The sequence below is a fragment of the Vulpes vulpes genome, chromosome 9 (genome assembly GCF_048418805.1).
Source record: "Vulpes vulpes isolate BD-2025 chromosome 9, VulVul3, whole genome shotgun sequence".
NCBI classification, from domain to species: domain Eukaryota; kingdom Metazoa; phylum Chordata; class Mammalia; order Carnivora; family Canidae; genus Vulpes; species Vulpes vulpes.
This window is the reverse complement of record NC_132788.1, coordinates 98,077,158-98,145,145: the sequence shown is the minus strand read 5'-3', so window position 1 is coordinate 98,145,145 and position 67,988 is coordinate 98,077,158. Positions and strand designations below refer to the sequence as shown.

Sequence of the window (67,988 nt, the reverse complement as noted above, 5' to 3'; positions counted from 1 at the left end):
CATGCATCCCGTGCGGGGAGGAATGGGAATTCGACCCTGTATCTCAGCTCAGGGGGAGCACTTTGGCTGTGATTGCAGAGCTGGAGTTCAACCCTGAGTCCTCTAGGTCCACTGACCTCTCCCACTTTGCCCTGTTCTGCCCCATGGGGCTCTCTCCTCAGTCTCAGCCTGGAGCACCTGGCCAAGGGGCCGCCCCTTGATGTTAAGTGAGCAACCGAGCAACCCCAGTGGTCTGTGCATTGATGTTCCCCCAGGGGGCCAGCTGGGACCCTGTGGTGGGGCAGTGGTTAGGGGCACAGAGTTGGGATTGAGGGTCCACTGCAGGGTATTTGCATATCCTGTGCCGTCTGCCCAAAAGTCATCCCTTCATCCTCACAGCGCTACCTCTGACTGATCCACCCTTCAGGTCTCAGCTCTGCTGCCACATACCAGTGGTGGGAGAATTCACTTAGATGCTGTGTATAAAGCACAGAGCCTGGTGCACACAGCTGCTGCAGATGGGAGCTAATGTTAGAGTTTCCAGTGGGACCCTTGGTGGGAGCCCCCTGCCCCACAAATCACACAGCTAGGAGGCTAGAATGAGGTGACCTCCTGGTCCTGAATCAGAGTGGCCCCCATATTCTCTCATTCTTGGATGCCAGGTCTGTTTCCCCAAGGTGACTGTGCTGGATTTGTTTAGGGGAAGCAAACAACCCAGGAATGGGGAACATCAGCCCATTTCCCAGATGAGGAAAACTGAGACCCAGAGAGCTGAAGGTATGTGCCTGGGCTGCACAGCCTTCCCCTCCCCATCTGGAAGGCAGGCTTTGGAGGTGAGACCCTCAGCTCAGTGCTATGCAACCTGGCCAGGTACCTTGACTTCCCCACCTCAGAATGGGAACAAAGGCAGTCCCCACAGTTAAAGCTTTGGAGGCATACTATTGAATGTAGGGGTTAGTGGAGGGAGGGTGATGCCTGCCATCTGCGTGCATCATTTCCCCAGCACCCAGCATGGGAGTCATACGGACCAGAGGCCTGCTGGACAGCAGCTTCCCAGTTGTTAGACATCTTCAGCTGTGCGAACCTGGGCTGGGTCACTGGGAGCAGTTCACAGCTGCTGCTGCTTACCCAGGGTGAGGAGCACTTGGCCTCTAGAGTTCTGGGGACTGAGGCCTCATCAGTGGCAGAGTTAGAGAGGCCACAGAAGCTTGACCCTAAAAGCCAAAATCCCAAAACAGCCCAGGTGTCCATCAATGGCAGATGGATAAGCAAAATGTCAATTTACGCAATGGAATATTACTCAGCCCTAAAAAGGAATGAAGCTCTGCCACGCTAAAAAACACAGATGAACCTTGAAAACATCACACACAGTGAGGGAAGCCAGACACAAAAGGCCACAGGGTGTATCATTCCATGTATATGAAACATCTAGAAGAGACAAATCCATGGAGACAGGAAGCAGATTAGCAGTTGTCAGGGGCCGAAGAAGGGGTTACTTGACTGCTTCGGGCTTGGGGTTTCCTCTTGGGAGGATGGGATTATTCTGGAACTAGGTAAAGGTGATGGTTGTACAACATTGTGAATGTTCTAAATGGCACCAAATTGTGTACTTTAAAATGGTTCTTTTTTTTGTTGTGTGAATTTTACCTCAATAAAATTTTTTTTTAAAAGATCACTAAGTCTGCAGCCCTCGTTTTACAGGCAAGGTCATTGAGGCCCCAAAGGGGAGCCTGACTACAAGTGTGAGCCTGGGGCTACCAAGGGTGGATGCCCCCCACTCACTGGTCCTGCCCTCCTCCCGCAGCCTGCTGAGGGATGCCCAAGAAGTTCCAGGGTGAGAACACCAAGTCGGCAGCGGCCCGGGCGCGGAGGGCTGAGGCCAAGGCAGCAGCTGATGCCAGGAAGCAGAAGGAGCTGGAGGATGCTTATTGGAAGGATGAGGACAAACACGTCATGAGGAAGGAACAGCGCAAGGTGGGTGGTTCCCAGGCTCTGGCATCTGTGGCTAAGGTGGGCAGTCTGCCACGTGGAAGCATGGTAGAAGATGGCAGGAGGCCTCTGGGGCTTTGGCTTGAAGGATGAGAAGGCACTGGATGTGGAGCAAGGGCAAGGAGGAGGTGGAGGCAGTGGGTCATGCAAAGGCCCTGTGGTGGCCAGGAATGGCGAGGCAGCCACTACCCTGTATGGGCTTCTCTTCGTGTAATGTCAATGTTGGGCTAGACTGGCACTTCTCACCCTGGCATGATTCTGCACTCAGCGGACACTTGGCACATCTGGAGACATTTTGGGTTGTCACAGCCAGTGGGTGGAAGGTGCTACTAGCATCTGGTGGGTGGGGGCCAGGCAGGCTGCTCTACACCCTTCAGGGTATAGAACAGCACCATAGTAAAGAATGAGCCAGCCCCACACATCAGCAGTGCCAAGGCTGGGAACTGCTGTAATAGGGCCTCCGTATCCACCCTGCTGGCGCCAGAGCTCACAGGCTCCTCCAGGTGTGCGTAAAAACACAGAAGAGTGCAGGAATGGCCATCTGTCCCCTGATGGGCCCCAGCATCACACAGAGTGGGTACTTTGTGCGTGGATCAGGCCTGGTGCTGACTCGCTGGGTCCAGCAGGTGGCGCCAGAGACCCATTTTAGCTGTCACTCCTCGCTTCCTCCACCAGGGCTGGTCAGAGTTCCTGCCTAGACTGGTGAGGGTGGCAGAAAATAGCAGTGGTGACATGCCATCCCTGCTTGCCCGTTCCTGGCACGCCTGGGCACTTTTGTGAGTTTTTTTCCACCGTCTTTCTGTGCAGGCCTGTATCCTGCCTTGTTTTTTGTTGGACATTGAATGTTACTGGTTCCCTCCCCACGGCCTGCGCTGTAGTGGGTCCATGGAGGTTTTCAGATTTTCTTTTTAACCGTCAGTATTTTAACAACACAGGAAAGTTGAAAACCCAAAAGAAAAAACAATGCCTTGCCAGAGAGCCATTAGGCAGAGAGAAAAGCCGGAGACGTTTTAATAGTCCGAGAGGCAGCAGCCCAGGCCCCAGAGCCCTCCCCAGGCTGGCGTCTCGGGCCTTGGGGTCCCCAGATGAGAAAAGTGAGGCACGGATAAGACAGGAAGACCTCACAGGGTTGTGAGGAAGGGCTAGTGCTAGCTGAAGCCATGGGTCTGCCTTCTGGGTTCTTATGAGGTTGGACTAACGAATGAGCAAGTGTCTGTGTCCTGGGTGTGTAGTTTAGGGAGCTGTGTTTGCTCAGCTGTGTAGTGTGCATCTGGAAGAACAGAGATCAGATAGGGTACAGGGGCCAGATGAGCTCTCAAAACTACTTGACCCTGTCGTTCTAGCACAAAGCCACCACACGCAAATGGGCTAAAACCTTTACCGCAACAGGTGGAGGGCCATCATTTGCCAACCCCTGCTCTCTAGAACGTTCCTAGCTGCCACTCCCCTCCAAGACAGTCCACTCTCTTGACTGGTTTGCATGGAGCTGCCAACATGGGGTGGTTTTCTGCAGTTTGTCCACCCCTCCTCCTGCTGTGCAACACCTGCCCCCCCTTTTAAAGATTTATTTATTTGTTTGTTTGTTTGTTTATTAATGAGAGAGAGAGAGACAAAGAGACAGGCAGAGGGAGAAGCAGGCTCCATGTAGGGAGCCTGACATGGGACTCAATCAGGTCTCCAGGATCAGGCCCTGGGCCAAAGGCGGTGCTAAACCGCTGAGCCACCCTGGCCACCCCAGCTCCCCCCTTTTTATTCTTAAAAGACAACTACTTTAAAAACATCGTTTCTATTTATAAAAAGCAAATCCAGGTGCCTAGCTGGCTCAGTCAGTGGAGCATGCAACTCTTGATCTCTAGGTTGTAAGTTTGAGCCCCATATTGGGTTGTAGAGATTATATAAAATAAAATCTTTAAAGGGCCACCTGGTGGCTCAGTTGGTTAGGCCTCCAACTCTTTTTTTTTTTTTTTTTTTAACGTTTTATTTATTTACTCATGAGAGACTCACAGAGAGAGGCAGAGACATAGGCAGAGGGAGAAGCAAGTTCCCTGCAAGGAGCCCAATGGGACTCAATCCCTGACCCCGGGATCATGCCCTGAGACGAAGGCAGATGCTCAACCACTGAGCCACCCAGGTGTCCCAAGCCTCCAACTCTTGATCTTAGCTCAGGTCTTGATCTCAAGGTCATGAGTTCAAGCTCCATGTTGAGCTCCATGCTGGGCAGGGAGCCTACTTTTAAAAAAAAGAAAAACTAACAAGGAAAAAAATAGAATCTTAAAAAAGGAAAAGAAAAAAGCAAATCTATGCTTACTCCAAAACACTAAAAAATAAAACACCTCCTTCCCCAGTGTGACACCAGAGACCTTTCTTACCCAATGTCCTACCCAAAGCCCATGTCCTCAGCTAAATAGGGTCCCACAGCCATTTTTCTCCTGGTCACCAGGCATCAGCCTCAGATGGGATTGTAATTCATCATCCCACATGGAAGTCAGCATTTCATCTCCACTTGTTCCATATTAAGCAACTCGGCAAAGAGCACCTGACTGTCTGAGTTCCATGTCAATTATTTATGAGACTCATTTCTTACAGCTCTGGAATATTCTGCAAAGTGGACTTATCTTCACCCATCACCAGATACTACCAACTCCTAATAGCTCTTTTTCAGAAACTGCAAAGTGACTTTTTCAAAAAATTTTGCTGAATGTCAAAGTATAAATGCTCATGCTCCCTCCTCAGTCCCGCATCCCTAGTGACTAATGGCCACAAGCTGCATGCCTTTCATGAGTTATTGAGTTTTGTGAGTTTTGTTTTCATTTTTATTTTTTTAAAAGATTTTATTTATTTATTCATGAGAGAGACACAGGCAGAGGGAGGGCGAAGCAGGCTCCATGCAGGGAGCCCAATGTGGGACTTGATCCTCGGACCCCTGGATCACCCCCTGGGTCAAAGGCAGGCGTTAAACTGCTGAGCTACTCAGGGATCCTCAAAACCTTTTGGAATTCATGCATTCATTCAGCATACTTTTACTAAGCACCTACTGTATACTGGGCCTGGGGCCAGAAGGCAGCTGTTCAAAACCCAGGCCAAGGTCTGCCTCCGGGACAAATTACATAGTCAAAAGACTAGAAATGGGGATTTTTTTTTTTTTTAAAGATTTTATTTACCTGACAGAGAGACAGAAAGAGCCAGAGACCACAAGCCAGGGGAATGGCAAAGGGAGAAGCAGATGCCCTACTGAGCAGGGAGCCCAACATGGGGCTCCATCCCAGGACCCCAGGACCATGATCCAGATGCTCAACCAACTAAGCCACCCAGGCACCACCAGAAATGAATTTGTGGAACACAGGAAAAAGCCACGGCATGGGGTAGAGAGGCCTGATAGGGAGCCAGGAGCTCAGGGGGAGCCAGAGTTAGCCAAGGGAGGAGGCTGCGTTTGGTGCACCAGGAGGAGAGAGCAGCCAGTGCAAAGGCCAAGGCAGGGCCCTGTCAGGGGAGAATGAGCATAGATTGTATGAGCACCACGCAGGGGTGAGGGGACCTTGGGGGAAGGATGTTACCTCTGATTGATGAGTAAACTGAGGCTCAGAGCGCAGTGGCCCTGCCTGAGGTGCCTGAACACAGGGGCACCTCCTGTGTGCCCAGGGAGTCCTTAACCTTTAACCTCTCCCTCACCCTCCTGCTGTGCTGGGCAGACCGGATGAAGGTCAGAGGCCCAGTGGGTATCCTCAGGCACACTGAGGGTCTTCTGGGACCCTTAGTCCCACGGTAGGAGTGTCACACAGAGCACTGAAGGAGTGGGGACCATCCCAAGCCAAGGGAGTCAGACGGCAGAATTGCAGGCTGAGGGCAGGAGAGTGGGGGTACCTGGGCTGCAGGGCCCTATGGGGGTGGGGGTGGGAGGGAGGCAGAATATTCCAGGCCCATGACTGCCCTGCATTACAAATGGTCTTGAATGTGCCTCTGCCCCCTGGAGTGGTAGAGGGGCAATGGCCAGATGGCATCAGGGTCTCCCTGGGGAGCAAAGGTGGGACCAGTCCCTTGTGACACTTGGCTGGGGACACTGCCCCTGCCCCAGCCAGCAGATGTGTTCAGACCCTCTCTGGCTCCTATTGCCTTTGAAGTCCAGTACAAACCCCTCCCCGTGCCCTTGAGGATCCTGGTAGCAGCACCCTCTGCCCTCCCCACCTCTTCTACATTTTACCTCCCTGTTCTAGCCACATCAGCCTCTGTGCTGCTCCTCTGTCCTGCTGGGAGGTTCCTGCCTCAGGGCCTTTGTACCTGCATTCCCTCCTCTAAGGACTTTCCTGTCCTCCAGCTCTCCTCCTGGCTGGCTCCTCCTCCAGCCCATGTGTCACTTTTCCTTCAGGAGCCACCCAGCCACCTGCAGTGGGCAGGGTTCCCTGTTGTTCCCATAGTGGTGTAGGCTGGGAGCCTCAGGTAGTCCCATTGTACTGCAGCTGTCTCCTGTGCCCAGCACAGGATCTAGTGCTCAGCAGGGCCTCAGTCCACCTTGGCTGAGACGAAAACCCAGACCCCATGCCAGTGGTGGGGTCTACTCCTGATCACCCCTTTCCCCCAGGAGGAGAAGGAGAAGCGGCGCCTGGAGCAGTTGGAGCGCAAGAAGGAGACACAGCGCCTGCTGGAGGAGGAGGACTCCAAGCTCAAGGGTGGCAAGGCCCCCCGCGTGGCTGCGCCCAGCAAGGTCACCCGGGCCCAGATTGAGGAGACACTCCGCCGAGACCACCAGCACAAAGAGGCCCCCGAACCAGGTGGGGCTGCGGCCCACTCTGGAGCTGCCGTTTTATCCAGTAAAGGACAAGCTGTGGGACTGACCCTGGCTGAGTCTAGAGCCCCTTCTCAGCCCCAGAGAAGCTGCCTGGGCTGCATGGTGAACCTTGGGTGGGCATTGGCCTGGTAGGCCTGGCTTTGGGCATGGAGAGCATGGGCACACACACGCGAGGATTTACTTGCTCTGCATCCAACCTCAGCTTGTGCCCATGGGGTCCCCAGGGCACTAATGGGGTGCTAAGGCTAAGGAGACAGCAGCCATGAGTGGGGTGCCTCCTATGTGCCCAGTTGCAGGGAAGTCAAGAGAGCAGTGTGGCCTGGGCAGAGGGCTCCCCCATCATTCTTTGCCTGCCTTTCTCCTGTTCTTTCCCTCTCTTCCCTCACTGGGTCTCTCTCGTCTTTCTGGAACTGTGCATCCCTGCCTCTCTGTCTCTGTGTATGTCTCTGTCACCTGACTGCCTCCCGCCCCAGCCGAGAAAGCCAAGAGCCACTTGGAGGTGCCGCTGGAGGAGAATGTGAACCGCCGAGTGCTGGAGGAGGGCAGTGTGGAGGCGCGCACCATTGAGGATGCCATCGCGGTGCTCAGGTAACGGCTGAGGCTTGAGCAAGGGGGCGGGGCTGCATGTCTGGCGGCCGGTACCTGGCCCACGCAGGGGCAGGGTCACAGCTTAGACCCGCTCATTAACGCCGCTGTACCCCTCCCAGCGTGGCAGAAGAGGCTGCAGACCGGCACCCAGAGCGCCGCATGCGGGCGGCCTTCACCGCCTTTGAGGAGGCACAGCTGCCACGGCTCAAGCAAGAAAACCCCAACATGCGGCTGTCGCAGCTGAAGCAGTTGCTCAAGAAGGAGTGGCTGCGGTCGCCAGACAACCCCATGAACCAGCGGGCCGTGCCCTTCAATGCCCCCAAGTGAGCCCAGAACTGGGGGAGCCACCCCACAGGCAGTCAGGGTTGTGACCTTACACGCCCTCCCGCTGGGTCAGCTACATGGGTTACAGTAAGAGGTCCGGGGCTGAGGCAGGTGTCCTGGGGGCTACGTGGCATCATTGGCCATTCCTCCTGCTGGAGAGTCCCTGCTTCGAGTGACACCCACTACCCCCTTCCTGGGCCTGTGGAGCCCGTGGGTTGATGCCCAATAAAGGCAGTTGGTGAGGCAGGGTGTGCTCTTGAAGTCTCTGTGGGCAGCAGGTGGGGTGGTAGGGAGGTGGATGGCAGGTGGGTGGTGGAATGAGGGGAATGTAGGGGTCACAGCCAGAGAAGATCAGAGCCCCCAACTACCCTCGTGTTGCAGCAAAGCCAACTGAGACCTGTGTCTGGCTCTTACGGCATCCCCATCTGGCTGGGCCATTTAGGGACTTGTACCACCACCCCTGGAAACCTTGCTGGGCTGCTGCAAGGGGACTGCTTAGAGAGGTTGAGGCACTGGCTCTGGGTCATGGAGCACTTCAGGGCAAGCTGGAGGCGATGTAGTTAGCATCCTGAGATTCTGCTTCAGAGTCAGCAGCCAGGTCACATACTGTGCTTGGGGGTCAGGAAATGCTGGCTGCTCTGGTGTTATTCCAACATGGGAGGCATCTGGGTCAAGTCCTGGGCAGGCTTCCCAGTGGAGGATTTCTTTAGAGCGGGCCTGAGTGGGAGATGAATCAGATTCCATTGCATAGGCAGGCAAGGGCCTGGAGGCTGGAGCACTCCAGTGGCTCTGGGAAGAAATAAGTGTCCCATCAGAGGCCACATGTTTGGGAAGGGCTGGGTGAGATCTGTGCCTAGTTCTGGCTTCCTAGAGCTTGGTTGATCATAGAGAGTTGGCAGAAAAGGAGGGCCGCAGCCAGATGGGCCCACGTGTGTTCAGCAGGTTCCAAACATTTACCAGGTCACTGCTGTGGCTCCTACTAACATCCTGGCAGCCACGAGCCTGCTCTTGTGACCTTTGAGACCCATTTCCCCCCAACTGTGTGGTGCCAGGGCTGGACCAGAGGCGGCCATGACAGTTTCTTGGAGGGAGGGACTTGAAGGATGCATAGGGGCAAAGACAGGGGCAGAAAAGGCTGAAGGAACCACCTGTGCAAAGGCCAGGAGGTCACAACTCTCCCGTTCAAGGGAGGGGCACCATTAACAATTGGGTACAACTAAAATGCAGAATGGAAGGTGCCTGGAACGATTGTAGCTGGCATAAAACTAGCCAACATATATGGAGCACTGGCTTAGTGTGAAGATCCTGGTGCTAACTCTAAGACAATGGCCAGAAGGCATGTGAGGAAACCAGGAAGTACCCCCAGAAAACCCTGTGGGGGTTAGGAAGTGAGGCAGAAGGCCACCAAGAAACCTGGAGTGGGTAGGGAGAGGGAAGATGGCCACTGAATGGCACTTAGACCAGCTGTGAGAACCATCCCTTGGATGCGGGGCCCTGGCCTAGCATATGGTAATATTTCACTGAACCCTGGGGACAGCCCCATGAGATATTTATCCCCTTTACAGATGAGAAAACTAAGTCACCTGCCTGTGTCACATGCTGGAGAAAGTACCCGTGGCTGCAGGGGAGCCAGCAGGGGCAGCAGTGGGATCTGGAATCGGGGTTGAAGGTGTCAGCTAAATAGTGGGTGGAGGAATCCTGATGTCTCCCCACAAATAGAGTCTCCTGGGGGTCTTAGGCCAGGGCCTTCATGGGTCTAAGCCTCAGTTTCCTCTTTTTTTATATATATATTTTTTCTTTATTTATTTATGATAGTCACACACAGAGAGAGAGAGGGGCGCAGAGACACAGGTAGAGGGAGGAGCAGGCTCCATGCACCGGGAGCCCGATGTGGGATTCGATCCCGGGTCTCCAGGATCGCGCCCTGGGCCAAAGGCAGGCACCAAACCACTGCGCCACCCAGGGATCCCATCCTCTTAAATAAAATGGGACTAAAACAGTGTCTAACCCCAGGCTATCTCGAGAATCAACGAGATGGTGCCTGGGAAAGGCATATTCTGAAGAAAGGCTTGGCAAAGGAGCCTCCTGCATGACCACGTTGAGGCCTTTGTGGCCAGGAATTAGGGAGGGCTGGCGACCAACGCTGATTAACCAGAAGGAAGGTGCCAGCGGGGCGTGCAGGGCCCCAGACGCCCGGCTGAGGAACGGGGATTCACCGCAGGGCGATGCGGAGCCGCGGCGGGTGAGTGAGCAAGGGAGGAAAGGTATCGGAGCGGCGTGCGGCAAGCTCCTCTGGAGAGGCACGCTGGGGGACCAGCAAGGGGATAAAACTCAGGACGGGAGCTGAGAGGACCGCCTTCGGTCCCCTGACAAAAGGACTGGACTTCGGCAACAGCCTTTGTTCCCTTTCACGGAAAAGCCCCTTCTCTCTCCGGCCCCGCCCCCGCGGAATCCCAGCCCCGCGCTTGCGCGCGGGCAGCAGGGAATCCCCGGCTCCGCTGCAGTGCGCGGGAGGGGGCGTGAGACGGGAGTTCCGTGCTCTCCCAGCCCGCCCCGCGCGCGTTGCCGGGACGACCGGGCGGGGCCGTGGGGACGCCGGGCTCACACTGCGCCTGCGCGAGGGTGCTCGCTTCACGCGCTAGGGCTTTCCCGTCGAGCGCCAGGCAGGGAGGGAAAGCCTCGCCTGGCGCGCATGCGTCGATCCCTTCCCGACCCCCGCCCAGTGGGCAAGGGAATCCTCACACGCCGCAGTGCGCACTGGGGGCGGGGTGGGGAAACCGGCTCAAACCAGAGTGGGGTTTGCTGAGGAGGTGGCGTGGGAGGGAGGGAGAGCGGGGTCTTCCGGAGGTTCCCGCTCCGGCCCTCGCCGTCGCCTTGGCAACGGGGCGCGCGGGCCGCAGCGAGGGGGGCGGCGGCCTCAGGGAAGCCGGGCGGCTCTGCGCCTGCGTGGAACTCGGCGCCGGTGGCCGGGGTTCCCCCTCGTGCGCCCAGAGTACCGGCGGTGGGCGGGGGAGACGGTTTCGCGAGGAGAGGAGAGGGTGGGCATCTGGGGAGGAGGTTATCTCGGAGAGAGGGGCTGTGGAGGAGGGAGAGGATGGTGGAGGGACGAGGAGGAGGGGTGGGCGCCGGAGAAGGGGCGGGGGAAACGCGAAGGGCTGGGGGAGATGGGGAGAGGGGTGCAAGAGGAGGAGGAGTCGGGGGATGGGGTAATGAGGGAGTGTGTGGAAGGAGGGGGACAACAAAGGAAGAGGGAGGAGGGGGAAACGTGCAGTTAAGGGACGTGGACAACGTGTGGGGCACAAAGAAAAGCCTAGGAAGGGAGCACGTGGGGGACGGGGTGGGGGATGGGAGGGGAGCGGACTGACACCTATAGGGCCCCTCCTGCTCTGCCCCCCAGCGAACCCCAGGTTTGTTTGGCCAGAAGATCTGGGCCTAGGGTTTCCAGATTTAGAAAACTACAGGTCGTTAAACTTGACTTTCAGATAAACAACGAATAATTTTTATTTTTATAAGTATGTCCTATTCCGTACCCTGTATTTTATCTGGCAGCCCTAATCTTGATTGGGCACCCCCCTGACTGCCCAACCCCCCCCCCCCCCACCCCGCGCATCCTTTGAGGCTTTCTGAAACCTCTCAGATGATTCCTTTGTCTCTTCCCTCCAAGGTTCCCCATATCCCTGCATGCTGGGTCCCCCCACTTCCTATGCCATCTCCCACCCTCTGGCCTTCAACACCAGCCTGAGGTTGAGTCCTGGCCTGGCAGTGAAATACACAAAGAAAAGGCACTCCCCCATCTTCAGGGGCTTTCCCTCTGCCTCAGCCCACACAAGCCCCCCCAAACCCTTGGCTTTGGGCCTGGCCCTGCTGATCCCAGCTGTCACCTTTTCCCAGAACCCCCAGGGCTCTGTACTCTCAGGAACCCCTGAATCCCCACCCCTCTGAACTCACCCTTAATCTCTGGGCATATAAATTTATAGTAGGTGCTCAAACATTTCAGGGTAAATTTATGGAGGCAAGTATTGGGGGGCTGGTGTTTTATTTCTCAACACAGGCAGCTGTGTTTTCTGTCCCATGGGGGCATATACCCTCTCTGAGCTTTTGTACCCTCCAACAAATCCTTTTATCCTCCCCTTAGATTTCAAAAAGTATAAGATAAGAAAACATGATGGAAAAGCTAATAACAAAGGAAAGGTCACACCCCTCCCCAGGGCCCATGCCCAGGGCCGCCCCAGTGCCTCCCCCTCCCTGCAGTTCTCATCTTCGCTCTTCATACTTATTTGCCATCTGAACAGACACACCTCCGTACTGGCTTCTGCTCAACAGGCCCGGAACTCGGTACCTGTGGGCTTTTTCCTAGAGGCGTGTTACTCTGGAAAGGAGCTAAGCCTTCCCCTGGTGGGGAACATTTGGGCGCCTGTGTTTTTGGTTTCACTGTGGAAGATGATGCCCCTGCAGAAGCAAGTGCTAGATCTTTTGTGCCATGTCCTAGGGGTGCTTTCCAGGGTGGCTTGCTGAGCACTGGTGCCATCTGTTCATTTGGAGCTGGGTAGCTTCTGGGGTGGTGCTGGGTAAGAGTTGGCCCCTCCTCTCATCAGCCAGACCTAAATTGCTGGGGGGGGGGGCATTCCCTGGGGGAGGCAGAAGGTTAATGAGGCAGAAGGAGCACACCAGGAATTGAAGACCATAAACTAGAGGGATGTGCCCAGAGCCTGAGGTGACTTCAGATCAGGCTCTGAAAGACAATAAGGGCTGAGGGAAGGGCGATGCTGGCAGAAGGAACAGCAGATGCAAAGGCCCTGAGGCTGGACAAATTAAGACCGAGGCTGAGTGTGGCCGCAGTGTGGTGGGTGATCTAGGGAAGTAGCCCTTGTGCTGGGACAAAAGGGAGCGGGAGCCAGATCACTCAGGACTTGCAGGAGGGGGAGAATCAAGTCCTTCCTTAGGTTCAAGGAGGAGGTGCTAGTTATGACAGGGACATGATCAGTCACGTAGCTGAGGACAGATTTCTGTAGCTGCGTCATGGAGAAGGGACTGGAGAGACAGTGGACAAGACCAGCCACAGGACTGGGTGGGGCGTTCTGGGGGCTTCACAGGGCAGTTGTCTGGGTTCAAGGGCGGGGAACTCCCCTCCCTCCATGAAGCCACCCTGTAACTGCTGGCTCTTGACCCTCCCTGTGTCCCACCAAGGTCCCGACCTCAGACTCTCCCCATGGGTGGAGAGTCATTCCCACAGAGGTACTGGGTGAGACCCCTCTTCAGTTGAGTACCCGCGGTTCCCCCAGACCTCCCTCTCTTAGCCTCCACAATGCTACCCTAGAGGTCCCCCACCCCTTTGTTCTCTTTCCCTCCACACACGGTCACGGTCACGCTGGCGGCTCCTTCTGAGCATCTCACACACAATGGAAAGTGTGTGGGGGGATGCGCTCCCAATCGTCCCCCACCCTGTACCCCCCCACCCGCGGTCCGCATCCTCCAGCCCCGCCCGCGCCGCGGAATCCCAGCCTCGGGACCCCACCCAGGGAGTGCATTACCTTTCAGGAGACGCTCCGGGCGGCCAGGGGGTGTGGGGGGGGAAGGGTTGGAGAGGGAGGGCTATTTTTAGAATGAATGGAAGAAAAGAGGGGGAAAAAAACAACAAAAAAAAAAGGGATGGAGGCTGGAGGAAGCCTCCTGGCTCCCAGAGGAAACCCCCTCATCCCAGGGCAAGGCAGAAGGTGGGTGGGGGTTCAGAGACTGGGCGGGTGGGGCTGCGGGGGGGGGGCAGGGGGCAGTGAGGGAGAACACGGAGGTCTGGGAGGGCCCCACTCCTCCTGGGGGGGAGCTGGAGGAGAACAGCAAAACGTAGCCGGCAGCCCCAAAGACCTCTGAGCTGGAGGGACCCCAGAAGTGGCTGCTGTCCACTCGCAAGAAAGAAAGAGGCTCCGAGAGGGGCCTGGGCAGGGCCAAGGTCGCGGGAGGGGCTGAGCCTTGCGCAGCGCCCCTTCCGCCATCCCCCCCCCCCCCCCCCCCAGTGACCCAAACCCCGGGAGCCGCATTCTTGTAATCTGGCGGAGTGACCTTCACAATCTCGCTGCCCAGGCCCCTGCTGTTCACGTTCTGCGGGGTCCCCCGAATCGTGCGGGGAGAGGGGAGACGTCACAGCCCAACAATGACATTAGATAAGTTTTCTGTGGTTGGTTTTGTGGTCACCCGGGTACCCCTCCCTCACTGGGACCTTCTAGCCCCAGCAACGTCACCTACTGCCTGAAGCCTCCGGGTTCCCCCCTGTACCTCCCAGGCCCCACGACCCGCTCAAGGTTGGGGGGTAACTGCCTTCCTTTCTCTCCCTGGCCCCGTTCCTTCCCCGGACGCCGGAGAGAGACCCGCATTTCTAGGCTGCTGGGGCGCTGGGCCTTGGCCAGGGGCTCCCCATCCCTGGGTCTCAGTTTCCCCATCTGTAACATGAACGTCGCGGGCCCGCGGCGGCCGAGGGTCCTCCCAGCTCTTGGAGCGTTCTTTGGGATTGGCTGTTCCACCCCTGCGGGGAGGGGGATTCCCTCCCCACCCTTTCTGGAGAAGCCTTGCGGGAGAGGGGGTCGCCCGGCGGCCGCCGCAGTCCGCCCGCCTCGCTCCACCGGGTAGGCGCCCCTCCCCGGGAGGCGGGGCGGGGCCCAGGTCGGCGGGGAGGGGGTCAGCTCTGCGGCGGCGCGCGCACACCCTCCCGGCTCACACGCCCTTGCCCGGCCGTGCACTTGTCTTCGCGCTCGGGCCAGGCGCTGGGGCTCCGGCGGCGGCGGCCGTCCCCGGCCGGTGAGTAGGCACCAGTGGGGCATCGGGGGGCGGGGGGGCGGTTTCAGGGCGGAGGTCCCAGCGGCTCCCCCCTTCTCCGTGGTGGGCGTTTCGGTCAGGGTTTGCCCCGACTTCGGGAATTCAAAGGGAGAGATGCGGGAGGGAGGGAAACCCCTTCCATCCCCCAACCTCCTCACCCCTACCCCCTCCTCCGCCCAACTCCTAGCCCCGAGTCACTCCCGACGCCCCCTGCAGACCCCTGTGAGGAGGGGGCGACCGTTCTCGGAATTTGGAATGCGGAGACGTCCTCCCACAGAGGTGAAGGTGGAGACAAGGGGACCCTCCGGGGCTCGCAGGGGTGGGAGGGGGGTGGGGGAGTGAGGATCGGATCCAATGCTCCTTCCCCTTCCCGGCCCCTCAGTGCTTCCCACTTCACGGCGTGGTGGGGATTCCCCCGGCTGGCCCACTGCAGAGTGGAAGGGAACCCCCCCTCCCCACCTGCCAGCCTACTGTGCGTGGGAGCTCCTGCTCTGCTCTCTTCCCTAAGCTCCACCCCCCCCCGCCCCCACCCCCCATTGACTGGGAAAGGGGCTGAGGCCAGAGAGGGTGAGCACTTACCCAAGGTCACCCAGCTGGGCAGAGAGGCAGAGAGCTGTGTTTGTGGTGGACTCACTAACCCCCAGAACTCAGCTGGTGGTGTCAGCTCTAGGGTCCTCTGCTCCCGGCGTAGAATGGTCAGGGTGGGGCTGAGGGCCCTGTCTGGAACTGAGTAGGAAGGGGTGGTCCCAACCCACTCCAGGTCTCTCCACCCTGCTGGAGGCCCGACTGAACAGACCCACTAACCCCTCACCTGGCTCCCTCCAGGTTCCCAGGTCTCTTGTCCCTGCTAGACCCTCTCCCCCCAGCCTCCTCTGGCTGCCCTAGACCTCAAAGGAAGTCTCGCTGATGAGGGGGAGATGGGGAGGGAGGGCAAGGGGTACTTCTAGAACTGGTAGAGTAACCTCCACTCTAACACACCGACCCACTGGGTGACCTTGGACATCTCCCTGTTCTCCCAGGGCTGGAGTTGGACTGAAACAGGCAGCCCCTGAGCTGCCCAGGGGGCCCCTGGTCCCACTCCAGACCCTCAGCAAGAGGAAGGGCAACTGGGACTGCCACTGCAGACTGTGTGTCCCCTTCAGTCCCATTCTAGGGTCGTGCTCCCTCTCCCCTCTCTACCATGGGGCTGCTCTGTGTCCTCTTTGGCCCCCTCCTCCATAGTGGGGCCTGAGTACTGAAGGTCTTTGGCAACAACCCAGTCCAGAGTGAATTTTTGAGGGAGTTCCAGACCCCAGGGGAGCTACAGACCAAGGAGGACTTGAGGGTGGCCAAGAATGTAGCTTGTCAATTCAGGGAGCCAGGGATCTCAACCTCCTTCATCCTTGCACCAGCCTGTCCCAGCCTCACCCATTTAGATCTTCCTGTGGTGAATGAATTGTGGGTAGGGGGAACCAGGAGGGCAGGACAGGGAACAGCATGAGGAAAGGCAGATAGAGCCATTAGTGTCCAGTGTCCAATGGAAGGAAGGGGGGTTTTGAGGGAGGGTGCCTGATAAGGGGTAGAAGTATGAGCAGGGGCTCATCAAGGTGCCTGAGCAGGGAAACATGGCCCCACTGGACAGACAACACCCACCACTGATCTTAAGTTTCCTTAAAACTTACAAGGCAATTCAGCTAGTCAGACAACAGATCTACTCTAAACACTATTGCAGTCTCGGAGCTATCTGCACCCCACCCTCCTGGGGTCGTGCCTCTACCCCATACCCCATGTCTGGTCCTTACAGGTCAAAGAGAGAAGAAAGGCAGCTCAGCCCCGTGCCAGCCAAGTGGTAATCCAGCAGGACTGAAAGGGACAGGCCCTTTGGTGGTGGCTCATCAGGGAGACCCCTGCACACCAGGGTGAGTGAATCCAGACTCAGGTATTGTTTGGGAGTAGAGGTGGCCCAGGAGTGGATAGAAAAACTGGCGATTTTTTAAAAAAGTGCCTACCTTTGATATCATACTAACAAAATAAAACAACAAAACAGCTATGCCTTCTAAAGCCCCCAGAGAGTGACTGTCTGTTTTCTCCAGTCACTGGTGATGGGGAACCTGCTCAGACAGGCTGGGTGACCTGCTTTCTGTCACATAGCCAGGAGGGGGGCATTGAGCCAGGTTGGAGGGTCCCCACCCCCATAGCCTCTACCACCCAGATTCTGTGGTCTTACTCCCCGAGACAGCTGTTAGGGAGCAGCTTCTTAGCTCCTTCTTTCCCCTGCAAACATTGGCTGGTCATAGTCAACAGTGAGCTCCCAGGGGGCAGGTGTGTGTGTGGGGAGAATGGAGGCAACAGTTCTAGATACGTGTGGTCATTTAATCAGTCAAGGAACACTGAGCAGGTATTGTGTGCCCTGGACTGGGTGCTACGGACATAGCACGGACTGAGGCAGGCCCAGATCAGTCCTTGTGAGACGTACTAGGAGGAAAATAAAAGATAGTGATGTGTTAGATAGAGACTGACAGGGGCAGAGGGACCTCTCCAGGGAGGTGACCATGAGCTGACACCTGAAAGAGGAGGAGCCAACCAGGTGGGAACTGGGAGAACAGCATACCAGGCCACAGGAACAGCACGTGCAAGGGTCCTGAGACAGAGATGAGTTTGCCATGTTTGAGGAACAGTGAGGAGGCTGCTATGACTGGAACAGAGTGAGTGACGGGGAGAGAGGACGGAAGATGAAGACAGAGGGGTCTGCAGGCAGGGACTGAGGTGAAGGAATGGATTGCAGAGCAGTGGGGAGCCAAGGAGGGTGTGTGAGCAGAGGAGAGACATGGTGGTCTGCTTTAGGATTCTCAAAAGCCTCTGTGACTACTAGGGAGCAGGGACTATTTGAGCAGGAGTGGAAGTGGCAGAAGGCCAGAGGGGAACCTAGGAGACAGCTGGGTACAATCAGGGATGGAGAGAGATGGGCAGATTCTAGGACTGAGCCAGGCATGGAGGATGGCCTGTGTGTGGCCAGGTTTTTGCCCAATGCTGAGGAACCATAGGGAGGGACAGGGGGAGGGGTTGGTCATGCCCTGGGAAATCTGGGAAACCATCCTGGAAGAGGTGTTCTTGCTCTTTGAGCTACGTCTAGAAGGGCAAGTAGGCGTTTGCTTGGTGTCTACCTGGAGTCGCGCTGACGGTCTAATTGTACGGATGCCGTGAGGGCCACCGGGAGCCACAGAGCACTCGGAATTAGAAGCAACATGATGAGATTTTAGCAAATAAAGATCTCTCTGTGGGGGCCTGGCAGAGACTGGACTGGAGCCCAAGAAGCCAGGAAGGCACTTGAAATGGTTCAGGTGCTGATCAGGCCAAGAGCGACTAGGAGCGTCCAGTGAGCACTTTTTGCGTACCTAGCACATTTGAGGGGGGTTAGCTGCCTAGCTCCTCTCACTGCCCTCAGAGGGCCCCACTGCCCTGCTGAGGTAACTGAGGTTCAGTGAGGGAGGGGCCCTTGCCTGTGACCACTGCCTGACTTTCTAGGGGTGCAGGAACAAAGGCCCACAGCCTTTAAACAATGGAAATGTCTTCTCTAGCAGTTCTGAAGGCCAGAGCCTGAAGTTCACGTGTGGGTAGGCCCACATTCCCTCTGGAGGCTCTAGGGGAGGGTCATTCTTCTTGGCTCTTCCCCTTCTGGGGGGCTCCAGGTGTCCCATAGCTTCTGGCCACATCACTCCAGGCTCTGCATCTGTCTTCACGTGGCCTTCAGCTGTGTGTCCGTGTCTGTGTGTGTCTTCACATGACCTTCTTATAAGGATCTGGCCATTGGGTTAAGGCTCACCCCAATCTAGCGTGACCACATCTTAATTTCACTGTATCTGCAAAGACCCTGTTTCCAAATAAGGTCACATTCTGATGTCCTGGCTGGACTGGAGTTTGAGGGGGGAGACTCTTCAAACTAGCACAGCCACACAGCCACACAGCAGGCTGGCCACACAGCAGGACACTGTGGCCCAGTCATGTCTTTGCCCCCAGGGCCTTTGCTGAAGCAGGGACAAAGGGGCATCCTGGGGTGAATTCAGGGGCAAGGATGGACAAACCTGGGGTCCCGTTGGATGTAGAGTGTGGCTGGAAAGGGAGAGTAAGTCTGGAGCCTTCCAGTCTGTGTGTGAGAAGGGAGGGGATGCTGGTGTCTGGAACGGGCCGCTGAATGGACAAGACAGCCCCAGGGGAGGTCCCCTGGTGTGGGTGGAATTGGCTCCTGGGCCTCAGCTGCTAGTGGGGAATCTATGCTTATGGTAGAGCTGCTTCCCTGCCTGCCTGTCACCCCCAGGCTCCTACCACCTCCTCTAGAGTAGGGACCGAGGGGCTGCCCCTGGTGACAACCACCACTCCGGATCCTCATTTCTCCTGTAGACAATATGCAGGGGCCAGTTGTATTTATTTATTGGCTTCAAGATCTCATTTTGCCTGCTGAAAACATGAGTTTGGGGGGATTCCGTGTGTTTTCTTCACCACGGTATGTCCACTTCAGGCACATGTCTTGTATTTAGGAGATGCTCAATAAAAACTTCTCTAAGTCCCTGAATCCCAGCGAGCCCAGGAACAAGCCTGCTGAGATGCCTGTCCCTTGGGCCTTCCTATTCCCCCTCCTGCCCCTACAATCCACAGAACCCTAGAGGGCTTAACCCTCCTTGACTTCCATTTGGCTCTGTCCTCACGCATGCATCCCTGCAGGTGGGACCCCTGCCAGGGCTTGACTTGGTCCTTCCTTCTGGCCACACTGGTCTCCCTTCTCTTCCCCATACATGCCCTCCTTGGTTCCACCTCAGTGTCTTGATCCTTGCAGTGCCCTCCACCAGATGTCCCCTTCTGTAGCTCTTCCAGGTCTGGTTCCTTAGCTGCTTTTCAAAGTTCCCTCTCCTGGGAGCCCTCCTAGGACCATCCCAAAGTCTCCCCATCTGTTCCTATCCTCCTCAACTTCATTGGATCTCTTTCTAGTATTTTTGTTTATCTAGAATTCTTACTGGTCCTTTTGTTTGGAGAGGGTTGTTGCCAGAGTTCTAGAAATTCAGCTCCAAGAAGGACAGGTTTGTATCTCAGACTCTGTGTTCCCAGCACCAGACACAGAAAAGGGGCTCAGTGGCTATATGAATGGATGAATGAGTGAGTGAGTAAGTGAGTGAAGATTTTCCCCCTACCCTGCCATTTCCACTCTCATGGGAGATTCAGGGTACACCCTCCTCCTGGGCAGCCATCTGTTAGGCCCAGGGTGGGTCTGGGATTTCTCAGTCCCTCAGCCCCTGTGAGGCTCTCCCAGGTCTCCTGCACCTGGACCCTTGGCCACTACTCTAGACTTGTGGCCCAGCCCTCAGGTCCCTAGAAGAGGGGCCTCCTGTTTCGCCACTACCCCATCTCCTGCCTGCTCTATAGGCCATTTCCTGGGAGTGTGAGTCCTGAGGGCATCCCAACTGACAAGTTCCTTTGTAGGCTCCTTGGGTGTTTCAGCCAACCATGGGCTGATAAGAGGCTCTGTCTGGAATGAAATCTCACCCCTGACCCAAACAACCTCAGCCAGCCTTGTCTCCAAGGGGTGAGATTCAAACTGGCAGGAGGGCAGACTTGAGTGGATGGTGAGCATTCATCAGGTCAACCATCCTAAGTTTAGCCCCTTGAAGGGGGTCCCCAATCCCTCAGGGCTGATGAGCCCAAAGGGGAAAGAGGGATCTTTCCAGAGAGAAGATGGGTACAGAACCTGCAGGGTGGGAGGCCTGGAGAAGCCTCCAGGGTCTGTGGCTGCTGCTTTTGTGAATATCTGGACATTTGCATGTTGGACTTGAACTCAAAAAGCATCAGATACTGCGAGGACTCCACAGAAGCCTGCACAGGCCGGAGTCAGCTTGTGAGCACAGTGTGAGTGCTTCTCATGGGGCAGGGATCTGCATAGGGGCAGGCTCTGGTTGGCAGGGGTTGGGGCACTGAATGCAGTGCAAGGATATGTGCCAGGTCCCGAGGGAGATGTGGGTGGTTCCATCACTACTGTGCTTTAGAAAGAGCCCCCAGCAGCTCTTTCTACCCTGGGGTGGGGGGCTGGTGAGTGGGTAGGTGGATGGAAATACAGAAGGCATAGCTGCTCTTAGAGTATGGCTGAGAATGCATCCATTTAGGGTTCCCGCTCATGGCACCCCTGCGGACGTGGCAGGGCATGAGTGGTCCCCAGGCCTCCACTGCCACCACAGCCAGGCCTTCAGGGTGTCCCCAACAGGCTGCGATGAGAAAGAGAAGTCTTATCTGCTGACCCCAGGCCATCACCTGGCCCTGCTCAGCCTCTTCACTGGCCCATGAGATCAGCCCCTGCCCAGGCAGGCATCCGATCACGTATTCATTCAGTCTAGCTATTTTCCAGACACCATAGGGGAAACAGATCAGCCACCAACAGGCAGTGACAAGCAATCAGATGCTCCTGACCCCGTCCCAAGCTCAGAGCTGGGAAGAAAACAGTGGGGGCCTGGGAGAGAGATGAGGGGTCAGAGCTGGGCTTAGTCACTCCCAGCCAGGCAGGGACAGGGTGAGGCCTAGGTAGTTAGGCAGTCTGGGGGAGGAGGAGGAAAGACGGCCCCATGCCACACACACACACACACACACACACACACGTCCCGTCCCCATCCCCAAGGTCCCTTCCAGCCATTATTAAGTTGAATGAATGAGTGGCCCAAGGACACCCTCTGTGCCAGGAGAAAAGAGCATGGTTTTGGACACCCCCAAAGCAGGCTTCTGCTGGCCTGGCCTTCCTAGTATTGGTGGTAAGGGTTAGAAATGGAGGTGGGTGCTCAGTCCCAAAGAGGCCCATGGCCTCTTGAACCCATGGCCCTAGCAGGCACCCCCTCATCTGCTAGGATCCCCCATGTCGGGGTTCTAGGCACGCACCACTGGGCAACATCCTGCAAGCAGGATGTCTGAGGAGGTCATTTCAGGAGGGAGGTGTCCAGTCGCTTTTGCAAAGTTATCCCCTGCGCATATGCGTGTATTTGAAGGGTTGAGGGATGGTTGGAGTTTGGAGCCCCGATTTTGGAAAGGGGGTGGCTAGGAGTTAGCGAGAGCTGTCGGGGGCGGGAGTTGTCGCTTCGCTAAGTAAGGTCCCCTCCACTGAGCCCCTCCGGAGAACGAGTTTGAGGACCAGCTGAGCGCTGGGGTCTGAAGGGGGCTCCCGGGAATGTGGGATCTTTAAATGTAGGCGGGGCTTGCGGGGTCGCCGAGGGCGGTGCCAACCCGGACTCGACCAATCGGCGGCGCCGCCCGCGTCGCGCCGCCCCCTCCTCTCCCGGCCCGGGCGGGCGCTCGCCCCCGGCCGGGCCCGTGGACAGGGCGGCGGGGGATGCACCCGCCGCCGCCCCCGGCCCGGCCGCCTCCTGGCCCCGCGCCCGCCGTCTGCTGCCCGCCCCGTCCGCGGCCCCGGCCCCGGGCGCCACGCGAGGGTCTGCGGCCGCGCGGGACCCTCTCCCCTCCAGCCTCTTCTGCCCGCGGGAGCCGAGCCCTGCAGGTACGGGGTGGGATGGACGGGAGCGCCCGAGGAGGGGGGCACGTCCCGGAGGGGGACGCGGTTTGGGACAGGACAGAGGGTCTCCGTAGGGTCCGCAACCCAGAGGACACGGAGGGGGGGAATGTGTGTATGTGCACTGCCTGAGTGAGCGGAGATTCACGGACCCCCCATTCCGGAGGGGGAAGGTACTGGGTTCACTTTGGCGGGGGTAGAGCAGTGAGTCTCTAAACTCCATAGATACGATGGGGGGAGCTCTTGGGGTGAAGGCAGTGACCGGGGACTGACTTGGGAACCGGAGGGAGGAGACGCTCACCACTGGCCTTTAGATACCGCTGTCAGTCGCCCCTGCCGGGGCCAAGGAGCCAGGTCTCCCAGCTGTCCCTGGACAGACGCTGGGGCACTGCCTCGGCTGTCCTGGAGGGCAGGGCTGCAGATGTAAGTGCTGGAGGCTGGGGGCCAAATGGGAGATGCTGATGGAGACGGGTCAGAGTGGAGGGTCAGAGTGGAGGGCGCTGTTGGAGCAGCCATGGGGAGGGCAGGGCAGGCTAATTGCACCCCGCTGACTGCTGGCAGGTTCTTGACTGGTGGTGGTTGGGGGGAGGGGGCGCCAAGGGAATTGGGCAGTCACAGCCTCATGTACCCACTTCCGGGCCACTCAGGGGTGGAAGGACAAGTGGATCCTGTCGACCCTGCAGAGCTAGTGCTCAAAGAGTGCTGATGGGGCTGTCTTAAGGTCTTTACCCACTCTCCACGGGGACACATGCTCCACAGCATGCCGCACATCCTGGAAGGTTGTGCCATGTGCTGCTCTGGCCATGGTTCCTCAGAGTGGTGGGGTGGGCATTTCACCCCAAGGGGGCTCTGCCTTGGAGAATGACAGACCATCTTCTTCTGGTTCAGCTCCGAAGGACGGATTGTGGCATTGGGCAGCAGCACCACCACAGGCATACCCACAGCCACGTGCTAAGCATTTTCTCTGTGAGATCTCACATCCATCCTGGCTGCTGACCTGCTGCAGGGGGCACCAAGTTATCCCTTTACTGAAAGAGGCAGCTGAGGAGGGGCCAGTGACTTCATCCTGGCTAGGACGCCCAGGGGTCCCTCTCAGGCGGCCACTGCACCAACTTGTCATTGGTGAAAGGGCTCACTTGAGGAACTCTGGGGTCTGGCCAGATTATATTTCTGTTGGGTGGGAAACTTTGGAGGAGCCAGCTGCCCTGTTCCCTGCCACCTGCCTACCCTTTCTCATTCCTCAAGAGCCCCCAGGGGCCCCATGCCCCAGGGGATGGTGTGAAAAGGGGGCTCGGCTCATCCTCCCATCTCAGCCTTCAGTGAACAGAGGTCTCATGCCTCAGACACATTAGGCGGTTTTGGCGATTCTAGGGACCCTCAAAACCAGATGTAGCCCACAGGGTGTTTCTAACCTTTTAGAATTCATTGGTGAATCCAGAGCCTTCACCCAGAAAAACACACCCTTTCATAGACACCCAAACCTTGGCCAGAGTTTCGGAGGGGCTCCTGGTTCTTTGGGAATTTCTGAAGGTCCCAGGGACCAGCTTTAGGCCCACTTGCAGTGGGGGAGGGGAAGGCAGACATGGGAAGGTATGGGGTCTCTAGTTGCCTGGGCCCTCTGGTCCCACCCAGACTTGCAAATGTGGGCTGCCCCCCTTCTATGGAATCTCAGGGGGGCCATTCTGTCCTGTGTCCTCTGAGGTCATGGGAAGGGTCAGACACCTACCATGCCTGTGTCCTGAGCTCTGTGGCCCCTCAAGGTCAGGGCCAGGCTGGCTCCCATCCCAGATGGTGGCCAGATGGTGGCTTGTCAAGAGGGAACTTGGCAGATCCTGCCACCCACTGCCCCCCGGGTGGGACCAACTTAGTCCTTGCCCTTCCTGGCTTTGTGACCTTGGGCAAGGTGCTAAACTTCTTTGAGCCTTGTCTCCCATCTGTAAAATGGGAGCAGGAATGCCACTGGTCTCACTGAGTGGCAATGGAGATTCAATGTGATGGTTCTGATAAAGAGCCCAATAAGCACACAGTAAGCGCCAGATGCACATTAATGCCAGAGGCCCTGGGAAACCTCCCCCTCCTTCCCCCTCCTCTCTCCCTCCTAAAAGCCACCTGCACCCATCCCCCCAACTCCTTCCTGCCCAGGGCACCTTAGGACGAGGCTGCCAGGCAAGGAGGAGCATGGCGGACACACGGCTGAATTTGGCCTGTGCGTCGGCCGGCTGAGTCACATCCCCAAATTGCATCTTCATCAGTGCGTTTTGGAAGGTCGTTTACAGCACCCCCACCCCCTCCAGGCTGTGTCTTCCAAGCCACTTGCCTCTCTTGCCTGTGCCCCTGAGCCCTGGGTGAAGACCTTCTGCACTCTCAGGAGAGATGGGAGGAGTGGTGCCTGGGGTTGCCCCATCTCCTGGGTGAGAGCAGGGTCTGGGATTCCTGCATGTGTCCTGGTGACAAGCTCTCAGCCCTACCTGGCAGCTGCTGGACCCGCGAGTGGCAAGCAGGGGCCCCAGCACAGGAGGAGAGTGGCACCTGAATGCTCATGAGGGTGGTGGCCGAGAGAGATCAGGGCCAAGGTCAGCCTTATAAACTGTGAAGTACTGGGCCTGCAGTAGACCAGTCCATATGAACCATGAAGCATCAGACCTGTGTGAGGCCAGGCCTTAGGAACTGAAGTGTCAGGCCACAGGTGGCCGCGGGCTGGTTGATGTCGTGGATGGGTATGGCGAAGGAGGGGACATGTTGTAATACTCATGAGGTCACTCTGCCATGGAAGGAACATCTCTTGTGCTCCTGCTGGGTGCTGGTACCAGCGCCTGGGGCCAGTAGTGAGCAGGACAGATACTGTCTGGGTGGGGTGCCAGACAAAGGGCACAGGTAGGTGATCCTGTGATGCATGCGGTGGATGCCCTGGCCAAGGTGCCCTGTGTACTGCTTGGTAGCATGGCTCATCCTGATGGGACAGTTTCTGGGTCTGTCACCTACAGAGTGTGGGGAGGCACCCTGTCTGGGCACACAGCTCTCTCCTGGGCCTGGAACATGGGGCCCGCAGTGCATGCCAGGGGACAACACTTGGCCCACTGCCTACCACTGCCCTGCTTGTTGGGAGAATCTCACAAGGCAGCCCAGTCTAGAATCTGCCCTATAAGGAGATGGCCCCTTCACAACATGTTGCCTCAGTTTCCCTATCTATGAAACCTGCCAAATTCTAGGACCCCCTTTTTGGGGGTACAGTGAAGCTGATGGAAAAAATTTGTGAGGACAGAGCCTGACATGTAGTAGATGTTCACTAAACATCAGCTTGTGGGAGGGGGAGTTAGCGGGGGTGAGGTAGGGCAGGGGAGTGTCTAGCAAGTTGCAACCCTGGCGAGACTCCAGGCAGCCTCATCATATATGTGTCACTATCATCAGGGTCTTTGTTCTTGAACATGATGCCGGAGGACACTGCCCTTTCCAAGGGCAGAATCCAAGGATGTCGGGGCAGTTCTGGTGGGGAGACCGAGGCTGACCTGAGGTCACAGCGCCAGGGTGAACACATCTCACAGGGCCCTACAGAATCCGCTCTGGGATCTTAGAGCTAACTACCGGGTTGCCACATTGGTCGTGGAATCTCTTTGGAGATCGCAGACCTCCTTCCACCCAGGCAGGAGGGAGCTGGGGGGCTCTGTAGCCACAGCCATGGTCCTAATGTCCCCACACTGATGTGTGTCCAGGCCTTTGGACAGCTCTAGGGGAAGAACTGGAGGCTCCGTAGGGTGAGATTAACTTGTCCAAGAGCCTAAAGGTCAGAAGGAGTCAAGCCTGGTTTGGAACCACTTCCTAACCACACACTTATGCAGCCTCTGGTCCTCCCAGGCAAACCTGCTGGTAGGTTCTGTCTCCAGACATTCAGAAGCATTTATGGAGTGTCAGCTATGTCCTAGGCATTGTTCTAGGTACTCTGAGACAGAAAAACAGTGGGCAGAGTTTCCGTAAGAGGGTTTTCCAGGCAGAGGGCATAGCAGGTGAAAAGGCCCATGGTAGGACCAGGCTTGTCAAGATCTGGTGATGAGGATGCTTATGTGGCTGGAAGGCAATGACTCTGGGGAGAGTGAGAAGGTTGAGGTAGGTAAGAGCCAGACCCCAGAGGACCTAATGGCCAGACTGAGGAATTTTGGTTTTTATGCAACGACCCTGGGGAACCTTGGGAGGCTTTTTGAGCAGGGGAGAAATGTAGGCTGACTTGGGTATTTCTGGGAGGCTGGTCCATGTGTTAGCCCTTCTGGGTTCAGGGCTTCCTGAACCTCAGAATGTTTTGGGGTGGTGGCAATGGTCCCTGGCCCTCTGGTCAATTGGCAAGGCCCCGCCATGACTGTGTCCCTTATGCCCCCCAGGTCAGCGCAGGAGCCCAGTCACTGAGCCATGCTGGGCCCCGGGTGGCCTACAGCGAGCCCAACCCCGGCACCCACATAGTCATGAACAGCCACAGCCACAATGGCTGTGGGGGGCGGCCGCTGGGCAGTGGGCTGGGTGCCCTGGGCAGAGACCCTTCAGAGCCCGAGGCCAGCCACCCCCCCCAGCCCCCACCTGGCCCAGGCCTCCAGGTGGTGGTGGCCAAGAGCGAGCCAGCCCGGCCTTCACCTGGCAGTCCCCGGGGGCAGCCCCAGGACCAGGAAGAAGAAGAAGACGATGAAGAGGATGAGGCAGGCAGGAGGAGGGACTCAGGGAAGACCCCAAATGTGGGCCACCGCCTGGGCCATCGGCGGGCACTCTTTGAGAAGCGGAAGCGCCTCAGCGACTATGCCCTCATCTTCGGCATGTTCGGCATTGTTGTGATGGTGACCGAGACGGAGCTGTCCTGGGGGGTCTACACCAAGGTAGGCATGGCCCTTCCCGTCGGCACTCCAGGGAGTCTGGAGTCTGGGCCCACCTGGCTCCCCACTGCCCCTTGGGCAGGGCCTCAGGGACCACATTGGCCCCGGGAGAAGCAGGTGGAGGAAGCTGGGTGGGGGGGACCTGGAGGTGGGGTCGGGTGGATACCAGGCCTCCCATTGTGTCCACCTCCTGGGAGAGTTAGGCTCCAGCCCATTCCTTCTGCCCTATACCAGGAGGGCACACACCCTGGCTTAAGGTGGGGAAAGGGGGCTGCCCCCCAGGCCAGGCCCAGTACAGAAGAGCCTCAGAGAAGGTCTGGGCCACAGAGCCTGGAAAGAGCTGCTGCTTCTGAGAGTCGTCAGGCTGGGTTATGAGCCTGGCTGTGTGTCCCCTCATGCTGCCCAAGCGTGTATGAGGATAGAGAGAGATTGGGGCATATCAGCCTGTAAACTATGAAACAGTGAAGGTGGATGAGGCTAGGCCTTATAAACTGTGAAGTCCTGTGCCTACGTGAGGCCAGGCCTTATAAACTCTAAAGTATAGGCTAGCCTTGCTGTCAACCCAGGCCTAAGGAGTAAGGTAAGAGCATAGCCTCCTTAGTGGAGAGCCCAGGTGGGGGGTCAGGAGGGCTGCCCACCCCTCAGCATTCTTGTCCTCCTGCCCTCTGCTCTCTCTTTCTGCTCAGGAGTCCCTGTACTCATTTGCACTCAAATGCCTCATCAGCCTCTCTACAGTCATCCTGCTGGGCCTGGTCGTCCTCTACCACGCCCGGGAGATCCAGGTCAGTGTCCAGCTGGCCAGGGCAGCTCCCCTCCGTGTGTCCCAGAGATCCCTCGACACCAGCCACCTGGGACCCTAACCCCCTAAAATGTAAAAGGACCAGTAGTCTCTTTATAGAAAAAAGAAAAAAGACCTGTGAAGACACGCCCTTTAGATCCCTCTAAATTTCTTTGGAATGCCTGTCTGTGTTTTACTTTTCACTGATTATTTGGAAGAAAGAAAAAAAAAAGAACAGTAAGGGAGCCGGAGGTAAGCTGGGGTATGGCACATGTAAGTCGCCTTCACGGCCCTGGGGCCTTCCGAGGGTTTACAACCTTGGAAACCAGTGTTTGTAACACCAGGCTTCTGTTCCTGTTCCATCAGACCCTGGACTTGAAGGATTTATTACATGTCAGGGAGTTTGTTCTCCTATTTCAGGAGTTGATCGAAACCTCAGTGGGCCCCAGAGAGCCCAGCTCAGAGCACGTTGGGCACCTGTGCCCACAGTAGGCAGAGATCGCCTGGGGGTGCCAGAGGGTGTCAGAGCCGGCTTCTGAGTCTGGCCTCTGACCTCTGAGTTCAGGGAGCCCTGGTGTGATGGAAGACAGGTGTTGGAAAATCTTGCCTGGGTTGCATCACCCACAGATATCCCTGGGGACACCCAGGGTCTGGCACGAAGGAGGGGCCCTGGATGTGCCTGGGGGCAGTGGAGGGGACTGTGATATGTGAGTTGGGAGGAAGCAGTTCCTCAAATAGTGCAACTTGGAGATACCATATGACCCAGAAATTCCACGACATCCAAGAGTGATGAAAACCTACATCCACAGGGAGCTTATACACGTGTGTGCATAGCAGCCCTATCCACAATAACCAAACAGCAGAAATAACCCAAAGCAGGTAGTGCATGTCCTGTGTCCTACAATGAAATAGGATTCAACCCTTAAAAAACGAAGCCCTGGGGCGCCTGGCTGAGTCAGTTAAGCATCTGTCTGACTCTTGGCTTCAACTCAGGTCTTGATCTCAGGGTCATGAGATAGAGCCCTGACTTGGGCTCTCTGCTCAGTGTGAAGTCAGCTTGAGATTATTCCCTCCTTCCTCCCCCTCTGCCCCCTGCCCTGCTCAAGAATAATCATCTTGGGCTCTGGGGACATCTGGGTGGCTCAGCGGTTGAGCGGCTGTTTTTGGCTCAGGGCGTGATCCCACGGTCCAGGATTGAAGTCCCACACTGAGCAATCTATAGGGAGCCCACTTCTCCCTCTGCCTATGTCTCTATCTCTCTTTCTCTCTGTGTCTCTCATGAATAAATAAATAAAATCTTTAAAAAAAGAATCATCTTGGGCTCTGTGCTCTAGCTTCCGAACCCCCTGGGTTGGCAGTGTTACCCCCTTGGCTCTGGGTGGTGACCTTTTATGACTGCCTTCTTCAACTCAGTATGTTTTCAAAAGGTTCTTCCGAGTGGTAGGAAGTATTAGAGCTCATTGCTTTTTTTTTTTTTTTTAAGATTTTATTGATATGTGGTGCCTGGGTTCATCGAGCTCAATCGGTTAAGCGACTGCCATTGGCTCAGGTGGTCCTGAGATCGAACCCTACATCGAGCTCCCTGCTCTGTCCCCACTGAAGCCTGCTTCTTCCTCTCCCTCTTCTTTTTTTTTTTTTTTTTTTTTTTTTTTATGATAGTCACAGAGAGAGAAAGAGAGGCAGAGACACAGGCAGAGGGAGAAGCAGGCTCCATGCACCGGGAGCCCGATGTGGGATTCGATCCCGGGTCTCCAGGATCGCGCCCTGGGCCAAAGGCAGGCGCCAAACCGCTGCGCCACCCAGGGATCCCCTCCTCTCCCTCTTCTGCTCCCCCTGCTGTGCTCTCTCGCTCCTTCTGTGTCAGATAAATAAAATCGTTTTTAAAAAAAAGATTTTATTTATTCGTTTGAGAGAGAGAATTGGGGGGAGGGGCAGAGAGATAGAGAGTCTCAGGCAGACCTTGCTTGCATCCAGCGTAGAGCCTGAGGCAGAGCTCTATCTCACGACCCTACCATCATGACCTGAACCAAAATTAAGAGTCAGGTGCCCCTGGATGGCTAATAATATTCCATTGTGTGGAAGGACCTCATTTTGGTAACCCATTCATTCATAGATGAACAGTTGGGTGGCTTCCACTCTTGGCAATTGTTCGTGTACAGGGATTTGTTCCCATGCCTGTTTTCATTTCTCTTGCGTATATGCCTCGGAGTGAGATTGCTGGGTCATTGGTCACTCTGTGTTTTTCTTTTTCCAGAATGCCTGTTCCACATTTAATTGGAATTGTGGCTAACCCCCCCAAACTAGGGAGTTTCGCATCTGAGGCCGTGTTTCTCATAAAAGCAAAGCTGGTGGGGCTGGGGTGGTGGTGGGGGTGGTTCTTGGGCTGGGGTCTCGTGGTGGGGGGCAGAGGCATGAGTACGAGACCCACCACCACTGCCTGTCCCCCGCCCTCCGCAGCTGTTCATGGTGGATAACGGGGCAGATGACTGGCGCATCGCCATGACGTGTGAGCGCGTGTTCCTCATCTCTCTGGAGCTAGCCGTGTGCGCCATCCACCCGGTGCCTGGCCACTACCGCTTCACGTGGACGGCCCGCCTGGCCTTCACATACGCGCCGTCGGCGGCCGAGGCCGACGTGGACGTGCTGCTGTCCGTCCCCATGTTCCTGCGCCTCTACCTGTTGGGCCGCGTCATGCTGCTGCACAGCAAGATATTCACGGACGCTTCCAGCCGCAGCATCGGCGCGCTCAACAAGATCACCTTCAACACGCGCTTTGTCATGAAGACGCTCATGACCATCTGCCCCGGCACCGTGCTGCTTGTCTTCAGCATCTCCTCCTGGATCATCGCTGCCTGGACCGTGCGAGTCTGTGAGAGGTATGTCCCTGGCCCCAGTGACCACCTCGCCCACCCCTGGCTCCAGAGCCCCAGGGCTCCCCCGGCCATCACACCCCCACACCCTATCCCTGGGATAACCCCCCACCCGCACCCACTTCCTGGCCTCAGCCCTCGAGCACAGCACCCTCATCCCTGGGACTCCAGGGGGTACTCAACCCTTACCTCAATCCACACCCCTCTGGGGCCTTGGCTCTCTCCCCCTGGGTAGGGGGGGTCTTGTGCTCCTCCACTGCGAGCTGCTAACCTCTGACCTCTGGCCCAGGGCAGTGGAGGCAGCAGGAACAGGATAGCTCCCAACTGCCTGTTTCCCCCCAGTTTAACCTGCTCTCCTTCTGCCCTCTGCCCGCCCCACCGGACTGTAGGGAAAACATGTGAGTCCTACCCTTGGCCAAGCTGTGTGTACAGAGCTGCTGCTGTCCCGCCCGCCAGGAATTTAAGATTAGCTGCCACAAGGGGAGGGCATAGGGAGGTGAGGTGGGGTGGCTGCCACCAGCCCAGAGTCCCAGCAGGGCCGGGGCAGGCAAGTTTGGAGTCTGGCTGAGGACAGCAGGCAGCAGGCTGCTCTTGGGCTGTGTCCACTGGGCATCCTGGAGGTCCTTGTGTCCAAGGCCGGGGAGGGTTTTGTTTGGGCAGTGGACCTTGGGGGACTTGGACATCTCCTCCCAAGTGTTTAGTGGGTCTGGGGTAAATAAAAACCGGCCCGGCCTTTAGTACCCCTCCCTGCATGGGGTTGGTTCTGAACAGCCCTGGAATGTGCAGACCATCAGCCCAGCTTACAGATGAGGAAACAGAGGCTCTGGAGCAAAGGGACACTCCCAAGGCCTGATTCCTGGTCAGCTCTCTAGACCTGCAGGGTGCTTCAGGAAAGGGAGGGTCTCCACTGGGCCTCTCAGAGCATGGGAGTACCTTGCCTGGGAAGGAGCCTCTCCTACCTCATGCCTCGCTGGGCAAGGCCCTGGAAGGGTGTGTGGCAGGTGGTACTGGGACTGGGCTTCCTGGGTGGGGGTTGGGGGGTCCCTGGGCTGGACCTGCCCCCCAGGGGCTCCAGTCTTCATCCCTTTAAGCCCCCCTCCATGGTCCTTGCCTCAGCCTGATGTGGGGCTCATAGGGATGAGGGCCCAGCTCTTGTTGTCATCGAGCCTACCATCTCGGGACCTGACAGGGTCTCCTTGGACTCCTGATATACCACCATGCCAGTGTCCACAGCCCACCCCCCAACCCTGTCAGGGCAGGGTCAGGATTGTGTTCTGGGGAGTGAGAGGGGGTATTCCTCATCAGGAGTCCTTGAGGTGCAGTCTGGGTCATTGTAGGGGTCCCCAGGTTGGGGCAGGGAACGGGGCAGGACCGGGGGGGCAGCCAATCCTAAATTCTGAGCTCTCTGATGCTGCTTGAAGCCCCCTCGCCTGCCTCGCTCCGCCCCTGTGGCTCTGTCCCATCCCCGCCCTGCCTCCCGCATGCCCCCCACTCCCTGGTCCTAGGTAGTCCTGGGGGGTCCCACAGCCATCACCACAGCTCCAGCCAGGCCCAGGGCTCCCCTCCCCACTGCTGGAGGGCCTCCCTCTCCTCTTGTCCCCTGGGCGTGGGGTGCTGATCTACTAAGAGGGGGAGGTCAGGGAAACTTGGGGCTCAGGTGCCCCAGTGAAAGATGGGGTTCAGTCCCAGCTCCCCTGGAATGGCCATCTGGCCCCCAGGGCTGGGCAGAGACTCCCAAACATCAGACCTGCTGAGGTCTCCATCCCTCCCACCCACATTTGGGCTTCTGTTGCCTTCCCCTCTCTAGGCCCTGACTCCAGTCTGGTCTGCCTGGAGCAGCTCCCCTGCTCCCCAGTTCCCCTGCCCTGCCACTGCCCACAGAAGAGGGCCCACCTTCTCTGTGCCACCTCAGTTGACCTCTAACCTTGAAACACCCCCCCACACACACACTCAGGGCCTTAGGCGTGGGAAGGAGTCCCCTGGAAAGGGCTCCCTGAGCTGGAGGGGCTTTGCAGGCTGGGGGCAGGGCTGGCGCAGAACCTGGCACTGACCCTGCAGACCCCCAGCCTGGGCTGACCCTAGGTTGACTTGTTTCTGACCCATGTGACCAGGTTCCCAGGGCTGGCTGTGACCAGGGACAAAATCATGTCCTTTGGGGCCTGCCCCAGACCCAAAGGTTAGCCCTGGGTCTCCCCAGGCTCAGATTAGGGTAACTGGTGCCACCCCAAACATACTGACTTCCCTTTTTCTCCCTAGCCCTGCAGTCCTGCAGTCCTCCAGCATCCTATGTCCCTAGTAGTCTTCTCCCCACTCCCACCCCACATGGGGCCCTGCTGGCTGGGGGAGTTCTTCCTGGGGTCTGACCTGAATCCTCACCTCCACTCCCTGCCGCTTCTGGTACCCGTGGCCACCTGTGTCTGCATCTGTCTGTGTGTCTGTCTTTGGGAGAGGGCTTGTGGGCACACGTGTGGACATGTGGACCTACCCTCACTTGGACCGCTCTGCCCCATAGCCAGGGCCTGGGGACAGAGCACAATCTGGGCAGCAGCTTGGGGTCTGAGTGAAGGGAAAATGTTGGAAGGAATCCTGGGAGGGGAGTGTGGGTGCCCTCTGCCCTGTGGTACCCTCGGGAGGGTGCTAACCACCCCCTTCTCCCTGCCCCAGCAGTGGAGCCTTTATTACTTGGAGCCCTCAGAGTGATCAGCAATTTGCAGTGAGGGTCCCCCCACGCTGGTGGACCCAGGGCCCTGGTGTCCCAGTGCTGCTGGGCCCAGGGCTGTGACGAAGGCAGAGAGACCAGTGTGGACTGACTGGGCCTTCCCCGGCTCCCCTCAGGTACCACGACAAGCAGGAAGTGACCAGCAACTTTTTGGGGGCCATGTGGCTCATCTCCATCACCTTCCTCTCCATCGGCTATGGTGACATGGTGCCCCACACCTACTGCGGGAAGGGCGTGTGTCTGCTCACTGGCATCATGGTAAGGGTGGGGGGCCCTTGCATACCCTCTGCTGAAAGGCAGCTTACCCTACTGCGAGCTATAATGCATCAGAGTTCCTCCTTGTGTCATCCTGCCCCTTCGCTTCCCTCCTCCTTACCTCTGCCATGACCTCAGAATCTGCACCATTGGGCTTCCTGGAGGCATCTCTTCTTGGCTTCTTCCAGCCCTGGGTATGTAGCTCCTGTGGTGCCCACAGGGCTATATGCTGTGGTCCACTCTTAGCACCGAGTTTTCTTTGCCCTTTATTCTCTGCAGCCTGCTGAATTCACACCCTTGGGTCCAGGCCTAAGGGCTTGATGCTTCCATGCCTCAGTTTCCCCAGCTGTAATCAGTGCCCACTTCTGCTCGTTGTAGGGTTCAAGTCTTTTCCTTTATGTGAATGCTGTGAACACCCAATCAACACCCTCTGGGTTGTGCCATCACAGCTCAACTCCCCCCATCCTTGCATGACTATTGAGGTATCCCAAGCACCCCATGGAGCCACCATGGTGTGAAGTTTGTTTCATGTGACTCAGTGGGCCCTGGCAGCACCCCATCTCCCCAAAGACTCCTCAAGGCCAACTGTGGGTGAGGGCAACCTTTGACATTGGGTATCTCCTTTCCCTGATTCCATCACCAATTTTCTTGCTCATCCCTTCCTTCTGGAACCTTCTTTCTCCAAACTTCCACCTCCTTCACAAACACTTCACCATGTTTTGGATTATGAATTGTTGAATGCACGGTCTCCTACTCCTCTCCCCAGCCCCCAGTGAATAACATGTTCATTTGTGAAAATCAGTGAACACCAGTAGGCCAAAGAAACCAACCTGATCCCACACCAGGTTCGACCCCAGGCCACTCCTTGGACTGTGTCCTTCCTTTTCTCCACACAGAGAGATGAATTCTTGGGAAAATAAGACACCATCCCGACAAGTTTCCTTTCATCCCGCAGACGGAGGGGTTGTCTTGCTGTGGCTTTGCCCATCCTGTTTCATGGCTTGTGGATTGCTCTCAGTTGTCACTATCTCCCAAAGGCCCGTGTCCCCTCTTCACCTCTCATCCCCTCTAAGCAGTTTGGGCATAAACTAGGGGTCCTTGTCCTCTCCCTTGCCTCCACTGGGGCCGTCCTTCTGGCCAAGCTGACGTGGCCCCTCTCTGGCAAAATGGCCACACACCGATTTATTACACTATTTTGCAAGAGAGGGGAGGGGAAAAGACTAAAAGATCGGCCACAGTCTAGCCCACACCACAAGCAAGTAAACTTTACAAACGAACAAAGAAAAGTACTCAGGTAAGGTGAAGTCAAACACAGAAAGCCCAAGATTAGATGGAAAAGCTGAGTTCTGTTCTCTGGAACCTTGGCTTCTGCCAGAAAATGAATTCCTTGTGTGTCCTGAAGCTTGCTTGCTGCCTCTGCTCCTGGCGTGCACACCAACAGTCATGCTTGGGTCAGTCTTGAGCTCGCTCTTTCTTTGAGAGAGAACACAAGCGAGAGGATCAGATGGAGAGGGACAAGCAGACACCCCACTGAGCTCAGAGCCCGACATGGGGCTCGATCGATCTCAGGACCCTGAAGATCATCACCTGAACTGAAATCAAATTGGTGACTTAACCAATTGAGCCCCCCAGGTGCCCTGGTCTCAAGCTCTTCTCCTTTTTTTTTTTTTTTTTTTTTTAAGATTTTATTTATTCATGAGAGACACAGAGAGAGAGAGGCAGAGACACAGGCAGAGGGAGGAGCGGGCTCCATGCAGGGAGCCCGACGCAGGACTCGATCCCGGGTCCCCAGGATCATACCCTGGACCGAAGGTGGTGCCAAACTGCCGAGCCACCAGGGCTGCCCTCAAGCTCTTCTGTTAGCTCCCTCCTCTTCCACCCTTGCCCAGGTGTGTCCCCTCCCAGTCACTGCCCCTTCCAGTAACTCAGCAGCTGTGCGTTTGGCTGTTGAACTCCAGGGCATCCTCGTCAGGCCCTCTCTGAGCCCGGTGTCTCTGGCCAGACGTGGTTTCCGTGCTCTTGTGTGGAATTGGCAGATGTCCTTTTCCCTTGTGCATAGTATGCCACGGGAACTTTCCAGCATGTTTCTGTGCCACAGTGGACAGGGCTTTTTCCAGGAACCCATGACAGGGTTTCCTCAGAGGGTAACCTTGAGCATGTCCTGCCCAGGCTGGGCATGTGGGCATCTGTACCTGCCCAGGACTGTCTGATGGTGTCCCTAGCCCTTGCCCAGCCCTTCCCATAAGTGTCTCCCATCCCCAAGCAAGACTGAACTACAGCCCAGGCCCCCTAGGCCCCCAGCCCCCCCAGCCTAGGAGCTGAGCCCAGCCTCTCCCTCTTTCCTTAGAGGTAGCAGCCTGGGGAGGAAGCACCTGGTCGGTAAGGCACCAGAAACTGACTTCAGTGCAGGTGGGGAACACCTGGCCTTGCCTGCTCCTGCTACCTGCCTTGGGCACCTCTGGAGCCAATGACACCTCCCAGATGTTCTAGGCTCCCAGCCCCTACTCCTTTGTGGCAGACTCTGCCTCCCTCCCATGTCCCTTTTTGCTGCCCCTTCTTCCACCTGTCAGCCCTTTCCTCTATCTTGGGTCCTCACTCCTGCCCTTCTCTCCTAGGCTGCTCCCTGATAGACGAGCAAGTCCTCTCTGACCTCTTTCACTAGCTGGGAGGTCTGGCTGCCACTTTGGGCACCCTGGGGAATGTGGTTGTATCCAGCAGGGAGCTCACCATGGGGGAGGCATCCTCCCCTTCCCCACCTCCTGGGACCTCCACTTTGCTCTTTCCTACCTGCAAATGCTCCCCCACCACCACCAATAGGCAGCCAGCCTGACCTTCTCACCCTGCCTTCTCACCCTGCCAGCTGACCCCTCCCTTGAGTGTGGAAAAACATGTCTTCTGGGTCTCTATCCCCAGCACCCAGACCCCAAAGCCTTGATGGAAATGCTTCCAATCCTCACTCCTCCATGGTCGTCAGCCCTGGGTGTACCTGCAGATCTTGCCCTATTCTCTCTTTCTCATCTCTGAGCCCCTCTGCCCAATGGAGGAAGAGTGGTCTTACCTACCAGAGCTCTTGGGGGACCAGATAAGCTAATCAGTGGGACACATTCCCCAGACTTTCAACTTGTATTAAGCAGGTGGGGCTGGGAGTCAGTGAGCTTAATAACAGGTGGGATCTGTCAACGCTATTATGGGCTTGGAGGGTAAAGGTGAGGGTGGAATCAGGGCATGCTTCCTGGAGGATGGAGGGTGTCCTCTCTGCGGCCTGGGACTACATGAGGCAGGACACTGATGTGTTCCTCATCCTCTGCATGCAGGGGGCCGGCTGCACAGCACTCGTGGTGGCCGTGGTGGCCCGGAAACTGGAGCTCACCAAGGCAGAGAAGCATGTGCACAACTTCATGATGGACACTCAGCTCACCAAGCGGGTAAAGACCTCCCTCATGGCCACCCTCCCACCCCCCGAGTCCTCAAACGTAGAGCCTCCCCACTTTACTCCTGTACACACTGGGCATGTCCACATGCCCACAGGTCATTGCACTGCCTTGTGCCCTGTTGCCCATGTGAATGCTCATGAGCCATGCACAGAGACATGGCAGTGGCCCCAGGTGGCCACCTCTGTGCCCAGTCATAGCCCCACCCTGAACCACACAGCAAGAGGCAGGCATCTTGGGACCAGGCAGGCCTCCAGGTACAATCTATAAGCTGTCTGATCTTGGCAGGTTGCATTCTCTGTGCCTCAGTTTCCCCATGTATAAAGTGAGAGAGATATCAGCATCTGTAAATTCATTGATTCAACATTTGTAGGGTGTATAACAAGGTTCTGGCCTGTACTGAATGATAGAAATGACATACACGCACACACACGGATTCATAGAGCACAGATGTGGATATGTAAATATGGCTGTGCTTTACAGGCCCAAGACCCCAGAGGGGCTTTTCCAGGAGTTTCTAAGAGTTTCTGGAAGTTTCCAGAACTGTCTACAGTTTTGTGCCTACCTTAAGGAATTGTTCTTTTTCTGGCCCCAGGTAAAAAATGCCGCTGCTAACGTTCTCAGGGAGACGTGGCTCATCTACAAACACACCAGGCTGGTGAAGAAGCCAGACCACGCCCGGGTTCGGAAACACCAGCGTAAGTTCCTCCAAGCCATCCATCAGTAAGTCCAGCACCTTTCCCACTCACGTTTCTGTGTCCACCTGGTGCGGAGGCAGCTGTGGTCCTCAGGAGGAGGCTACAGGCCAGGCCAGACAGCTCAGTGTGGCTTCGTCATGGCCCCTCCCATTCTGGGTGGTCAGTTGGTTGGGGCTTGCAGCCTCTGTGCTGGGTGGGATGGTCAGAAGGAGGCAAGAGATGGGCCCAGCTATTATCCAGGGCAATCACCTTTTGATAAGTCAGGTAACCCACACAACATAAATGGCAAGAAGCATATTTTATTCTCCAAAATAGCCAAAATTATTTACCTTTTAGATGTTAAGCAATTTCCCTCTTTTGCTTTGGCTGCCAGAAAGCTCAGAATTAACTTTGTGTCCTGATTCATGTGATCATATGGGGTAATTGGAAATTACTTGATTTCCTCTGTTGTCCCTTTGCCCTGAAAATTATTTAATCAAGTAGTTCTCATCCTTGGCTGGAATCACCCACAGGGCTTTAAAAATTCTATAGGCTGCACATAATGCCAGTTAGCACAGACAGACTCCGGGATGCACCTTGGCTTTAAGTTTAAGTTCCTCAGGTGAGTCCAGTGTGCAGCCAAAGTTGGCAAAATTTTCCTATAAAGGGCCAGAGAGTAAATATTTGAGGCTTTATGGACCAGACAGTCTGTCATAACTACTCTACTCTGCTGTTGTAGCAGGATTGCAGTGAAGAGGAATGGGTGGATCATGCTCTAATAAAACTTTATTTTCCCAAATAGGCAACTAGCCAGATTTGGGCTGTGCCAGGCTCTAATATGTCAATCACTGTCACTAGAAATACCATGTAAACCACTACATAATTTTAAGTTTCCTAGTAGCCACATTAAAAAAAAAAAAGTAAAAGAAAACAAATGACACAAATTTTAATATATTTATTTAATATATGCAAAATATTATTTTAACATGGTTAATATAAAAATTAGTAATGAGATAGTCTAGAAAGTTTTGGCACTAAATCCTCAAAGCCTATTGTGTATTTTACATTTATAGCCCATTTTTATTTGGACTAGCTACATTTCAAGTGTTCAGTAGCCACATATAGAATGTATGAGACAGCACCCAGTCTAGAATTTAAACAGCTCCAAATCCTGTGTAGTGGGGCACTTTTAGTTTATATTTACAATCGAGTCATGTGGTTGGTACCTGACTTAAATTAGCAAACAACAGAAAAAAAATGTATTTAGGCACTTCTCAGAATGAGCCCATGGATTCTCATCTCTCACTTTGTGAGAAAACCTATTCACTATTGGGCTCCCCTAAGAAAATCAGATGTTCCCTGCCTGAAGAGCTCCCAGGCCAGACACAGGGACCAGTGAGTCACAAAGTGAAGTGAATAGTGTTAGAGTCTGAACTAGTCCAGCAGGAAGGCTGCTGATTCAGCCATGGAGAAAAGAGACAAGAGGCAGCATGGAGAACCCCAGTGTGAGTGGCAGAATTAGGGAGGTTGGGCTGGAGGAGAGTTTAGGGTTGTGGCTGGGGCAGCCCAGCTCCCGGGATCCCAGAAGGTAAAGGAGTGAGCCCATGAGGAGACCAGCCCACAGGAAAGGAAGCTCAGCCAGCTGGACTTCAACTTTTGAATCCTGTTAAATAATCTTTGCCTCAGCTTTATCGATGTATAATTGACATATAGTCAACTGTATCTACTTAAAATGTACAGTCTGGTCAGTGTTAACATAGGTACATACCCATGAGATAATTACCACAGTCAAGATAAAAAACAGATCCGTTGCCCCCAGAGTTTCCTGGGGCTTTTAACAGTCTGTCTTTTAGCTGGAGAATTTAGTCCATTTACAGTTATTGTGTTTACTGTTACAATTGGATTGGTTTCAAATGTTAAGTCTCTATATCAGAAGACTGCAAGGAGATCTAAATGAGAGATCTAAATGAGATGATATGCAGGAATGCCCAGCACAGTCCCTGGCACAGAATTTGCACTAGTGACACATGGTGGACCGACTCCCAACCCCTGCTCCTGCTTCTGCTTCCACCATCATCTAAAAAGCAGAGAGAGGAGCTGGTACCACACTTACTCAGTCTCACTGTGTCCCGGTCTTAGTCCTCACAAGACCCTAAGGCCCATGAGGACAGAGACCCCTCACTTGTTGATGCTCGTACAGTTGTTCACTGATCACTGGGACCCAGTCTGCTGTCTGCCACTGACTGTGGGACCTGGGCAAGTGACTGTGCTATTCCAAGCTTCATTTCCCTAAAGTGGAGACAGTGGTAATTAATGTGCCTTTTCTCCAGGGATGAGGTGTGGATCGAACACAACTGGGGACTCAACTATGCCTACCTGACATACAGTGTTTTCTAAACATGGGAACTAGCAATGTTGCCATTCCCACCCTTGATATGTTCATTTGGTGATTGCTCTGGCATTTCCTCTGCCAGCTTGTGTGCCAGGCATGGGGGACACAGACATGGCCCTGCCCTGGACTTTGCCCCAATGGGTGTTCCAGAAGGTTGTTGGGGGTAAGTGGGAAGATGAGAATTGAGGACAGCCAGGTTTGTGGAGAATGTACCAGCTCTGTGAGTTACCTGTGTCCCTTTGTTCTGGGGCAGGACTGCCCCACTCTTTTTTTTTTTTTTAGGACTGCCCCACTCTTATTTATTGATTCATCTATCTATTCATCTCTTTATTTATATATTTTAAGATTTTATTTTTAAGTAACCTCTACACCCAACATGGGGCTCAAACTCACAACCCCGAGATCAAGAGTCACATGCTCCACTGACTGAGCCAGCCAGGTGCCCCTCACTCATTCTTAGGTCCCCCTAAACCTACTCCCTTCCCAGCCAAAAGAAAGAAAAGGTGCCCTGTAAAGCTGATAAAATCAAAGAAGTTTGAACTAGGGCCTGAAGGGTGGTTGGAATTTGGTTAAGAAACCAAAAGGTGGGTAGGCATACCAAGGATTGTCCACAGTTTGGGCAATGGTGGGAAGGTAGGAATGAGCATGGTGCTAGGGAGACCAGAGGTCTGATATGCAACCATGAGGGAGCCATGGCATATTCTTGAACTGGGGAGTCTCCATGCCAGGAGCACTGTATGAGCAGCCACTGAAAAGGAAGAAATGGTCTCAGGACAGATTGAGGAGCATAGCATGGGTTTGGAAAGTATATGAATTTGCTGGGGATGCAAAGTACCACAAAGTGGCTGATTTAAAATAGCAAATTTTATGATCTTCCTGTTCCAGAGTTCAGAAGTAGAAAACCAATGAGTTAGCAAGACTGTTTTCCATCTGAAAGCACTAGGGGAAGATCTGGTCCAGGCCTCTTTTCTAGTTTCTGGCAGCCTCGGGTGGTCCTTGGCTTCTAGATATGTCATTCTAATCCCTTATCTTCACATGGCCACCTCCCTGTGTCTTCTCATCCCTCCCTCTGTGCATGTCTGTGTCCAAATATCCCCCTTTTTATTAGGATACCCATCCTTGCATTCAGGCCCACCCCCAAGACCTCCTCTTGATTAAATCTAGAAAGACCCTATTTCCAAATAAGGTCACATTCTGAGAAACCAGGTGAGGGGATAAGGCTTCAAGATACCTTTCTGGCGGAACGCTGTTCAATGCATAACGTGGAGGTTGCCAAGACATCAAGACCAAGTTCCCCACTAAAGGCATTCCTGAGCTTGGCAGGCCTCTACCTGCACTCTGGGGCAGCCTCACACCCCCAGGGCTGGGGTGTTTGCGTCTACCGCATTTCTCCAGACCGAGGGCTTGGTCCTATCAGGGATCCCGGAAGTACCCAGGATGGGTGGGCCCTAAGGGGCCTCCCCGAGCATCTGTCACATGTGGGCATGCAGAGATGGAGTTTGGACCAGTGGAGAGGAGTCCTATCTGGTATAGTTTCCCTAGGCTAGTTTAACCACACAAGGGATGGAGATGAGGGACAAGGACACTCTGTGGCCAATTCCCCACCCTCCTACCCACAGGCAGCTGTTGGGAGGCCCAGGTGCAGAGGCTAAGTGGCAGGTACCGGTTCAAATCCTGCTGGAGTGCTGGTGGGCACTGGCTTTTCCTCTCTGAGCCTCATTCTCCCTCTTGGGAAACATCACGGGCAGAGTTCTCTGGACTGAAGGCCACCTCTGAGGCCAGGTGCCTGGCACAGACTAGAATACAGTGGGACCACAGGCTGAAAGCAGCCGCATTTGCTGAGTGGGCACTACTGGAGGGAGGCCAAGAGAAGAAATGCATCCCCAAGGGGCTGGCATTGCCCCCTCAGCCACACAGGGCCCCCAGCCTGGTCCTGGGGTTGTGCATGCGGGAGGCGGACAGGGTTGGGCACATGCCACCCAGTTGCACTGAGATTAAAATTGCCTTGTGATTTCTCTCTGCTCTGCCGGGTCCTGCCAGAGCTCAGAAGTAAGTGTCTTCCTGGGGGCGCAGGGTGCATGGTGGTCCTGGGGCAGGGCACACCCCCAGGGCAGCTTGTGGAGCACTGCCCCTGGCCTCAGGAGGTTGCCAGGGCTTGTATCCACCCTGCAGGCCTGTGAAGTCTTCACTTGGGCTGGAGGGAGGTGGGGGGGGGGGGTTGTGTGCAGGTCCAAGTTCCCAGGACATCCTAAATCAGGCCACTTAGATGTGGCCAGAAGGTGGACACTGTGGGAGGCAGCTTAACCACCCCCCAGACCCTGCCCCCTGATGTGTGCTAGGAGGGAATGGGCTGCATGGGGCCTGACCCTAATTCCCACCTCATGCCCCCTCCACACGTCCCACAAGGCAACCCCAGGTGGGGTGGGTGCATGAAGGACCCCACTCCTCTACAGCCTCCACCCAGCCCCTACCCACCCTCCCACCTGTCCTCCAGGCTCCGGAGTGTGAAGATTGAGCAGGGGAAGCTGAATGACCAGGCCAACACGCTCGCCGACCTGGCCAAGGTCAGTAGGGCCGGGCTGGGTGGGGGGTTCCCTGGGGCCAGCAGAGGCTGGTCAGGCCCCCACAGGAGGATAGGGGGTGTTCAATAAAGAGAGATGCTAGGAATCTATATCTACATGTAGACTACTTTTTAACTTTGGCAGCTATTTTATTTTTTTAAAATAGTATCTAATAAAAAAAAATAAAAAAATAAAATAGTATCTAATAAAATAGCTTTATTCAGAATATCCAATTAGTGGGCTAAACTGATAAAGTACGCTTTTGTTTTATTTTATTTTATTTATTTTATTTTATTTTATTTTATTTTATTTTATTTTATTTTATTTATTTTTTTAGGCATATCTACATAGAGGCTTTAAAATTGGAGAGAAAACAAAATTCTTTTTGGATATATGGATACAAATTCAAATGATAGCATTAGCAGAAAGCTTATTTGTGCAGCAGTTAAATATCTTTCAGGAAATTAAAGTTGGCTGCAGGAGCTCTCTAAGACCAGTTTCTGGAATCTCTCTGTTGGTTTTATTGTCAAGCCCGACCCTATTCCCCACTTTTTATTCATCCACTACAAGATGGGACAGGTGACCCATCTTTAGCCAGGCAAGCTCTTAGAATATCTGCCACGTGATTCTGAGCTCCCTTCTGAGCAGCAGCAAACCTTTCACGAATGGTTCACATGTGAACTCGGCTCACTGGCTCCAACCCATAATCAGTTAATTAGTCTGAGGTTAATTTAATATTATCTTTGGAAGATATTAAGTCCTATTCTCCTTCTTATACCCAGAGCGTTTTGGACTCATTCTCTTCATCATTATCAAGAGAATGCAGTATGATATTAACCTACATATATTTAATTTGGAAAGAAACATTATAGATAGGGGAAAAAAAACCATATTGTAGAGCCCTGAAGAAATCACTTGGTGGTAGCAAGAACATAATCCTAAAAACATACAGAAACCCTTGCCAAACTAATTTGATGTCCTATGAGATTATAGCTAGAAATACATACGAAATGCCTTTGAAGAACTCAGGTACTAGTTATTATAATTGGGATTATCCATATCGCACTTCCTTCCATTAGTATAGATGATTGAAGTTTGAATTTTTCAGAGTTATTTAAACCTCTCAATCGTGGTAGTATAGTCCTCTCTGTACATTTAACAAAGCCTCCTTTGAAGTAAGGCTTTAATTGGATGGGATTATAGGGTTCCTAATTTTTAAAATTTAATAAGGTTAAAATGTTTTCCAGTATTGAACTTTAATGCGCTCCTACCCAACGTTGCTGATTTAATTTGTGTATCTCTGACAAAAGTAAAACGCATATTCTACGTTTTGAAGAATTTAAACCTCAGGCCAGAAAAAAATCATCAGAGACCAGGTGCCTTCAGATGTTCCCCTAGGCCCTGGGGGCTGTGGTGCCCTGATGCAGACCAGGGTGAGGGTCAGTGACCCTAAGAGGGCACCGGGGAAGACCTACTGAGGCTCAGGCACGGAGGCTGGAAGGCAGAGGCTAGCGGTAAAAGGCAGAAGGCAGCAAGGCGCCACGCTAGGTGCCTCATCTTGTCCCCCTGCTGGGGAGCGGGAGGTTGGGGGCTCTTTTCCCCTCAGCACCAATCCTCCCATCTCAGCGCTGCCTGCCTGGGGGTCCGGTGGACACCCCACTGAGGTTAGAGATGAGGAACAGTGTTCTGTCGCCGCCTGGTGGCGAGAGCGGCACTGCGCCCAGGTCTGAGTGGCCGCCTTCCCTCCGGGGTCCAACTGGACCTTGGCAGAACCCGCTCCTGCTTGCTGGCTTGTGGGGAGCAGGTGAGGCGGTGGGGATACCTCATCGCCTGTACGACTGTTACAGTCCTTGTTGTGGCTGCTGTGCTCCCCGATCTGTGATTGGGTCAGATCCTTGGACTGGTCACTGCCCCCCTGCCCTGCCCCACCCTGCTGCTGACCCTTGTCCCTCCCCAGTCTAAAGTGGGGTGCAGGGGGCAGTGGTTTACAACTGGGCCTCCTCCCCCTCGACCATGTTCCCAGCCTGGAGCAGCATGAGCCCAGAACCAGCGTGCCTTCCCCCACCCCGGGACCACCCCAACCTTCCCCAGGCCTGGGGGTCCCCATTCAAGACCTGTCTCTCCTCTCGCCCATTCCCTGCGGTACAGCGAGAGACCTGTGGGGCAGGGGTGTCCTTGCACTTGTCCCCCACTTGGGTCCTTCTTAGTGGCCTCCCACCCAACTGGGGCTGGTCACCCATCTCTCTGTGTGTCTGTCCTCTGCTGTCTCTCACTTGGCCTCTCCTTTCTCTCCCGCTGTGTCTCCGGCAGACCCAGAATGTCCTATACGACCTCATGTCCGAGCTGCACGCCCAGCACGAGGAGCTTGAGGCCCGCCTGGCTGCCCTCGAAGGCCGCCTGGATGCCCTGGGCGCCTCCCTGCAGGCCCTGCCCGGCCTCATCGCCCAAGCCATACGCCCGCCCCCACCACCCCTGCCGCCCCGGCCTGGCCTCGGACCCCTGGACCAGGCAGCCCGGAGCCCCCCGTGCCAGTGGCCCCCCGTGGCCCCTTCAGACTGTGGGTGACAACCCTGCCTGCCACCGGACCCCTCAATCTTGGCCATCGTGTGGCCGCCACCTCCACGCCATCCAGGAAGCCCTGTACAGCGGCGCCTCTTGGAGTTCAAGGAGCCGAAGCTGAGTCGGGCTGAGCGGACCAGGGCCCTCCCCACCCAGACTGTCTGGGCAGAAGACAGGGCCGGACTGCAGGCGAGGGTAGGGGTGGGCCACCGCCCGCTTCCTCCCTGATTGGAGCTGGGGGAGCCAGGAGCTTCCTTTGGCCCCCGGGCCCCCTGATTCTCCCCAGGCCCCCGGTGGGCATGGAGCAACCAGGAGAGGGGTCCTTGCCTTCTGAATAAAGCAGGACCCACCCAGCTGCCGCCTGTTTTGCATGGCTCTGGGACGTTCATATTCACTGCATGGGAGGGGGCCACCTGACTTCAGGTCCCATGACGGATGTGGGGATCTAGAGCCCATCCCATCACTGTGCTGGCCTGGTAGCCCTCCAAGTCCCAGCTCAGGTGGGCACACCTGAGGTCATCAGTCCCGACTGCTATTGACAGTCCTGGCCTGCAGGAGGCAGCAGATCCTGGGGAGGTCCTTTCCATCCTGGAGTACTCAGTGTGGGCCAAGCTCCAGTGAGGCCATGGGTCATGGTCCAGTGGAGAAGGTGACATGAGTGAGAACCATTCAGGCTTCACTGGACATAAGCTGAACAGAGTCCACAATGTAAATGACCACTACTTCACCAAAACCTGACCAGGGTAGGATGGGGAAACAGGGTCAGAGAAGGAAAGCCACTGCCTGGGGCTCCAGAATGGGGGGGCGGGGGGACGAGTCAGCATTTAAACTCCCATCTATAGGCCAAAGTGAAAGAGCCTGGACTTGGTGGAGGATGCTCTGTGGGGAAGGGTATGGTGTGATTCAGGGGTTAGAGTGGCCTTGGGGCAGGCTGGAGGGGAAGGATCTGGACTTGAGTAGAATCAGAAAGGTTCCTCCAGGCCTTGGGTTCAGGGTGCTGGGGTGAGGCAGGGGTGGCAGGCACTTGGCAGCGGCTGGGCTCTGCATAGTAGGGAGACAGAAGCCTGGCTGGGGGGCAGGGGGGGGAGGGCTAGGTCTGGATGCAGCTGAGAGCCTCAGGCCCTGGCAGTCTCTGATAAAGCTATCAGCCATATGGCTCAAGAGATAACCTGGGCGCTGAGACCAGGAAGTGGGGAGGTGCCAGGGGCTCCAGACCTGTGTTGGGAGTCCTGATTGCCACCACTGGGTGCTTCTGGGTGAAGGCTGCTCCCTATGGGGGTGGGGCTCAGTTTCCCCATCTGTAAGATCTGGTGTGGGGAACAGGGTACAGTGCCCACCTTTGGGGAGCACCTAGTCTGACGGAGGAGGAGGCACAAAAACCATGTCACAGTCACAAACAGCGACCAGAGCCATAAAGAAATAAGGCCAGAATATGATTAGGGGGCTCTGAGGAAGTGGCATTTGGGCATGGGGGGCAGGTGGGGGGGTGGGAGAGCGGATGTGGGGAAGGGCGTTCCTAGCAGGGGAACCGTCAGTGCAAAGGCCAAGAGGCAAGCCCCGAGCTTGGTGTGTTTGGAAAACGGCCAGGAGGTGGGCCGGAGGGGGAAGCTAGGGCGAAGGTGCCGGGTGGGCGACGAGTGAAACCAGCAGCAAGGCGGGGGGCTGCTCCGCTCCGCTCCGCTCCGCTCGGGGCCAGCCACATCCGCCCCCGCCCGCCCGGCCGCCTCTGACTCAACGCTGCCGACCCTACAAAAACAGGGCCCGCCCCGCGCCGGGGGTGGCAAAGTCAACAGCGCGGGCACGCGGGCGGCACGTCCCCGGCGGCCCGGGCGCGTCACGGGGGCGGGCGCGGAGGACCAGGAAGTCGGCGGCCGCCGAGCCGGCACGAGTTGGCGGGGCCGGAGGCAGCGGGGCGCCGGGGCCGCGCCGTCCCCGCCGAGCGCCCAGCCCGCGCCATGCGCCCGGGGGGCGTGCGCAGCTTCGCGCTGGAGCTGGCCCGGGGCCCCGGCGGCGCGTACCGCGGCGGGGAGCGGCTGTGCGGCCGGGTGCTGCTGGAGGCGGCGGCGCCGCTGCGGGTCAGGGCGCTCGAGGTGGCGGCACGCGGCGGGGCGGCGACGCACTGGCTCGAGGGCCGAAGCGTGGGCATCAACGCGGTGTCCAGCGACTACGCGGCCGCCGAGACGTACCTGCGGCGGCGGCAGCTGCTGCTCCGAGGTGAGCCGCTCGCTCCGCACTCCGCAGCCGGGATCCCCCGGCACCGCTGCCCGGGGCCGGGACACTGGGGAGTTTCGCCTTAGACGCTGCGCGGTCGGTGACCCTTCTTAAGTGAAGACCTTCTCCCCGGGGCCTGGACCCGCCCGCCAGGACACCCACCCACCTCCCTCCCTCCCTCCCAAACTCTTTCCCAGGAACCCCTCTCGGGGTCTCGGCGACCCCCTTTTCAAGGCCGGGAAGCCCTCCACCCAAAGGCAGGGAACCCCCCCAACCCGACCCAGAGTCTGAAGAACCCCTGGGTAGAGTCAGGACATCCTCCACTCTGAATCCAAGGATCCGCCCTTAACTCCAGACCTGGGGTCCCTTTTTTCCCAAAGAGACCCCCCATCTCCCGTTCTACTAGTGCCTCCTTCCTCAGTTTACCTCTAGTGTTTGCAGGAATGAGCTCATGCCTGGGTGGGTGGGGAGTTCTGGTGGTGGTTGCAGGTCCCTGTGCATCCCCGAGAGGGAGGAGACTTGGGGTGGGGTGGGATCAGGCTGGCTCCCAGCTCTGAGCCTCAGTCCCTCAGACCCAGGCCACACAGCCGGTCAGGAGCAGGCCAGGGGTGAGGCTGTGCCTCAGCACTGAGCTGTGTTTGCCGTGGAAGATGGTGGCTCCCGGGGTTGCCTTGCCCCCCCCTTCTGTCCCCCGCCTCAGCTAAGCCGGACTCCTCTGTAAAGTGGGCAGAGGCAGGAGGCAGCTCAGACCTGGTCTCCTGCCCGCGGACTGTACACAGGAGATGCTTTGCCCACAGCCTTTCAGCCTTAGCCCAGCAGCCCCAGATGTGGGGACTCTCCTTACTAGCTGTGGAAACCCAGCCCTAGAGGGCCCTAGGGCGGGACAGGAAGAGGCCCCCCGAGGCACTTCCTTTCCCCTGAGTCTCAAGGGAAACTGGGGCTGGTTGCACCCTGCTCCCACTCACCACCTGCTTCATTAAGATACTGGGGTGAAGCTTGCAGAACTGCTGTGTAACCTTGGGTGAGGTCCCGCCCCTCTCTGGGCCTCTGGGGAGCCATCTGTGAAAAGGACTCACCACATCCGCCGCCCCCTCTCCTGGGGTTACGGCCTCCAGGGCTCCAGGTGGCCCTGGGAGAAGATAGGAGCCCTTCATTTCAGTCCCACAGTCCCCTTCTCCACACAGCCTCCCAGGGTGATCACTGCGTCTACAGCCTCTGCCCCTCCGTTAGGTATTGCTCTGACCCCCATGCTGCTGTGGTCACTCTGACTGCAGGGGACCGTGTCCGGCTATGGCCGCCCCCCACTGAGGGTTCCCAGGGTCGTTCTAAGGCACCTCAAAGGTGGCGTGGCCTTCAGGGTAGGGGGTGGGTTAGAGCCGCTGTGCATCTTGCTGCCACCAGAGGGCGCCGGCGCCCTGCAGACCGCGACTAGGAAACGTTCTTTGAGGTTCTCGGAGTAAACTGAGGCCCAGAGAGGAGGACAAACCGTCTGGAGGGCTCGCTGCAGCCCTGGCCCTCGGGGTTCCTGGGACGTCCCCTCCACTTGCATCTATCTGCGAGGGGACTGAGGCTAGGGGGTGCCAACAGCCGGCCCAAGGGCTACGCCGGGGCGCGGGGGACTTGTAGGAGTTTGCTGGGGCCGCAAGTTGCGATAGGAACATGGGCTGGTGGGAACAGCTTGGGCAAAAGCGCTGAGGGAGCCTGGGTGGCGGCATGTGGGGAGTGGGTTGATGACCTGGGAGCCAGGCTCTCGGGGGGAGGGGGATGCCCGATGCCCGAGCACGGATGTCTACAAACGACAAACATGGAACCTTAGGTTCCAGAGGTTGTCACTAGCCCGGGGTCACCCAGCTGAGCGGGATTCGAATCACAGGCGGGGGGCAGGGGCGCCCAAGCAGAGGCAGGCCCTACCTACTTCCTCCTCCTTCCCCCATCGCTCAGAGGGGGGGACTGACGCCCAGGGTGGCCCTAGGCTCTCAGGGCCCCAGTGGGGCCGGGCCATCCCCCAGCCTTCCTGCTCGGGGCGGAACATGCCTTGGGTCAGATCTGCAAGTGGTGACCCGCTGAGGATTAAACCTAGTGGCAAAATGCTCTAGCTGGGTGACCTCAAGCCCGGGGCCCGCCCCCGGCCCTAAGCTTCCCCACTGTAGCCCCGAGGGTCCCCGAGAGACCGGTACTGGACCGCGACGCTTCGGTTTCACTCTGGGGCCCACCAGGGCATAGGGCACTTGTGGGGTTTGTTATTTTGCTCCACGCCTGGGCGGGGCCCCGCCCCTCGCCGCGCATTGGCGTATTCCTCTCTGGGGGCGGGGCCCGCGCGTCGCCCCGCCCCGCCCGCCGTATAAAGGCAGCGCCGGCGCAGGGCGCGCAGGAATTTTTGACCTGGTCGGCAAGTGCGCCTGCGCGCCCCGGGCAGGTTCGCGTTCGGGGGCTGTAGCCTCCACACCTCGTACCGCCGCGTCGCGGGTTCGAGGCCAAGGTCTGGGCGTCGCGGGTTCGCATCCCGGGCGCGATGCTGTTCGACAAGGTGAAGGCGTTCGTGGTGCAGCTGGATGGCGCGAGCGCGGGCGCCGAGCCGGTTTTCAGCGGCGGCCAGGCCGTCGCGGGCCGGGTGCTGCTGGAGCTGGCGGGCCCGGCGCGCGTGGGCGCCCTGAAGCTGCGCGCCCGGGGCCGCGCCCACGTGCACTGGACCGAGTCGCGCAGCGCGGGCTCGAGCACCGCGTACACGCAGAGCTACAGCGAGCGTGTGGAGGTCGTGAGCCACCGTGCCACGCTACTCGCGCCAGGTACGGGCCGGCTACCCGGCTACCCGACGCGGCGCACGTGCCCCGCGCTCCTGGAACTCCGGGCGGCAGCTCAACCTCCCCCTCTTGCTCCTACCTGCAGACACCGGGGAGACCACGACGCTGCCTGCGGGTCGCCACGAATTCCCGTTCAGCTTCCAGCTGCCTCCGTAAGTCCTGCGTCTGGGGCGCAGAATTGTGGGGGATTCCCTAAGCCTGCAGCCCCTTTCAGGTTTAGGGCTCCATTGCTGGGTATGTGGGGACCCTCTTGACCCCAAGGGGAGGGAGGTCCTCAGTGTCTCTTTCATCCTCTTAAGTCTTTGGGACCACCCCTCAGCTGCGAGTGTCTGTTTCTTGCCCTTTGAAGTCTCTTCCTTACACTCCCACCCCCAGGACCCTGGTAACATCATTCGAGGGTAAGCATGGCAGTGTCCGCTACTGCATCAAGGCCACCCTGCACCGGCCCTGGGTCCCTGCCCGCCGGGCGAGGAAGGTGTTCACTGTCATTGAGCCTGTGGACATCAACACCCCTGCCCTGCTGGTGAGTGGCTGTCCCCAGGGGAGGTGGGGGCCTGGCTACCGGGTGACCCCAACTGGCTCCTCACTGGCTCCTTCACTTCCTCACAAAGTGGGAATCACAGCTGGGCCCTGGCAGGGAGGGAGGGAGGGAGGCAGGCAGGCAGGAAATGCCCTTGGAGCCCAGGGGAGCTGGGTGCAGATCTCAGCTGCACCCGTTTGCTGAGTGGCTCTGGGCAACTGCCTCGCTCTCTCTGAGCCTAGTTCATCTGCAAAATAGGGGACAGCTAGGGCTTGTAATGATAATGGCTGCCGGAGGACTAATTGCACACTAAGTAATTAGCTTATTCACTTCATCTTCAGCTTTAAAAGATGGGTTTTACCTGTGGAGTTATTTTACAGACGGTACCTGGTTGTTAAGAAAAAACCAGGAACCCTGCCCCAATTCCTCCCTCAGCTTGGGGTCGTTTGGAAGCTCCAGGGGGTCTGTGGTTTGCACAGAGTGACCTGTTTCTATCCCTTCCTCCAACCCACCAGGCCCCTCAGGCGGGAGCTCTAGAGAAGGTTGCCCGATCCTGGTACAGCAACCGTGGTCTTGTCTCTCTCTCCGCCAAGATCGACCGAAAGGGTTACACGCCAGGTACCAAGCGGGCAGGGCTGGAAGGGGAAGGGTGCCAGCATCAAGGCTGCAGATGGGGAATCTGATGCCCCGCTGCTCCCCACTACAGGTGAGGTCATCCCAGTCTTCGCTGAGATCGACAATGGCTCCACGCGCCCAGTGCTTCCTCGGGCCGCAGTGGTCCAGACGCAGACCTTCATGGCTCGGGGCGCCCGCAAGCAGAAACGAGCAGTGGTGGCCAGTCTCGCCGGCGAGCCTGTGGGCCCTGGGCGGCGGGCGCTGTGGCAGGGCCGGGCGCTGCGGATCCCCCCTGTGGGCCCTTCCATCCTGCACTGCCGGGTGCTACATGTGGACTACTCCCTCAAGGTAGGGCATCCCACTGGTCGGAGGAGGAGGGACGGCCGCATCTGCCTGGGTGCCCTCCCTCACGGTCTGTTCCTCCAGGTCTGCGTGGACATCCCTGGCACATCCAAGTTGCTCCTGGAGCTGCCACTGGTCATCGGCACCATCCCCCTGCACCCTTTCGGGAGCCGCTCATCCAGCGTGGGCAGCCACGCCAGCTTCCTGCTGGACTGGGGGCTGGGAGCCCTGCCAGAGCGGCCTGAGGGTGAGCTCAATGTCCTGCAGGGAGCTGGGTGGGTAGAGAGGCGGGTGCTTGGGTGACTTGCCCTCCCCCAGCCTCAATGCCTCCATGCATAAAAATGCACAGTAGTGATTATGCTGGCGGCCATAGGTCCCCCCCCTGTTCATTGTCCCCGATTCTGGGGCTCCCCTCCTCTATCAGCCTCACCCACTCTGTCTCTCACTTGCAGCCCCTCCCGAGTACTCAGAGGTGGTGGCAGACGGGGAGGTGGCAGCCATGGGGCAGAGCTCCTTTCCACCACTGCAGGACACTGACTTGAGCTTCGAAGGCCCCTTCTTCGCCTATATCCAGGAATTCCGCTATCGCCCGCCACCCCTGTACTCCGAGGTGAGCTTGGGGGTCTGAGAAGCTCCCAGGCCCTGGGAGCACAGGTGGGGGTGGGACTCAGATGAATTTGGGCTCAAGCCCACCTTGCCCCAACCCCATCGGCTCTGCATGTTGCCCCCTGGCTGAGTGTGGGAGTTGGAGATAAGTGGGGTGTCTCTGAGGCTCTGGTGCCCCCTGAGGCTTAATTGGACTCTCTCTCTCAGGAGGATCCAAACCCACCCTCAGAGGCCATGAGGCCACGCTGCATGACCTGCTGAGCAAGTGGATACCTCAAGGGGATGAGGTCGCCCACATGCTTCTGGCCACATGGAGAGTAGCTGTCTCCAGAGCAGACCAACCGGACAGCATTGAAGTTGGGGGAATCCGAGTCTCAGAACAGGGCAGGGCTTTCCAACATCACAGGGGACAGAGGAAGAGCCAGGCAGGAATCTGATTTAGCTGGCCTGGTCCTCACAAGGCAGCGAATGCCCACTGTCGGAATCTGTCTGTCTCCGCTGGCCCATGAACAGGGCTCGGCAACCCCAGGAGCTTCTAGTCTGGGAGAGATGTAGCCAGACATAAATACTTCCAGTCTCGTGGGACCAGAGGAAGAGACCCAGAGCTGGGAGAGTCCAAACAGGAGCAGAGAAGGCTTCCTGGAGCAAAGGGCATTCTAGCTGAGGCCTTTACATACAAGCAACAGCTCAGCGCGCAGACAAGCAAGAGGAAGAAGTCGGAGAAGGTCAGAGCTGAGTGATGTTTGGAGATCACCCCCTTCGTCTTAGAACCGGGGCTCAGAGGGCAAGTGCCTCAGTTGAGGCCACACGGCAAGGTCCAGCAGGCGAGAGGGCCCAGGAACCGGTGCATTTGGGGAAGCAAGTCCTTGGAACTCTGTGGGACCTGTGGGTGGCAGGGGCAACTGCTCCAGCCTTTGGAAGCCAGAGACTCCTGGTCCAGGCCGGGACTGTCTGGGGGCTCCTCCAAGTGCTCTAGGACATGAGACCTGTCTGCATATCATATGACCCAGGAAACCCGGTTCAAAATATTTAGCCAGGCCCTGGGGACAGAGGTCAGCCTGGGGTAACAGACCAGGGCCAGTGCAGCTCTGGAGACTTCCTGTAGGGAAGGAGGGACAAAGTATGAGGGGGCAGCCGGACCAGCCCCTGGTTGCAGAGTCTCACCCGTGGCTGGGGCAGGGCCCCTGCCTGGGACTCAGCATTTCTGATAAGCCTTAAATTGTTCTCTTTTTTACAGTTTTTGTTTTTGTTTTTTTAAATAAAAGCGTGGGGGAAGAGACTGGGCTTACTGGTTTATATTCCTCAGCTGCCAAGAAAGCTGAGTGGCCTTGATCTCTTTCTTGGGTCAGGATCTCTAGGGCTGAATGCCAGGCCAAGGAGGGTTGAGGGGCCCATTGTCCAGAAGGAGAAACTGAGGCCCAAGGATGCACGGCAGGGGGCCGAGCTCAGGTTGGAGCTCGATCCCGTGCCCCTTCCCTAAGCATAGTCACAGAGGCTGGGAGCGTGAACGGGGAAAGGCTTTTGTTTTTAAGACACAATTCATTTGCCTTCAAGTGAACTGTTTTAAAGCGTACGGTTTGGTGGGATTTAGTGCATTGATGGTGTTGGGCACCTGTCACTTCCCTCTAGCTCCAGGACACTCTGGGCACCCACTGATCTTTCTGTCTCTGGATTTCCCTGTTCTGGGCGTTTCATATACATGAGAGCCTAAAACACATGGCCTCACTGGTATCTGGCTTCCACCCAGCTTAAATTTCCACAGGAAGTTTCATCCGAGGGGTAGCATGCGTCAATGTTTCGTTCCTTTTTATGGCCAAATAATATTCTGCCGTGTGGACAGATTCCATTTTGATTGTCCCTTCACCCACTTGATAGGCAGTTGGGTCACCCCCACCTTTTGGCGATTGTGACTGGGGCTGCTGTCTGTGGACACAGGCGTACCAGGATTTGTTTGAACGTTCCCTGGGCCTTGAGGCAGCCCCTGGTGGCACGGAGGTTGTGTCTGCTGGAGCAGAAGGTAGAGAAAGTGAGTCAGAGTGAGGTGACTGGGGCAGGGTCTGGAGTCACCACTCAGAACCCCCACACCTCACAGGTCAGTGCCCACCCTGGTGGGGCTCCTGGCCCTGCCCCAGACTGAAGGCCCCTCCCCAGACCAGAGGCCCCGCCCCTTGGGATGACCATTGGCAGGGGTGAGCAGGGTGGGTGGGGGGAGGATCCCAGGGTTGGACACTGGCAAGTGGGGGTTCAGGCTTAGTTCTTTGAGTGATCACAGACAAGTCACCTGCTCTTGAGCCAGTTTCCTCATCTGAGACTCTGGGGTACCTCCCCACCACAGCCTTAATTGCCCCCCATCCCTGGCCTGAATTTGGGTCCTGATTTGCACCTGCTGCTTGGCCTGAGGTTTGCCTGGCCTTCCCTGTCCAGCAGCCGCTGACCCGGTGTCAAGTTCAGAACCTGTCAAACTTAGGGTTCTTTTGGGGCCCCCCCAGGGGGGAGATGTACCCACATAGCACAGTCACCCCAGGCCCCCAAAATAGCAGTCTCAGGAAGGGGTAAGTTCCCTGTCATCCTGGGTGTTCAGGACACAAAATCCCAACTTCCGGATCCATGTTCCCAAACCAAGAAGAGTCTAAGGTGTCTTGCAACAGCAGATGTGAGTAGTTCTACAAAAGGTTTCCCCCGGCAGGCTCGGGAGGACGAGCCACCTCGTGTCCCCAGACTCCTGCATCTGCAACTGTCTGGAACCTTATCCCTAAAAGAGGTGGATTATCTGGTTCAGATAAATGAAAACCAGAATGGAGCTGGCTTGGGTCATCCAGAATTCGGGGAACTCCCTGAACACAGAGTGAGGCCCACAGGGTAGAGAGGAGAGTGGCCAAATATTCTTCTAAGATAAAATCCACCCCTCCCTCAGCCCCTAAGATCTCTCACCCACCTCTCCTTCCAGCTTCCCCTGGATCCCTGACTACTACTCAGGTACCCCAAGCCGGCTCCTACCTCAGGACCTTTGTACATGTGGTTCCCTCTGCTGAAAGTTTCTTCCCTATGACCCGCTCCTCTCTTACCTCCTAGCCTCATCTTTTCAGGAACACCCCAACTTCCTGGTTAATGGTGCCACTCCTTTTATTCCCTCTCCTATCCCCCTATCCTATTGTCTTTGTAGCCCTTGTTACTCTGAAATTTTTTATTTAGATATTCACTTGTTTGTCTGAAACTTGGAGGGCGGGGCTGGGGCAGGGCTGTGTCCCTGGCCCCAGCACATAGCAGGCATGGGAGGCCTGAGGGGGCTGTTGACTGGTGGGGACTCCTCCCTCCCCAACTCAGGGGTAGACCAAGATTCTGATGGGGGTGGGGGTGTTACTGCCTGACACTTGTTCCCAGGACCCCCTAGAGTCAGACCTGTCACCCATTTGGAGAGTCAAGCACCAGGTCTCTGTCTCTGACTCACCCTTCTTGTCCCCCCACTCTGCTCTCACATTTTCACGCTGCCTCTTTTGTCCATTCCTTCTGTCAGTCCCTCATTGTCTCTGTCTCCCTGTTTCTGTCTCTGGCTCACCATCTCTGCATCTCTCTCTCTCTGTCATTTCTTTGTCTCTGTCTCTCGCCCACCATCTCTCTTGGCTATCTCTCTGTCTCTACCAGTCTCTGACTCCTTCCCCATCTCTGTCTCCTTTCCGGCCTGGCCGGGCCCTGGGGCCACGGGGTGACAGGCAGGCCGGGCACCCTCCGCTTGTTTTCCGCCCTGGCTGGCACGGGGCCCAGCTGGGCTGCTGTTCAGGAATCCTCCAGCTGCCCTGCTCCAGCCACCAGGCACAGCCACTGGCCTCTCCTCCCAGCACATTCTGTCCCGAGCAGGGAGCCCTGGGGGTGGGTGGGGTGGGAGTGGAGGGTTCCTGTCTGCCTGTCGTTACAGGACAGTCTGTCCTAGTGGCCTTGCTCCCCACCCATGCTGCCCCCTGATGCCCCCCTCCCTACTTTGGGCTTAGATCTTCCTGAATGGGGCCCCTCTATCAGCTCACTCCTACCTCAGGGGCTTTGCACCTGCTGTGCCTTCTACCTGGAGCTCCCTCTCCCCACATATGCCCAAGACCTTCTCCCTGGCAGGCTTCAGATCACAAATCACCCCTTCAGGACATCCTCCCTGTCTCTAGGTCTGAACGCGCCTCAATTCCCCTCCTGTCCCAATGCATTTTGCTTCCCGATCTTTCCCCTTCCTCAGAGTTCTAGATTTCCTTGTTTGTCAGTATGGTGTCAGTATACCCCAGAGCCCTGCCGTATCCCCAGCCTTGGAGAATATTTCAGAGTTGATGCCATTTCATCCCAAAGCTCCGCTCGGCCTTAGCCACCTCAGCTCCCGCACGCAGCTCCCATCCCTTCAGCCTGGCTGACCAACCCCAGGCCCTGCCTCCTCCTGTCCCTGCGGCCCCAGCTGTTCCCTGCACACACCTCCCGCCACTGTCCCCTGCGCCCCGGACAGGCACAATACCCCAGCCCTGCCATCTGTCCCAGGGCGCTCCTTCCCCTAGCTGCGCCTTTCCTGATGAGGGGCAGGGTCTCACTGGGCTGCGTGTGGGGGCTGCTACGACGTACACACACACACACACACACACACACACAGAAATGGATGCACACGTGCAGAGACACAGAAAGGGGCCAGCCGACTCCGGGGCGCACAGCCTAGACCTTGATGAACACGGACCCACGTGCATGCGCGTGCGCACACGCAGAAAGCACGCCGACACCTGTCTGAACAGGCCGACAGTATTGCCCCCCTGGGCACCCCCGGCCCCGGCTGAGGGCTTGCAGGGTGTTCAGATGTGGAGGCCCCCAACTCTGGAGGGAAGCAGGTAAGATGCCCTGCACGTCACAGAGGGTGCAGGACAGGGGCTTGGACCCCACGCCAGGGTGTGCACAGACCTGTGCACACACGCGCCTCTGCCCTCGCTCCCCCGGCCCCCTCCTCCCGCCTTATTTCTGACGTTCGAGGAAGGCCAGGAAAGTCCCCAGAAAGCATCAGGCTGGGCAAGGGGCCCAGGAGGAAGAAGTGACTCGGCCAGTAGCCATCTGTGCCTGCCTGGCCGGGAGGCCCCGTGAGGGGCTTGGGGGATTCACAGAGAACAATAGAGGGCTGGGGGGCGGGGACAGGGTCCACAGGGTCTGCTGAGCAGGGTTGGGGGGTTGGGGAGGGGACGGATGGGGCATGCCTCAGTGGGTCTCCGGTGCTCTAATACCTCCCCTCTGCGGAGCCTGATTCGCAGGTGGGGAAACAGGCACAGAGAACAGATGTCTTGCCCAAGACCCCCCAGCCAGGATGGGGCAGGCAGAGGACCCCTCAGGCCTTGGTAAAGGGCGTTTGGGGGCATCTACTCTCCCCGCCTGTTTCGGTGGGCAAACGGAGCCGAGCTGGGTCCACTTTGTGGCACCACGTGTGGCCATGTGACTGGGTCTGGCCAATTAGAGCCTTTGGTGACCGCAGACTCAGGGATTGGCTCAGAAATAGGCATGTGACTCAGCCAGGGCCAGTCACCCTGGGGGCTTGGGGGCCCCTGGAGGTGATAATGCGAGCCATCTTTGCTACCACAAGTTGCCACAGAACAGAGTCCCAAGGTCCTCATAGTGAAATCCACAGACACCCCCAGCCCTGTGGAGTGAGGGTGGAGCCAGGGGGAAGGACGAGGGCTGGAGGGCCCTGGGAGAGCTTCCAGGAGGAGAGGACACTGGAGTGGGGTTTTGATGGATGAAGAGGAGTTCGCCAGGGAGCTAGAGAAGGGCATTCCAAGCAGAGGGAACAGCCTCTGCAACCACAGCAGGCGAGACAGGGCCAAGTGTGTCCTTAGCCACTCCGGGGGCTCCATGGGGCTGGAGCACAGAGAGGGTTTGGTTATTTGCTCCTAAGCGCCCCCACCCGCCCCTTAAGGAGGAGACCAAGTCTTTGCCGGCAGCTTCGTTGGCAACTGATGTTCCTTTGGCGTTTGTCGTGTAGGTGGCCTTTCTTTGGGGACCTGGATGAGGAGCCATGGTGAATGGGAGAATTGGCTTCGTGGGGCAGGAAAGCCTGGAGCTGGGTGAGGGCGGTCCCGGGAGCCCGGGGAACAGGACCACAGTCCAAGGCAGGAGGAGGCATTTCTCATCTCCCCATTTGTGAGCCCCCCACCCCTGGGCATTGTGCGCCAGGGGGGACAAGGTGGGGCTCGGGGTCTGCACTCCCAGCACCACCTCTCCCTTCCTGTGTGACCCTGGGATAGTGGCCGTAGGTCTCCGAGCCTCAGTTTGTTATCTGGAGCCTGACTTCACCATGGGATGGGGTCAGTGCCAGGCAGAGAAGCAATCCAAGGTCTGTGGGACTGGCTGCGGTGTGCAGAGCCAGGGGAGGGGGGGCTGGGTCTGTCCAAAACATTCCCTCAGCAGTTCTCGGCCTCTTTGAAAACAGGAAGCCAGCTCTCAGGGGAACCCCCAGCAGCGCTTCCTGAGCCTTCTCATGACGCGTGCTGGGGCGGGGCGGGGGGGGTGGGGAGGGGAGTGAGCACACATGCAAGTTTGCAGGCAGCCTGGAGATAAACAGAGCCCACGAGACCGTGCATACGCGTTTGCGTGTCAGCCTTGTCTGCAGAGTTGCCCTGAGGCACATGCACACGTGTTGCATGTGCTTGAATGCAGGTTTGCACATCTCGGCCCGCACAGGAAGCAAACGTGGGCTGGTCTGCGAGTCTGGGTCTTGGTGTTGGACACAGGGGTCTACCGGCAGTGGGTACTGGTGGGTGCTGGCAAGAGCTAGCTTGTGCTGGGGTAGCCTGCTCTCCTCTCCTTCCATCTGCCCCTCACTCGTCAGCCTCTGGCCCACTTGCTCTTCCTGGAGACTGTTAAATATGTTTTTACCTTAGGGCCTTTGCACCTGCTGTGCCCACTAAGCTACTGGGTCCTCCATTCCTCTCCATCTCTGGGGCCTCAGGATAATGGCCTTGCAGGTCACTCTCCCTGCCCCCACTTCCTACTTCTTGACTGTTCCCTTGCCCTTCCTCTGAGTCCTGACTCAGCTCTGACCACTTCCCTCTGCATCCTAGGGTGTGTGGGCTCCCTCTACAAATCTCAGTTTATTCTCCTGTAAACTGGGGCCAATCTTGGTGGGGTCTCACTAGCGAGAGTCACCCAGAAAGTGGAAAAGGCTGAATTTAAGCCTGGGCTGGCCAGATCTGACAATTCGTAGAGCCTTTGTCCTTGCTCACATCAAGTGAAGAAAATACCTGAATGTCAAGGACAGGCTGGGGTCACTCAGCCACAGGGGTCAGATGGGGCCAAACTGGGGCCTCCTGTATGCCATGTTCCTGGGATGCTTTTCTCCTGCTGGCAAACTTCTACTCATCCTTCAAAACCCCATCTCAAAAACCCCTTTTCTCCAAGCCAGTCCTGACACCATGGGCTGAGGGTACTTGGTGTCTGGCCATGCCTGTCCCCTCCAGACAGACCAGGGCTGAGGCCTCTCAGTTGCATAGCCAGGACCACAAGATGCTGCTGACTTTCTGGAACTGGCCAGGTACCTTTGCCATGCCCGATGCCCAGGAGGTGACTCCTGCTGCCATATCACCCTCAGGATCTGCCAAACTGTGTGATTTAGAAGGGAAGGCAAGACATTTCCACTTGATCCAGAGGCCCGTGTGTTCTGGAAACTCTCCTGCCCAGGCCTGTGGTCTTTCTGACCTTGGGTCACAGCAGCTCCACACAAGCCTGGTTTATCTGTGGAATGGACCAGAGATAGTCCAAGGCTCCAACAGTGTAATGGGGGTTTCGTGCTGGTGTCTCAGTGCTCTAACCCCAGGGAAGCCATGGGGGCTTTGAAACAAGGCTCGGATTCCATCCCTTACACACCCTCCCCAAAGCCCACAAGGTCCTGCATGGCCTGGCCCTCGCAGCCTATATCACAACCTCAGGCTCTTTGTAGTTGCTGTGCCTTTTGCTCAGATAGTCCTTCCCTCACTCCTCACAAGGCTCCCACCTTCTCCTCCTCATTTTTTAAAAAGATTTTATTATTTATTTATTCATGAGAGACACACACACAGAGAGAGAGAGAGAGAGAGAGAGGCAGAGACACAGGCAGAGGGAGAAGCAGGCTCCACGCAGGGAGCCCGACGTGGGACTTGATCGCGGGTCTCCAGGATCACACCCTGGGCCGAAGGCGGCGCTAAACCGCTAAGCCACCTGGGCCTAAGTTCAAATGTTCCCTCCTCAGAGGCCCCTGAGCCTCCCTGACCAGAGCTGCCCTATTCTCTCAGGCCCTCCCCCGTGCTTCTGGCAATTCATAATTATGACCTATTGGTGGCTGTCCTCTACCTCCCCTCTGTAATAGGAGCTCCAAAGTTGGGGCGGGGGGCACAGGGTGCAGGGGCAGCACCCCTCCCCAAACTGGGAGAGTCTCCCAGCATCATCTCTCACCCTTTCTTTCCAGAATAGGCCTAGAAGCTTCCTCATGCTGGCTACATCGGCCAACGGGAAGTGCAAGGTGAGGAGAGGCGGTGGCCCCGTGTCCAGGCAGAGCGAGCTCCTCTCTGCTCCCACAGGCTGGAGCTCTGCCTCACCCTCGGGAGAACGTCCAGCTCTTGGGCTCAGAGTTCAAGGTCCTGGCCGCGTGTGGCGGAATCTTTCCTTTTTCCTTGGCTGGATTCTTAGTTACCCTTTGGGTCTCGTCTTGGTTGCCCTTCCCAGTATTAAGTGTTGACACAGGACACATCAGCTGTCAGAGTCCAAATACTCGCTGCACCCAGCATGTCAGCACACCAGGCCGCCTGAGACTCTCCCAGTTTGGGGAGGGGTGCAGGGACGCATTTGTAGCAGCATATGAACAGCATATAAGGGAAGGGGACGCATTTGTGCAGCATATGAACCTGGTGGACCTTTTAACTCGTTGTTTGCACACTATGTGAACGGTGTGTGCACCACGGGCAACCGGCAGGATGCTGAGTGCAGTACAGAGAACAGGACCACCCACGAGCTCAGAGCAGGAGCTGATAAACTTTTATAAAAAGTCAGATGATAGGGCAGCCCGGGTGGCTCAGAGGTTTGGTGCCGCCTTCGGCCCAGGGTGTGATCCTAGAGTCTCAGGATCGAGTCCCACGTTGGGCTCCCTGCGTGGAGCCTGCTTCTCCCTCTGCCTGTGTCTCTGCCTCTCTCTCTCTCTCTCTCTCTCTCTGTGCGTCTCTCATGAATAAATAAGTAAAATCTTAAAAGAAAAAAAGTCAGATGATAAATATTTGAGGCCCTGTGAGCCCTGCAGCCACTCAAGTGCTCCCCTGAATGCAGCCATAAGCAATACGCAAATGAGCGGGCATGGCTGAGTCCCCATAAAACCGTATTCGTGAACACTGAAACTAGGGCACCTGGGTGCCTCAGTTGGTTAAGCATCTGCCTTCGGCTCAGGTCAGGACCTCGGGGTCCTGGGATCGAGCCCACATCGGGCTCCCTGCTCAGTGGGCTGTCTGCCTCTCCTCCATCTGCCTTTCCTTCAGCTCGTGCTCTCTCTTGTTCTCTCTCTCTCCCTCTCTTTCAAATAAATAAAATATTTTTAAAAATGAACCCTGAAACTTGAATTTTCATGTAGTTGTCATGTGTCACAAAATGTTTTTTTGGTATGTTTCCAATCACCCAAAAGTGTAAAAGCCACTTCTAGGTTGTGGCCAGGGCTGCAGCCCCTGGATGAGGCACTCAGAGGGCAACAGAGAAAGTATCAGGAGTCGCTGTTGATAAAGGGCCGGAACTCTGCTCCAAGGGCTTCCAGGTCAGCCAGCTAAGAATGGGACAGGGGCTGAGACCCCAGCGGTGTCTGACCATTGACGAATGACAGCTCTCAGGGCTCGATGTGTGCAACGTTAGCACAGAGCAAGTGAGACGGCTCACGAGGTGTCGGGACCCGCTTTAAACTACACCCCAGCCCCTGGCTCGAGCACCACACGGACCCAACGGGGCAGTGCTGCCCATTCTCAGAACACTGTTTACCAAGTATCAAGTGACGGGAGCCGGTGGCAGGGTATCGAGTCACAGGGCAGTCACACTGAGACTTGGGCACCGTGACAGCAACTCTAGACACCAGCTGTTTACAGTGACATGGGGCCGGCTGTTTACAGGGGACCAACTGACCTGCTTCCGGATGCCAGAGTCCAGATGGCCTGTGGGATGGGTTCCTGTGCAGGTGTTTGCCGAGGGCCCTGGGCCTGGGGACCCCTCGAGTGCGACTGCCTCCGGCACAGGGAGTGGGAATGTGGAAAGAACTCTGGGCCCAGGCAAGGCGAGGCTTTTGCTGCCTGAGGACCCCCACGCTCATACCTGCTGTTTGGAGGCAGGAATCGAGCCCTGAAGGTGTGGGGTCCCAGGGTCTGGCTCACATTCTGTCTCGGCTCAATCCTGGCTGTGCCACCTTGTGCCCATCCCTTAACTTATCTGAGCCTCTGCTCCCTTGTCTGTAAAATGGACATGACGATGGATCAAGGTTCCAGACCAAACACAGGATACCCAGTGAACACTGAATTTCAGAAAACAACAAATACTTTTTTCTTTCCTTCTTTCTTTTCTCCCTTCCTTTTTTTTTTTTTTTTTTTTTTTTTTTTGCACTTGACCTGATTTTTTTCCATGACCTGATTTTTATATTGTAGTAAAACAGGTGCTATGGAAAGGGGACAAATGGAAGCAGGTGATTTCTTCTGGTTAGCACACTCATTGCTTTTGTTTGTTTTTGTTTTTTAGGCTTTTATTTACTTATTTGAGAGACAGCCCACAGGCAAGCACAAGGAGGAGGGGCAGAAGGAGAGGGAGAAGCAGACCCCCCGCCCCGAGCATGGAGCCCCAATGCAGGGCGAAATCCCAGGACCCTGAGATCATGACCTGAGACAAAGTCAACCTCTTAACCGAGACGCCCCTCACACCATTGTTTATACTCGTTCCAAGGCTTCCAATATGATGATACTATTTCCTCATATTACCACTGCTCCGATCTTCTTCTGGAGCCTGTCAGCTGCCATCCCCACAGATTTGTCTATCACAGGATTCCTAAAGGGATCGAACCCCCCCACGCTATTCCTTGGGCATGTCTGTCACCATTTGATTTCAAACGATGTTTTCTTGTCCATAAATTGTTTCAACTCGAGAGGGTAAGCTTTGCTTATGGAGTCTATTCTGTGAGCTCAAAGATCAAAACCAATACACTTTGAGTATAAGTATATCCCAAACGTTGCATGGGATTGACTTATACTAAAAACCCGCAAAAGACAAAAACAAGAAAACGAGAAGTTTATTTGTCAAATCTGCCTCTCCTCTGATGACATCTCCCTGGCAGGAGGTAGTGAAGGTCCTGAGAGGATCTCAGTCCAGGCACGAAGGGGCTTGATGCATCATGGCACAGATGTTCACCGTCCTCATCTTCCCCAGGACCTCATCACGGGGATGAGCCCAAGTAAGGTCTGGTGATGAGCTCATAAATGCATCACGTGTCTCTGGGGAACAGGGCCTGGGTGACAAGAATGGCACCATTATTCAAGAGTTTCATTAGGAAAAAAAAAAAGAGTTTCACTAGGATGTCATCAAGAGGCTCTGGACCACAGGAAGGAAGGAGGGGGGCTCTTCATTCATAGGATGTCCCCTGCACCTGGATGCCCTGAAGAGCTCAAGGGAGTTGTTGATGATATATAAGATGATATTCAATAAACAGCTGTTGAATTCAATGTTCGGTTCCATCACCTTTTTTTTTTTTTAATTTAAAGGTTTTATTGACTTGACACAGAGAGAGAAAGCGAGCGAGCGAGTGAGAGAGCACAAGCAGAGAGACAGAAAGAAGCATTCTAAGCAGGGAGTCCGATGCGGGGCTCGATCCCAGGACCCTGAGATCATGACCTGAGCCGAAGGCAGATGCTTAGCCCACTGAGCCTCTCAGGTGCCCCTGATTCTTTTTTTTTTTTTTAATATTTTATTTATTTATTCAGGAGAGACACACACAGAGAAAGGCAGAGATACAGGCAGAGGGAGAAGCAGGCTCCATGCAGGGAGCCCGATGTGGGACTCGATCCCGGGACTCCGGGATCACACCCTGGGCCGAAGGCAGGGGCTAAACCGCTGAGCCACCCTGGGATCCCCGGCGCCCCTGATTCCATCATTCTTTGTTGAATACTTACTGTATGCAGACACTCCAACCCCATGGGTATTGATGCAGTCATCACCGTAAATGCAGAGTATCAAGTCACAGGGCAAATCTGCCAAAGGGAGACACCCGGTCCAAGGACCTCCTGAGTAGGGTCCAGAAGGGCTTTCTGGGGGAGGTGACACTTGACAGAGACCCAGAGGCGGAGCTTTCCAGGTACAAACAGGGAACAGACAATCCTAGGCAATGGGCACAGCATGTGCAAAGGTCCTGGAGTGAGAGGGAACATAACGATTTCAGGGCCTGGCTTTGTGCCACCCTCAGCTCCCTTTGAGAATTTGCAAGCTCCAGCAGATAGTCAAGGCTAAGTTTAGGATGGCCAGGGTTGCCTGGCAAGTCAGGCAGGATGTGGTGCCCTCAACCGTCCACAGGAAGAAGGACAAAAGTCTGGGCACATCCTTGGCCAGGGGGTGGGGAGAGAGGGACAAAGCGGGGGGTGCAGGTGAAACGAACAACGACCTCTGCACTGGAACTTCCTGAGCCACCTGCCTACCCAATGCACCCTCCTTTGTCCCATCACCATGGCTATCTCCCAGGACACAGGGCAGGACGAACGAGATGAGACCACATGCTGCCAAGTGGAGTCAGGATGCAGACAGAAGAGCTTTGGGGTGCCCAGTTGGAACCCTCAGGACTGAGAACCAGGGCTTGGATGGCAACAGTAGCACCCACAGTCATCATAGCTGCTAAGGCCGGAAAGTGCCCAGCTGAGCCTTGCTGGGAGCTCCCTCTAACAGCCACAAAAGCCCCAGCAGGTTGATCTCAGGTGTATCCCCATTTTACAGACAGGAAGACTGAGATTCAGGATGAAGCCCCTGGCCGAGGGCTCGCGGTGACCCCGTGGTGCGGCAACTCTTCGTTCAGGCTGCTATGACAAACACCACAGAATGGAGGGCTTACCCAGCAAACATGTACTTGGCACAGCTCTGGAGGCTGGCAAGTCCCAGGTCAAGGTGTCAGCAGATCTGGTGTCTGGTGAGGGCTGCTTCTGGGTCTGTGGACACCCACCTGCTTACCGCATCCTCACATGGCAGAAAGCAGGGAGAGGAAGCCAGCTGTCCTGTGTCTCCTTCTAAGGGCACTAATCCCATCATGGGGGCCCCCCTCATGACCTAATCACCTCCTAAAGCTTCCTGCCCCCAACACCACCCCACTGGGGATCTGGGCTTCAATTTATGAGTGTTGTGAGGACATAAACATTCCATTATAACAACACCCACCTTTCCTTTTTATTCTCTTTTGGGGCGAGAAGATGGAGGGCCAGGTCCAGGGCTGCAATCGGGGCCACTGGACCCTCTGGGTCATTTGTCTCTGGCCTCAGTACCCCTGGCTATAAAATGAGACTTTGGCCAATTGCCAATATCCATGGGCTGAGCTTCACCCCAGCCTCCTGGGCCTGCTCTGGGCTCAGCCCAGGGGGATCTTGGCAGGAGAGGTCTCTATCGCCTGCCAGTTGAATCTGTAACTCACTGTTTCCAGCTGGTAAAGGCAAATGTGTTCATTCAGTATTTGTTACTTACTGTATACCTGGGGGAGGGGTTCATCTGCAAAGGGGGCCCGATGGAGCTTTCTGGGTAATGGAAATGTATATACCCAGATTGATAGTTTCAGGACTGTGTGCCTTTGTCAAAACTCATCCAGCTGTACTCTATTGTATTTGAGTTAGGCCTTAACAGAGCTGACCTTTAAAATAGTTATATGATATTTTATTTTAAGACTGTCGGGGAAAGGCACCATCATAACAAAATCCAAATACTTTTATACAGTCTTCTGTTCCAGGAACTTGTGTTATTGGCTACAGCGATGGAAGGATGAAAAATGCTCTTGCTATAGAGTCTAGCTGTCCAGATGTGCCTGTTAGTGTTCTTCTTCTCATTTCGAAATAAAACACACCAGTATTTTTTTTTAAGATTTTATTTATTTACTCATGAGAGACACAGAGATAGGCAGAAACATAGGCAGAGGGAGAGGCAGGCTCCCTGCGGGGAACGCGATGCAGGACACAATTCCAGGACCCCAGGATCATGACCTGAGCCAAAGGCAGACATTCAACCACTGAGCCACCCAGGCGTCCCATATCCGTATTTTTAAAAATATTTTATTTATTTGAGAGAGAGCAAGAGAGCACAAGCAGGGCGAGCAGCAGAGGGAGACAGAGGCGGCTCAAGCAGGCTCCCTGCTGAGCAGGGAGACATTGTGGGGCTCCCTCCCAGGACCCTGAGATCATGACCTGAGCCAAAGGCAGACACTTAACTGACTGAGCCATCCAGGCGCCCTTAATCTGTATTTTATTTTATTTTTTAAAGTTTTATTTAAATTCAATTTGTCAGTATATAGCAAAACACCCAGTGCGCATCTCATCATGTACCCTCCTTAATGCCACATCTGTATTTTAAATCATGTAAATAGTAACGTGCTGTGTACAAAGCCTATGTGAAATACACACGAGCGTGAGCTTACATAACAGAAAAGAGATGAAAGCAGCCGAATTAGGAATGTGGGGGAGCTCACAGCCCCATGAGGGAAACTTTGAAGGCTGTGGCTTTGGGGACTCAGCAATGTGGCCCCCGGGATGGGGGGTTAACCAACGAGGCAAGGCAGCCAGGCCCGGGTTGAGCCCAGCGTGTACAGCTTTGGCCTCATTCAAAAGTCTAGCCCAGGGCAGCCCGGGTGGCCCAGGGGTTTAGCGCCGCCTTCAGCCCAGGGCCTGATCCTGGAGTCCCGGGATAGAGTCCCACGTCGGGCTCCCTGCAGGGAGTCTGCTTCTCCCTCTGCCTGTGTCTCTGCCTCTCTCTCTCTGTCTCTCTCTGTCTCTCATGAATAAATAAATTAAAACTTAAAAAAAAAAAAAAAAGGCCAGTGCATCAACCATTCAGCGGAGGTTCAACAGTATGGCTCTTCCCACTCAGACTGGAGAGGTTCAGGGGTAGAAACAGGAATTGGGGAAGGTTGGACAGGGCACCCAATCCACCTGTGAGAGAGACAGACAGTGAGAGACAGATGAGACAGAGAGACAGGAGAGAGACAAGGAGAGAGATACAAAGAGAGATGGGGGAAGAGAGATAAAGAAAAGAGAGAGAGGGAGAGAGAGAGGGTTTTGAGGGTGATTTTGATTTTGGAGCTGGGTTTGTCCTGTGAGAAGCATCTCAAATCTCGGGTAAAGAGCATGACCCTGGGATCAGCAGCACCCTAATAAGGTCAATAAGTGTCATGGAAATGGGGTCAGTGCCTCCCAGATCACTGTGAGTCTGGGGACAGCCCATGGGGTCACTGTGTGTTCTGGACGACAGGGCATGGTTGAAATTTTCCATAACACAAAGCATTTTAAAATGACCTCTGGGCTCCTGGGTCTGATCCCAGGGATGTCCAGGATAGAGGGAAATCTCCACACTTCCTGGAGACCAGCCAGAGGCTCTAGTGTGGGGGATGCTGAGAAAACTCTGAGAATGCCCCAGGCCTGAGACAGAGGCGCCGGGCAGCCTCAAGGAGGCGGCTTGGAATTCTGCTCCTGGCATCTCCCTACCATTTTGGGAAGAGGTGGTGCCCACCTCCACACCTGCCGGCAGGCACCCCAAGGCTGGAATTACCCAAGCAGTGGCTGCTCCTTCCTCACTCCTGGGGTGGTACTTGCAATATAAAGAGG

At 56.2% G+C, this 67,988-nt stretch overlaps 3 protein-coding genes and 1 pseudogene across 8 annotated transcripts in view; 3 read left to right on the top strand and 1 right to left on the bottom strand.

Moving 5' to 3' along the window:
- CCDC124 (coiled-coil domain containing 124) overlaps window positions 1-7,909 on the top strand; it is a 10,258-nt gene extending 2,349 nt beyond the window's left edge. The window contains exons 2-5 of the mRNA XM_025989649.2: window positions 1,784-1,953; window positions 6,545-6,734; window positions 7,225-7,339; window positions 7,459-7,909. Of these exons, the coding sequence (XP_025845434.1) occupies window positions 1,795-1,953; window positions 6,545-6,734; window positions 7,225-7,339; window positions 7,459-7,666 (672 nt within the window). The 5' untranslated portion in view covers window positions 1,784-1,794 and the 3' untranslated portion in view covers window positions 7,667-7,909. The remainder of the gene's footprint in view (window positions 1-1,783; window positions 1,954-6,544; window positions 6,735-7,224; window positions 7,340-7,458) is intronic.
- A 6,336-nt stretch (window positions 7,910-14,245) lies between these two features.
- On the top strand, window positions 14,246-45,428 carry KCNN1 (potassium calcium-activated channel subfamily N member 1). Of its 5 annotated transcripts, XM_072721252.1 has the most exons (11): window positions 14,246-14,452; window positions 14,658-14,749; window positions 16,254-16,368; window positions 26,354-26,836; window positions 27,520-27,615; window positions 30,069-30,487; window positions 33,317-33,458; window positions 36,770-36,880; window positions 37,482-37,609; window positions 42,450-42,519; window positions 44,827-45,428. In XM_072721252.1, the coding sequence occupies exons 4-11, from the start codon at window positions 26,435-26,437 to the stop codon at window positions 45,079-45,081; spliced, it is 1,623 nt and encodes a 540-aa protein (XP_072577353.1). In that variant the 5' UTR covers window positions 14,246-14,452; window positions 14,658-14,749; window positions 16,254-16,368; window positions 26,354-26,434; the 3' UTR covers window positions 45,082-45,428. The 5 variants fall into 5 exon arrangements, 4 of the variants coding, with proteins under 4 accessions (XP_072577353.1, XP_072577352.1, XP_025845431.2 ...); XM_072721251.1 differs by lacking the exon at window positions 14,658-14,749 and having other exon boundaries at window positions 14,342-14,452; XM_025989646.2 differs by lacking the exons at window positions 14,246-14,452; window positions 14,658-14,749; window positions 16,254-16,368 and adding exons at window positions 21,779-21,971; window positions 41,996-42,004.
- Window positions 45,429-46,939: 1,511 nt separating this feature from the next.
- Window positions 46,940-53,449, top strand: ARRDC2 (arrestin domain containing 2). Of its 2 annotated transcripts, none has more exons than XM_025989643.2 (8): window positions 46,940-47,289; window positions 50,173-50,239; window positions 50,463-50,610; window positions 51,123-51,225; window positions 51,314-51,570; window positions 51,649-51,811; window positions 52,017-52,174; window positions 52,378-53,449. In XM_025989643.2, exons 1-8 carry the CDS (start codon window positions 47,031-47,033, stop codon window positions 52,429-52,431), a joined length of 1,209 nt encoding a protein of 402 aa, XP_025845428.1. In that variant the 5' UTR covers window positions 46,940-47,030; the 3' UTR covers window positions 52,432-53,449. The 2 variants fall into 2 exon arrangements, with proteins under 2 accessions (XP_025845428.1, XP_025845427.2); XM_025989642.2 differs by lacking the exon at window positions 46,940-47,289 and adding an exon at window positions 49,039-50,072.
- A 9,629-nt stretch (window positions 53,450-63,078) lies between these two features.
- On the bottom strand, window positions 63,079-65,366 carry LOC112913172 (small nuclear ribonucleoprotein G pseudogene; annotated as a pseudogene).
- Window positions 65,367-67,988: the final 2,622 nt, after the last annotated feature.

Bases quoted from the DNA above. Each gene is read 5' to 3' on its own strand.
- KCNN1 (XM_025989646.2), top strand. From the start codon at position 21,807: ATGCACCCGCCGCCGCCCCCGGCCCGGCCGCCTCCTGGCCCCGCGCCC. The intron at 27,616-30,068 runs GTCAGTGTCCAG...CGCCCTCCGCAG, and splicing joins ACCACGCCCGGGAGATCCAG to CTGTTCATGGTGGATAACGG. The intron at 42,520-44,826 runs GTCAGTAGGGCC...TGTCTCCGGCAG, and splicing joins CGCTCGCCGACCTGGCCAAG to ACCCAGAATGTCCTATACGA.
- ARRDC2 (XM_025989642.2), top strand. From the start codon at position 49,799: ATGCTGTTCGACAAGGTGAAGGCGTTCGTGGTGCAGCTGGATGGCGCG. The intron at 50,240-50,462 runs GTAAGTCCTGCG...TCCCACCCCCAG, and splicing joins TTCAGCTTCCAGCTGCCTCC to GACCCTGGTAACATCATTCG. The intron at 51,812-52,016 runs GTGAGCTCAATG...TCTCACTTGCAG, and splicing joins CCTGCCAGAGCGGCCTGAGG to CCCCTCCCGAGTACTCAGAG.